This window comes from Anopheles gambiae, chromosome 3, assembly GCF_943734735.2.
Source record: "Anopheles gambiae chromosome 3, idAnoGambNW_F1_1, whole genome shotgun sequence".
NCBI lineage: Eukaryota > Metazoa > Arthropoda > Insecta > Diptera > Culicidae > Anopheles > Anopheles gambiae.
Genome location: NC_064602.1, coordinates 42,750,051 through 42,822,139, shown reverse-complemented (window position 1 = coordinate 42,822,139; position 72,089 = coordinate 42,750,051). Strand labels below are relative to the sequence as shown.

Genomic DNA, 72,089 nt, shown 5'->3' with positions numbered 1-72,089 from the left:
GCGGCGTAGCTACATTCTCGTACGGTACGCGCAATAAGGCGCGCCATCGCGACAGCCACAAGATGAACCTGCACCAGATAGCCGTGCGGGTGGAGGGTTGGCAGGAGGTCGGGCCCGTGTCGGTGGATCGCGTGGGAACCTACTTCCGGCATGCGCGGCCCGACATGTGCAGCGCGGCAGTCGCCGACTACTCGCAAATGCCCCGTGCCCGGATAGTGTTTGGCGTGACGATGGAAGGTTCGGCCCAGAAGCTGATCACCGTCCGGTCGGCATTGAAGCTCATCAACAAGCTAGACCTGCCGGTGCTGGTCAAGATGGAGCACCTGTTCGGCCATCTGAACATACGCCACTGGCCCGAAACCAAGACGGCCATTCTGCACTCGAACGAGCTGCTGCACGTGCCGCTGACGCACGTGCACGCCGTGCTGTACTTCCGGCCACTGCTCGGAGCCGCCCTGGATGACGCGATGAACATGCTGACGTCTTCCGCCCCTTCCCCCGTGCCCGGTTCGCAGGCTAGCAGTTCGAGCGAAGGTTGGACGCTGCTGCAGCGCTTCGACATTCCAAAGTCGCTCGCGCACGGTGGCTTCCAGTTTACGGACCGTGGCATCCAGTGGGCCGACGCGATCGAGCCGGGCGAGATTTATCAGGAGCTGCGCAGCTGCCGGGGCCCGCGCGACAAAACGTGCAAAATGCTGATGGCCATACGCAAGGAGCCGTACCCGAGCAAGGACGTGATACATCTGCCCGGGCACGTGATTACGATTTTCCCACCGATGCGCATCCACAATCTGTTGCCGTGCGAACTGCTGTACCGGCTACCGTCTGGCAGCCAGGGGCGCATTTCCTCCTCCGACACGGCCCGCATTACCGAGGTGGACATTGAGCAGCCGATTGCACTGTCGCTGACGCTGGACAGCTACCCGAACGCGGGACAGATCACCATCCCGGCCGGAACGTACGGTTCGACCACGCTCGACGTGCGGCTGTTCGATATGGGCGGCCGGATGCTGAAACTGTCCGCCACGATCGTGGTGGTGCGGGGTCGCGGCGTGCAGATATCGATCGGCGCACCGTACTGGCTGGTGAACCGGACCGGTCTGCCGCTAGTGTTCCGGCAGGACGATCTCGACACGGAGTGTGCGGGGCAGTTTAGCGAAAACGAGGAGGCGCGCATGATCACCCCGTTCATGTTTGCGTTCAGCGATCCGGGCTGCTCGGGCAGTGTGACGATGCGGCTGGGCCGTCGGTTCGGCGGCAGCCCGAACTGGTGCCAACCGTTCAAGCTGGAGCAGGGCACCCAGCACCGGCAGCTGCGCGGCCCGTCGGAAACGTTCATCATCGGTATCGAGGTGCGGCGAGCGCGGGGCAAATACGGGCAAACCTCAATCGTGACCTTTTCGCCCCGCTACCAGCTGTACAATCGGAGCAGCTACACGCTGCAGGTGCTGCAGAAATGTCTCGTAGACACGACGACCGTGTACGATCCCACGATGGTGGCTCGCTCGTCCTCCACCTCAACGTCGTCGTCGTCGTCGGCGGCATGCATTGAGGCCGTACCCGGCTGTCACATTCCATTCCACTGGCCGCGGTTGGAGCGCGAGCACGAACTGTGCGTCCGGCTGCCCGAGGTGCCGGAGTGTCTCTGGTCGGGCGGCATACCCATCACCAGTACCGGGCTCAGCCTGTACATAAACATCCGCAACATGAACGGAGCGATGCATTTCCTGCGCCTCGAAACGATCCTGCACGGCGCGACGTACTTCATGATCTTTAGCGATGCGCAAGCCTTACCGCCCCCGATCCGGCTGGACAACTACTCGCACGTGCCGATCACGTTCGCGCAGGCCGACATGAAGGCGACCTTCAAGACGGTCGTCCGCCCGCAGTGCTCGATCGCGTACGTGCTGGACGAACCGACGGGGGCGCCCTACCTGCAGCTGGAAGCGCCCGGCGGAGACTACTCCAACTGTCGGCTGGACGGGTTCGAACCGTTCCGGCTGATGTACGAAAACTTCATCTACATCGCCTTCAGTCAGACGTTCGAGACGGGCCTGCAGGAGGAGGAGGACGGCCGGTTCGAGGTGCGCTCGCAGCAGCTCGTACTCGGCGTGGTCGATGGGCGGGTGCTGCTCGTGCGCAAACAGGCCGGCGATCGGTCGCAGCTGTGGCGCATGAACAATGAGAAGCAGCTCGAGCACGAAGGCACATCGCCACCGAGCGAACCGGGCCGCAAGCAGCCCCGGTACGTGCTGGATCTCGAAAAGCCACCGCAGCCGATGCAATACATCGCGCTGGTAGTGCGACCGGCCAATAGGCAGCGCCGCTCAACCCAAACCTGGCACTTTACCGAGGACGGGCGGCTGATGTGCGAACATTCTAACATGTGCGTACAGGCGCGGGGAGGCTTTTTTGGCCTGCGGGCCGGCTCGGAAGCGGTGCTCGGGATGTGTGTGTCCGACACGAAGGTGCTCACCCAGTGCGGCGTGCCGTACGAGCAGGCGATCGAGCGGCAGAAGCTTCGACCCGGGTCCGGCTGCCTGTCCGTCTCGTACCGCATGGACGGTCCGATCAAATCCATCCAGATACGGGACGTGAAGGCGGGCGGGCGCGGTGAGCTGACGCTCGACTCGAGCTGGAAGCACGTTTCGCACATATTCAATAGCGGGCGCAGCGTTTCGTCGGACACGGGCGGTAATGGCAGCAACCAGTCCGGCAAGGACATCCAGGAGTACCACGTGCAGCTGAAGCTGCGCAAGGGCATTGGCCTGTCGCTCATCTCGAACCAGCCGTGCGAAGAGTTGGCTTACGTGACGCTGGAAAACATTCACATGGAGTGCATCCGCACGCCGGCAGTGAACTCGCTGGACTTTTCCGTCGGCGACATGCAGATCGACAATCAGCTGTTCGAGACGTCCTGCCCGATCATGCTGTACACGATCGGTGGTTCTGCTGGAGCCACCGACCAGCACGGCGGTGGATCCGGCGGAGCTGGGTCCTCACTGCAGCTCAACGTGAAGCAGCTTCCCTCGCCCAACACGAACGCGGTCATATTCGAGCACTTTATCGTGAGCATCCGACCGGTAGCCGTATACCTGGAGGAGCGGCTGTTTCTGCGGATGGTGAAATTCTTCGGCTTTGCCAAACCTACCGTCGATCCGACGACCCTGCCGGACGAGACGGACTATGAAGCGCAGAAGATTGTGTACAAGGTGCTGGACAGCAACGTGAAGCGCTACTACTTTGGCGATCTGCGCATCATACCGGCCCAGATTCGGCTTAGCTTCGTGACGGCCAGTAAGCTGACGGCCGAGTTTGCCGAGATCAAGCGCAATCTCGGGTTTACCTTCATCAAGTTCGAGGATGCGGTCATCAACTTTGAGCAGTTTGCGCACAAGTACCACTTCGAGACGATGGATGCGTACGTGAGCGCGATCAAGGCGCACTACAAGCAGGAGCTGAAATGGCAGGCCGCCTCGATACTGGGCAGCGTCGACTTTCTCGGCAATCCGCTCGGTTTTGCGAACGATCTGTCCGAGGGCTTCTCGGGCCTGCTGCTCGAAGGGTCGATCTCGTCGCTGGTAAAGAACGTCACGCACGGCATTTCCAACTCGACCGCCAAGCTTACAGAAACCATTTCCGACGGGCTGGGCAAGGTCGTGTTTGACGACGAGCACGTGGAAACGCGCCAACGCATACTGGACGTGTCGGGCGGCAGTGGGAGCGGTACGACCGGTGACCATCTGGTGGCCGGTTTCCGTGGCTTCACCTTCGGGTTGCTGGGCGGCGTGACCAGCATCGTGAAGCACACCTACCAGGGTACGGCCAGCGATGGGCTGTCCGGGTTCATTACCGGGCTCGGCAAGGGGCTGGTCGGTACGGTGACCAAGCCCGTGATCGGTGTGCTAGATCTGGCCTCCGAGACGGCCAATGCTGTGCGCGAACAGAGCAAGGGCTCGAACCGCATACTACCGGAGCGAAAGCGACCTCCACGCACGGTGACGGGCGCCCCGGGTGGTCTGTTGCCACCGTACTCGTACCTGCAGAGCACGGGCCAGCAGTACCTGTTCCTGATCAACAAGCGCAACTTTGCCGAACAATTCATGGCGTACGAACCGTGCCTGCTGGACACCAAGGACTCGAAGATGCGCCTGCTAGTGTCGGCGGAAAATGTGTGGGGCTTTTCGAAAAACGACGAAACGACGATGATCGTGTTTAACTATCCGATGAGTGAGATCATCTCCTGCCAGCCGCTTACCGTGCAGCCCGCCGACCTGCCATCGGGGGCCTCCCAAGGCTCGGGGGGCCGTTCCAGCGGCGGAGGTACGCGCAAACCGGTCACGTACATCGAGTTCTGTCTGTCGCTGCCGTCAAAGTCGTCGCTCACGCCGAGTGCGCCGGAAATGGTTAAAAGACCACGAGTGCGCTGCCAGAACGAGGAGATTGCGAAGAAGATTTGCTATCATGTAAGTGGATTTGCAGTTAGCATCGAGAATCGAGGGCGGAATTCATTGGTCTAATGAACATTGTTTCCCACCTGTCTATTCTAGGTAAATTTTGCAAAGTGTATCTACGACGAGCGGGAACAAACCCTCAACATCAACACTGTGATCGAATAGTGGCGCGCATATCGGGCACAACACACAACACCGCTGGCTACTCGTATGCTGCTGGCCGCTGTTTTACTTTGAGCTCCCAAAGCAATCCATAATCAAAACCACAACCAAATCTACTGTTTGCTTGCTTCGCCTTCATCTTCATCTCCTTCTGTTCTGTTGTTTGCAAGTATCTTGCACCAAAACCGCGAACCCTGTGTTATATCAACGTTGAAGAGGAGAGACTTGTTGAATTTATGTTGCACGTGTTTGTTTTTGCTAAGCAGAATTATCTAGGTAGGATTTTAATCCATATTTTTTTCTTGCTCCCAATTAGACTGTGTAAAATTCCAACTAGGGTGTTGGGATTGCTTTTTCTGTTAACACATATACATCCAACTGAAACCGTGGAACTTTTGCTGTGCGCGTGTATAATTCCCAATAAGAAGTGTGTAGGTTCGTTTACTTTTTTTTATTAAATTATAATTAAACGCAATTTTACCAACGCCGGCTGTTCCGGGCTTTATTTTTTACACTGGAAACGAGCGTTGTACGGAACGTGTGAAGGAAAATAAATTATTTTCGTTAATAAAACACTTCACCTGACATCACATCACACAGGCGTGGTGTGGGGCGTGTAAAAATGGATGAGTAGCAAAAATTAAATTAAAAAGGCAACTATTGAGAAAATTTAGCTAATTAATTCTAAATGTAGTCCTAGTGTAGCTGCTCGACGCGTCCTCGGCAATTTTCAACTCTCCGTCCATATCCTATCCGCTGTCGTCTTCTTGACCTTGGGGCTCTTGAAGCCTTGCATTCTTTTATACAAAAATGCTTTATTGCTAGTATACTATCCGATGTTTCTACCTTTTAGCATATAGCGTATGCTCCATTCCTCTTGATCTCGATTGCGCTGTACGTGCTCCGTCCCATCGTTTACACAACGTGATGATGATATGGTTGAGTTTCTGATTAGGAATCTTATACGAAACACAGCCTACTATTTGTTCATCCTACACTGTTTTCCGGAGTAGTTTCTAATTTGAACGGCATTATTCAACAATCGCGCGAGGTTTTTTCAAAACAGCCCAGCTTCACAAATAATGGCAGCTGTTGAAAAACATATTGACAGTTTTGAATAATGCTGTTCACATTGAAAACTGTGCCGGAAAACAGTGGAGTTGAGGAGTTGGGCATTAACGAGTTTCCAACAACCACATTATTCGTTGAAACACTGAACTGAGTAAGAAATGTAAAGTTATGATGCAGAATTGCCATGGTTTATACGATTAGTGAAAGATTTGGGTTTATTGCAACTCATACGGCAATGGAAATAATAACATGGACCTTTTTTCTAAACGTAAACCGGACGACTCCGGACAACTCCGGACGGCTCCGGGCAACTCCGACTCCGGGCGGATCTAGTGGTTCCATTTTGGCGGAGTCGGAATTGGACTAACAATATTGCGAGTCGGATCGGAGTCGTAGGTACTGGGGTTCATACGGAAGTTTGAACAACATAGGAGGATACACACTTTCTCGCAAAGAAGCAGAAAAAGAAGACATACAGTCAGTCCAAAAAGTATTCGTCTAGCTGAATATTTTGTAGAAAAAGGCGAATTATGGCCGCAATAGACATGGGGTGGTAAAAGTAGTCATGAGGTTTTATAAAGGGACCATCAATACACACGTTTTGCTAAAAAATAAGCATTTAAATAGTGTAATATCAACCAAAATACATTAAGAGAGAGTCTACTAAATCATTTTCATCAGTTTGGTTTCAGCTGGTTTGGTGTTTCGGGCAAATGACAATGCTCTGTATGTTCTCCAGCTTGACTGTTCTTGAAACATGTGGTACTTTTTTAGTAAAATTTCTCAGAACTTGCACCCAAAGTACTTAAAAACTGCAAAGAATATATTTCTCCATCTCGTCTCCTATCAATTTGAATCATTTTTCTAGCTCACCTTTCCTCCATGAGCCCTGGTATAATGACACCATGGTGCTACCGTTACACGAGATTTTGTTGCTGCATCTTAGTTTTCGCTACAGTCATGTTAAACATGTTTTAATATGTTAGTAGAGCCTAATTAGAAACAAATTCCTGAATTATTTGATGCACCTTAACAGATTTGGCCACTTTCTGGGTATGGTATTATTCAAACAAAACATGTTTGTAACAACTCACTCATTCAAGCTATTACATGACCAGCTACGATGAAATGCAGCATGAGCCATCAACCAAATGTGACCCATCTCTTTTCCTGATCTTATTGGCCATCATAAAATGCATTGATTCCTTGGTAAAATTTGATGTTTTGAACATTAAAACGCTTCTTTCGTTAGATTAACCGTCAAGGATGGCTGCTTACATGGCAGTTTGTCACACAATTAGTGTCAGAAAAATGGCCAAACTCTGATCAAATGAAGGAACGAGGTCTCCCACACCTTTTGTAACCTTCAAAAATGGGTAGGATAGGTTATGCATAAGTTAAAGATACGAATTTTGCCATCATGCTCCAATCATTTAAATTCCCCACCTTTAGTGCATCTCTGACCGCTTGAAGTGCAATTGAAACAACAGAAATGCATTAATTTAGAAGGAAGGCACTAGGCAGATTGTGCTAAATAAATAATAATTGTGATAATAAATTTAATTCACGTCTACGTGTTTGTCCAGCGTAAATAATTAAAAAGCTAGATGGACGAATACTTTTTGCGCGCTCATCAAACGACTTTTTTTTAGTTTTTTTTAATGTACAGTAGAACGTCGATTATCCGGGGGCGGATTAACCGTTGGGCGGCTTAACCGTGCGCATAAATGTGACAGCTATTCAAACATACGGCGAAAATTTACTGCGATAGTCAAGTAGGCAATCAATTTTTTGTGCAGCTCTGTAGTGTCTAGTGGTATTTTCGAAATTCATTTTTGCTCATCAAACCTATAGTTGTTGAATAAAATAATATTCTACTAACGATTGACCGATTATTTCAATGTGAATTAATCATAAAACTAGTGAATTTTACAATTTTTATATGAATTTGACATTTTTTGGACGATTATCCGTGCAAATCGATTAACCGGCAACCGTCCGGTCCCGAGGTGCCCGGATAATCGACGTTCTACTGTATTTTGGTTGCTATTGCACTACTTAAATGCTTATTTTTTAGCAAAACGTATGTATTGATGGTCCCTTTATCAAATCTCATCATTACTTTTATCGCTCCATACATATTGCGGGCATAATTCGCCTTTTTCTGTAAAATATTCAGCTAGACGAATACTTTTTGGACTGACTGTATCAAATTGAGTAAACCGCGAATCTCCGAATCGGCGTATAAAAGGTATCGTGTATCGCCAGGACTACCTGTACTTGATAACTATAGTGGGCTTTTAAAAGGTTGTTTAAACATGTGCTCTTCATTCTACACATTAAATCTGTTTTTTGTTATAATCTAGCAATCGTGTAATTGTTAAACGTATATGTAGATCATAGTAGTCTATGACCGCATAACGGAATATTTAGTTTTAATAAAACCTACTGTAAGAACAAACGTCTTTGGGTTACGGGCGACAAGCAAAAAATAAGTGGCGGTTCACAGAATATCGCACTTTTCCAGAACAGGCTACGACACCGGGAAGTTTCGGGTCGAAGTGTTTTTGAAAGCCTCGAAGGTATGGGACGCAGTAATAAAGCACGTTCCATTAGTGGTTAGTGAAGTGGTCAAGTTCGAGGAAATGGACGCCAAGGCAATGTTTCTACTGGTTCAGAAACATTTCTGACGAATACTTGGGATGTATTCGAGATAAATCCCGAAGACGAAGGCGCGAGACCGTGAGCGGTTTCAGACACTCCTGAGGCAGGCCAAGACCGCAAAGCGGTTGTAGCGCCGGATAAGTAAGTAAGGAACCAGATCGCTTGTCTGAAGTTGAAGGACATCGTTGCGCGCCCACCTTCAACAATTTGAGGATCTGGTTCGGCAGCTTCGAATGGCCAGATCAAAACTTGAAGAAAATGACGACTGTTCGGCTTTGTGTTTAACGCTTTCGGAGTCCTACGATCCTCTGATGGCGGCATTAGAAAACCTTTCTGAAACACAATTAGGCAGCGGTAATCGCTGATGCGGGCGTGCGTGCGTTTTCTGAAAATGTATGGAATTTGACACCCGCAGCGGGTGACAGCCCGCAACCGCATGCGTCAGAATCAAACAATTTTGATTTTTCCGCACGCACGCCCGCACGCCCGCAATAGCGATTACCGCTGCCTTAACGTATGATTTAATAAAGACCCGGTTGCTAGGCATCGAATGCAAGCGCTAAGATAGAATCGAAAATTCTGAGGATAAGCCTACTGTATTCGCTCGAAAAAACCGAAATAGGAACGGTGGAAAGAAAACGGGCCTATGAGAAATGACTGCCGAATTAAAACGAAAGCCAATGTTGCCAGTTGCCAATTGCCAACGTTGCCAATCGCGGATGGACGTAGGGTACAAACCGGTGATCAGCTTGAAATCCTGCTGGATTCAGAAGCCTGTGACCACATGGTAAATTCGAAAAAGTTTTTTACAACCGTGGAAAACTAGAAACAGCCAGTTTTCATCGATGTAGCGAAGAATGGGTAATATCTCGTGGCCAAAGAAAGCGGCGTTATAAACGGAAAGAGCAACCATGGCTTTCTGATGAGCGCTGAAAACGTTCTGTATGTGCCGACTTTAAGAGAAAACCTCATGTCTGTGAAGAAGCTAACGAAGGCTGGTGTGGTGGTAGTATTTCAAGAAACGCAAGTGATAATAAAAATCAATGGCGAAATAATTGTCACTGGTAAACAGCGAGGAAATATGTATGCTATTGAATGGAATTTTGAACGAGCTAATACAAGTTTAGCTGAAGTTGAGTACGCTGACCTTTGGCACCGTCGACTTGGTCACATCAGTGAAGGTGCCATGTTTACTATGATACGTGAGGACCTTGCCCTCGGCGTGCGCTTCAAACCGGAAAAGCTCAAATTCTGTGACGTGTGTGTCTTGGGTAGATACTGTCGGGAGCCGTTCAATGGTGCCAGAGACAGATCAACCCGATCGTTGGAGCGTATCCACTCTGACGTATGTGAACCGATTGAAACGCCATCGTGGTCATCGCTACTTCGTCTCGTTCGTAGACGATTAGTCCCATTTTGCTGTGGCGTATTTGCTTCGAAAGAAATTGGAGGTCATTGAAAAATTCAAAGAGTTTTCAGCAATGGCGACTGCGATGTTTGGTACGAAAATTTTAAAACTCACTGTAGACCAGGAACGTGAGTATTTTTCCTATAATTAACTGAAGTACTACAATACGATGAGAATTCAGGTGGAGCCAACAGTAGCCTACTTACCGCAACAGAACGGGATAGCGAAACGGTTCAACCGAACTCTTATGGAAAAGGTACGTACTATGTTTGTTGTTATGAACTAACGCAAGATGATTCACATGAGAACTAGATTTAATGATGAAAACGCAGAACGAATTTTATGGCAAATAGAAATAGAATTATGTTGTCAAAATTATGAATAAAGAAAACTCTCTTCCGTTACTGCATCCAAGCGAACAAGACGTGTGTTTTCTCTCAGCTCCGAACATAACCATAGTAATTTACAACAATGTTGATTGCATCGAATCGAATCCAAGTCATTGTGGAGTGAAGCTGTGCTAGCAGCTGTGTTCATCTTAAATCAAAGTTCAACGTCTGCGATATCAAAGAACGTTACGCCTGCTGAACTGTGGTATGGAAGAAAGCCAAGTCTGGAAAAGGCTCGTGTCTGGATGTCAAGCATCTGCATGTGTGCCCAATCAACAAAGAAAGAAGCTTGATACAAAAAGTCGACAGTTATTTATGGTCGGATATGCACCAAACGGCTATCGGCTATGGGACAAGGATTCCAAACAAATCGTTGTTGCCCGTGATGTGAAGTTTAACGAAAAATATTTTCCATGGACGAATGATACACAAAATAATGGAAAATTAATGGTACCGCTAACCTACGAGCAAGAGGGGGAAGAAGTAATCGAGGATGCCGTTAATGTACATCCGGAAGAATAAGATCCTGACGAACAATATGGGGAGAACTCTTCAACTGAATCACTAGACTGCGATTGTGTCCAATCGTATAATGATGATGAAGAAGCAGCGGAAGCAAATGATATCGCACTCCCTTCGCATTTAGATCTGGACTCATCTTCCGGCCCTAGTGGCGAACAGTCTAGGAGGCGTAGCAAACGGGACGGGAGTGCCGATTTCCCGGTAAGTTCCTCGACTATATTACCGGATATAGTGCTTGTGCTGTTGGCCCTCCGTTCTATTCAGGCGTTCCAGAACTGTTTAAAGATATTAACCTTTAAGTTGGCAACCGGATACCCGGGTATTTTTTTAAACTTTAAACTGAAATAACTGGAGCCCAATTGCATGTAGCTATCATTCGTTTCTTTGGCGGGACTTTCTGCAAATTTTCTTCAGATAGCACTTTTTTTTTGTTGGTGATGGCGGAGGCTTCTTCACAACCAGCAAATGTTCCATCTGCTACACGTCTATGACTGCAACCTTCACTGCTGGTCGTTTTATTACACCTTGGACTGTTTTGACCGACACTGATCTAACTTGTCCATCTGGTGCTGTTGCAGTCTCCACTACTCTCCCTTTAAGCCATTGTCCAGGTGGAGCGTTATCATTCGTGATGATCACTATATCATTAATCTTGATGGGTTCTACCTTGCACGTCCACTTATTCCGTTTGATCAAAGTGGGCAGGTATTCCTTTTTCCATCGATCCCAGAATATTTTGGCATTGTGCTGTGTCAATCTAAATTGTTGTTGGGTGCCGCGTCTTCCATTCAGTAACCATATGTCGCAATGCTTTCTTTACGTTCTGAATCAGCCGTTCCCAGGAACCTCCGAAGTGCGGTGCTGCAGGCGGGTTGAACTTCCATTCTATTTTATATTTTAGTGCAGCCTCACGTCCCATTCTTTGATCGATGTCTTCGACAATTTTCTTTAATTCCTTTTCTTCAGCAACAAAATTTGTACCGTTGTCACTGTACAGATGTGTTATCTTTCCGCGGCGATGAAGGGAAGTATTTAAACACACCATGAAACTATCGGTGTCCAGTTTCTCTGCTAATTCAAGGTGTACAGCTCTTGTGCTCATACAGCTAAATATCGCTCCCCACCGTCTCAGTAGAGCGCTTAACGGTCACATCTAGAGGGCCAAAGTAATCTACTCCTGTATGTAGAAATGGAGGATTGTATGGATGCGTTCTAAATGTTGGTAGCGGTGCCATGAGAGGTGCTTTAGGAGCAGCGGTGTTCAATATGCATCTTTGGCAGCAACTTTTCACATTTTTAAAACTGTTCGTAGATTGATAATCCAACAGTTTTGTCGTAAAACTCCGATTACCACATTATCCGCCTGGTGCATATACTTCTCGTGGTAGTCTCGAACGAGAAGTTTCACAACACGTGACTTTTGGGGTAAAATAATTGGCAAACGCGCTGTATGGCAAGCATGATGCATTTTCTAGACGGCCTCTTGATCTTAATATTCCTTTTTTGTCTAGGAATGGTACTAGTGTTCAAATGCTGCTCTTGTTCGCAATCTCCTTTCTTTTTGCGAGAGCTTCCATCTCTTCAGGAAATCCTTCCCACTGAGCTTTTCGCAGTAATGAGAGTTTAGCCGTTTTCATGTCCTTGTACGATATGGTTCGAGAAAAATTGCTCCGGTTCTTCAAGAAATCGACGTATTGGTAACTGTTTGGTGCTTCAGCAATTTGTCCCACGATGAAAAATAGTATTCTGGAGTAATTGTTTCTTTGTGCACGGTAACGATGTTCTGTTCCTCAGCTACTTCATGTACTCCAGGCCAGTCGCGTTCATGCTCTTGTAAAAACTGCGGGCCATTGTACCATATCCACGAATTGCTGGTAATTTTCGTGCCAATATCGGCTGGATTATCCTTTGTGGATACCCATCTCCATTGGTTGGCACTGGTTGTGTCCAATATTTCGCTAATACGATGCGGTACGAAAACGTCATACTTTCGGTGTTCGCTGTTAATCTATGCAAGAACAGTTTTCGAATCACTCCAGAATATTGTACGACTAATCTTTAATCGAAGCTCTTTAATTACACTAGCAGTCAATCTGGCTCCTAAAACTGCTGCTTGTAGCTCGAGTTTTGGTATTGACAAAGCCTTCGTTGGAGCCACTCTAGACATTGCTGCAACTAGTCGTACGACAAAGCACCCATTGAAATTACTTCTTGCATATACGGCTGCAGCAAATGCTTCCTGTGAAGCGTCTACAAATGTGTGGATTTCAACTGGGTTCATGATTGAAACAACTATTGGTCTTGGGATGGCTAAATCTTTAGCACTGGTGATCATTTTGAGTCATTCGATCCATTTTCCATGCAAACTATCAGGAATCTGCGTATCCCAATCATTTGTTGCGGCGTTGATAGATTGCATTAGAATACGTCCCTGGATGGTTATGTGACTAATGAGGCCAATTGGATCATATGCAATCATTACGAAGCTCAAAGCTTCTCTTTTGGTTGGCTTCTTTTCCAGATTTATCCGTCCAAGATCTACCTTGTACCCGAAGCAATCCAATTGTGTGTTCCACTGGACTGCCAGGATCTTCTCGACACACGAGTCTTTTTCCTTTATATCGATGACAGCCTTCACCTGATGTCGTTCTTGAGGAATAGCTTCCATTAGCTCTAGCTTATTCGAGATGAATTTTCTTATATGGAATCCACCATTTTCGTGAACCTGAACCACCTCAGTCACCGTTTTGATCGCCTTTTCCATGGAAAAGAAACTATCGAGGTAATCATCCACGTAATGTTGGTCCACGAATTGGTTCAAGTGCTAACGGGTACATTTCACTATTGGCTTCTGCATTGTGATTTTTCACTACCTGCGCACGTGCCGGTGAGCAAGTTGCTCCGAACGTCATAACTTGCATGACGTAAGTATCTGGTGTTCTGGTACTATCGCCGTCACGCCATAAAATTCGCTGCGCATCTTGATCTTCCTTCCGAATTTTCACTTGGTGAAACATCTCCTTGATGTCACCACACACACAGATGGGTCCTTCACGGAATCGAAGGAGCATTCCAAATAAAGATGCCATCTCGTCTGGACCGGTTAATAATAGTGAATTTAGTGTAACACTGCTTCTAGACGACCAACTTTTATACCGCGACAAATTTTCTGCGAGCTCTTTGTTCTAAAACAACATTTCAGTTTTAGAACAAAATCAGAGGCAACCGTGATTGTCGCGGGTTTGTGAAATTTTCACAGAAAGGCAACGCTCGCGTTTCGCGACATTATGATCGAAGTAAGCCATACCTTCGTGCTAAAACAAGGACGGTTTGACAGATAGAATGTGTCGCAAAAATTGGCGCAGAAGATTTTTTGGGTCGTTTAGAAGCAGTGTAACGCCGTTGACTTTTGCTGCTGCGTCAAATACTAACCTCGGCTTTGGTATCGGCTTATTTTTGTTCACTACTACAAAGTGAGGAATGTAAAGTATTTTTGGTGAATGCCGTTTAAGTTCTTCTTTCGTAAGCTTGCGTATGTATCCTTTCTGCTGGTACTCTTCAAATGTTTTGCACAGCCAATTTTTCAAATCAGAATCCTTTGCTAGCTGTTTCTCTTGCGTTGCTAGGCGACGGAGCGCGTTGCTATAGCTGTTCGGCAATATGACGTCATCATCATCATCCATAGCAAGCCTACTTCGTATCTACCATCCGTTTTCTTCAGTGTTTTCTCGATGATGATCTCCGCTCTCTCTAAAGGCCGGGCTACATTGATCGTACTCGCACGCGTAATTTTGATTTTCACTAGCGCATCTGGCGGCGGCTGACCGAAGCATTTTGCCAAACAATTTGGAGCCGCTCCAGAAAATACGTTAATTTTCCATGTTTTTTACTTAAATCGGAGGAGAAAAGTTTTGTAAAACGTAGATACACATGTCTTGCACGCATTGCATCCATTTTTGCAACGGAAAACGATGGAAAAACTACTAAATTTTGAGATCCGGCAGGTCCATTCCCTCGATGACCAAAAAAAGCTTCCACCAGCCGCCGCCAGATGCGCTAGTGAAAATCAAAATTACGCTTGCGAGTACGATCAATGTAGCCCGGCCTTAATGTTTGAGATTTTAAGGCCGGGCTAAATTGATCGTACTCGCACGCGTAATTTTGATTTTCACTAGCGCATCTGGCGGCGGCTGACCGAAGCATTTTGCCAAACAATTTGGAGCCGCTTCAGAAAATACGTTATTTTTCCATTTTTTTACTAAAAACGGAGGAGAAAAGTTTTGTAAAACGCAGATACACATGTTTTGCACGCATTGCATCCATTTTTGCAATGGAAAACGATGGAAAAACTACTTAATTTTGTGATCCGGCATGACCATTCCCTGGATGACCAAAAATAGCTTCCACCAGTCGCCGCCAGATGCGCTAGTGAAAATCGAAATTACGCTTGCGAGTACGATCAATGTAGCCCGGCCTTTACCGTTTTCACCGGTTTAACGCCAAACTCTTCGGTTGAAAAATATCGTCACATCATTTCAGTCATCAAATCCTCGCTCTTGTGAATCATTAAGTGATTTGTTTCTGATAGACATATTTTGTCGATGCCAAAAATCAACCATCCAAGTTTGGTTTTAATCGCCAATGGTTCTTCCGGTCGACCCATCTTTCGACCAAACGGCATTAAAAGATGACTGTGGTTTAATCCAATCAACACAGTTGGACGAGCTTTCTGGTAGTCGGATAGTTTGATGCCTTTAAGATGCGGATAACGCGCTGCTAATATGCTGCCAGATAAGGTTTGACTTGGCAGTTGTAGATTTTTCACAGTCCGTATACCATTAAGTAAATGTTCTTTTTTCTCGTTCATTCCATTGGTCATGCAGCTCACTCTTCTGCTACAGTTTTCCTGCACTGATAGGTTTTGTGTCCATGTTAGGGTTAATGGATCGGTTACACCGTTTAAGTGCAATTTATTTGCTGTATTCTCTTCGATGAGTGTTAAAGATGACCCGGCATCTAGAAATGCGTACGTTTCTAACGTGTGATTATCGTTTCGCAACACCACTGGAACAATCTGGTAGTAGACATTTTGGATTGTTTGACGGTAATTCATCCGAACTGTGTCTCCAGTGTGCAGTAACTGATGATGGGTTTCTCTGCATCCTTGAATACCGCATTCTCTAGCCGCATTGCAATTGTTCTGGCTATGATTATTCGATGTCAAAGATGCTTGACACTGCTGGCTGGTTTACACTATTTCTAGCCTTTCATGTACCGGAATATTCTTAAACCGTTCACATCGATATAGTGCGTGAGAAACCTGACAACATGGACATGGCTGGAAAATCGTTGAACGTTCCGCACACGTGTATTGAATGGTCTGGTTGGTGTGTTCATCGGGTGAGAATTATGAGGTTGTGGTGGACGATTTATCGGACGATTGTTGAATATTTCCGCTGGACGTTGTTGATTTGGCGAAAATTGAGGACGATGAAAGTTCAAAGGTTGTCGAAATCTTTCATTCCTTTTCGGCAATTTCCTGATATTTTCTGCTATTGGATAAAGCCATTCACTAAAATGTTCTAGAGTTGGTATTTTGTTCTCTTTCTCAAGGCTAGATTTAAATTCGATCCATTTCAATTGTTTATCGGTCGAAAATTTAAAAATTAATTCATCCACTAAACGATAGTCTTGAAGGTATCCCTCTTTTTTAATGGCTTTGAGATTGATGATCATGTCTTCCAAAGCATCTGACAGATCCGATATCTTCATCTGGTTCTCGACTCTAACCTTCAATACTTCTCCAAGTAAATCTTGATACACTTGTTCTGGTCTCCCGAACTGTTCTTCTAATTTCTTCATAATGATTGGAACGTTGTCTGGTTCGAGAAACAATCGACGAACACATCTTTCTGCTTCTCCTTTCAAAGCATGTTATAAACGATTTAAGTTTTCTACATTGCTGAAACTTCCTTCCTCGGTGGTTTCTTCAAAGGCTCGTTTGAACTTCGGCCAATCTTTTGAAGTACCATTAAAATTTGGCAAACTATTGAGGGTCATGCGCTTGATATGAGTTGATGAGGTCAAACCACTAATTTTCAACGCTTCAATCAGTGCCTGTAGGGTTTTATCCTGATTTGTTGATTGCGAAATTCCCATATATTCCGCCCTATCGTTTTTGCATTTCACGCAAACAAATTCTTCATCTTCATCGGGCAATCGTATCACCTTTACGCATGAAGCGTGAAACCAACGGTCGCATTCATCGCAGCGTACCATCCCGACAGGCAAAGAGAGCGACATTTACAGGCGAGGGGCATGTAGAAACAGGGGGAAGGGGTTCGGTCGAAGTTGTATTGTCCGCCATTTTTTCCCGAATTGAGAGTGAGCGCGCGCAGCGCTCTCTCGCATGCCTTCAAATTACACGGGGCGCTCTCGCGATACAAAACAGCTGATCAGCTGATACCCCCTCCCTCCCGTTTCTTTCCTCTCGCGCTGCGCTGGATGCGCGGATCAGCTGTTCTTGCTCTCTCGCGTTTCTTTCGGTTTGCGCTGCGCTGTTGCCGCACTTGCGCGCTGCGCTGAACACCCCCTCCCCCTCGTTTCTTTCGTTGCGCGTTGTGCGCTGTGCGCTTTCGTTCACTTTGATTTGCTGCGTAATAAAATCACATGCATCGAAATAAATTTAATTACATCAAACTCGTTTGATATTTTAACACTTTATTGAAACTTAAGGCACAGTTCCACACATCGCTAACCACAATCTTGCCACAAAACCACACATATTTTTTTTCATAAATAATTAAAAAAAATCGTCACTTCAAGCACCCGCTTTACTGCCTGTATGTTGTTCATGTTGAATACTGTAAAAAAGCATTGAAATAAAGCAGCATAATTTACATATTCATGTTGAATTATGAAAGATTATCGCAGCTTTATTTCAATGCGCACAACACTTCATCAATTGAAAATACGGCCGAGGCCGTAATAATGTGAATTGAAATAAACAACACTTCAACACTTCACTTCAAATTACATCGAGCGTCCGGGACATAGGGCGGTGCCAACGCTTTTTCGCATGCGATTTTATCGGACGCCCTGTAAAATTTTTGTATGGGATTTGACAGATAACGTCGGACGACGAAATCGCACGTCCGACGTTATCTGTCAAATCCCATACAAATCTCGTCCGATAAAATCGCATCCGATGAGCGTTGCCACCGCCCTTACTGCCTGTATGTTGTGTATGTTGAATACTGTAAAAAAAGTATTGAAATAAAGCAGCATAATTTACATATTCATGTTGAATTATGAAAGATTAACGCTGCTTTATTTCCATGCGCACAACACTTCAACACTTGAAAATACGACCGAGGCCGTAATAATGTGAATTGAAATAAATAACACTTCAACACTTCACTTCAAATTACATCGAGCGCCCGGGACTTAGGCTAAAACGCGCGCGGCCTCACACTGCGAAGGCTTGAGCTGTACTGACGATTTTGTGTGGTAGCAAGAAAGGGAACGCACGAGGAACACTCGCTGCACTAGTGCGAGCGAGACACCGACACCAGCAAGCCGCTGCGAGAAAACCAAACTGAGCGCGCTGGCTGAAAGTGAACGCACACATTCACACATGTGTGATTGTGTGAGTGCGAAAACTGTGTAGAAAGCAAAACACGCTCTCGCCGCCGCGTAATTCCACGTATTTCCAACCGTCTCCCCTGCTTCTACATGCCCCTCGCCTGAAAGACGCACACTTTTACATTCTCTTTGCTAGCAGGGCAGTTTTTGGACGGACGTAGTGAAGGAAAGTCACAGTAAAGAATATTCCAGAACATTGCAAATAAAGTATTAAAAAAAAAATGTTTGGAAGCAACGATGACAAGGGCTGCGGTTACGACACCACGCATGAGTGCAATTTCTCATACAAAATGTATGACCTACCCGGGTAGGTGGTCATAGAAGTAAGCGGATATAAAAAATTGACAGGCCGTCCGATAAAATCGCATGCGAAAAAGCGTTGCCACCGCCATAAGGGGTAAAAACAGTTAAAATAAAAAAAATATGTTAGAAAAATATTTTTGAAAATTCCCATTTTTATATACTGGCAAGAACAAAGTTTTACGCAGCTTTCCTGAAAATTTGAAGTTATTTCAATAACTAAAACAGAAGATATGATCAATTTACCATCCAGAAATGCAAACTCCCATACAAAATGTATGACCTACCCGGGTAGGTGGTCATAAATATGAGGGTGTATTTTTGGGCAAAGAAACGAAGGTTAATCGTGTATCTCGGGTACCGCCTGTATATGGAGTGCACCAGAGCTCAGACCATAGCCTAAGTGGATATGTTTCCAAAGCGACAACTGTCAAAGCAAATTGTCACAACAATTCATGCATTTCAAAGAAACAAACCGGCGATAGCAAAAACGAGACGGATCTGCATTAGATATACGCTTCAGCTAATGTCGATACAATTCTAATTTGTAAGTATGTAGCTCTATTGTTCATTGACCGCTTACATTTCCGAGTAAGTTCAATTATGTCGTGGTTTCAGTCGTGCCAAACGTAGCTGACTCATCATCCACTTCCACATTCAACATGGACGAACTGGATCGCGTTAAACACCACTCGGACATCTGTTGTGCGGTTGAAGCGGGAGACATCGCCAGACTGCACGAGCTAATCGACGCCGGGATTCTGCGAAAGGGCGATATAACCCATCCAAGGTGCTTGCTGCTTCTGGCGATCTCGAGCCGGAACTTGGAGGTGGTCAAACTGGTGATGGAATACTTCGAACCGGATCCGAATGCTGCAAACGAGGACGGCGGTACACCGTTACTTTACGCCTGCCAAGTGGAATGTCCAGCAGAGATAATCATTTATCTGATGGAGCATAGCACCAAGGACGATAGTCTTTCGCCGTTGGAGTACGTTCTATTTCAAAATCGTGTCGAGCTAGCAAAGTCTTTGATTGCGTACGAAGCAACCCGCCCAGAGCAACCGGCGAAACATTTTACGCCAGCCCTATACATTGTGGCCGTAAAAACGGGCAATCTGGAGCTGTTGCAGCACATGCTAGAAGCTCTCCACAATGCTGGCCACTCGTTTGTGACGGAACAATTCCAAGGCCTGACGGGAATGGAGCTGTTTGCTCAAAACGCTGCGTACGCGTTGGAAACGAAGGTGGAGTGCTTTAAAATGTTTTTCAATGTATTGCACCCGGCCACGCACACGGCGGATCCGGTGCGCTACAATGTGAACGATATTGTAAACGTGGCCATACTTAGCACTCAGGCGACCTCGCTGATACCGTATTTCATTGAAATGGAAAAGAAATGGGAAACACGCCCGTCGATTATTTCGCTGTACGAACGCCTGCTCTCCGTTGGCTACGATATACTCGCATTTGCCGTGCTGTGCGAACATGGACCGGTTACGATCGAACGAGAGCAGCTAGACGCAATGCTCGAAAAATTGCATCGGTTTCAATGGGAATCATGGGTTGCACCACTGGGGCAGATGTTCGCCAACGCTTTCGAACCGAGCGAAGCAGATGATGCGCCATCTCCATTGGAAGCGATGCAGCTGTTGCAAGACTTTGCGGCATTCACCGAAACAATCACGCTCAAGTTCTCCTCGTACAGATTGCACGAGGCCGTGTCGGGAGTGTTTCAGGAAATATCAATTAATAGACACCAGCTGTACCAAGCGTCGTTCCACCGTGCCATCGAGTGCATTATGATCATGGAAGGCTGCAGTGCTGACGATCTCGTCGGGCTTATACTGTGCATAGATAGCTGGTACGATCGAGCGTTGCAGGCTTTTCCGTTTCTTAAGTACTGTAACTTTGTGCTGATGCGACCGGACTGGGTCGATGTGGAAGAAAACAACCGGCTGATGAATTGGTTTGTGCATCTGTTCGGTCCATGGAAAGCGATCCGCCAGTACGTCGGCAAGCCGGTGCTGGAAGTGTTCACGCTCAAACGCTTCGCCCGGGACGTGGTTCGGGATGCTGTATGGCGAGGGGTGGAAAAAAATGAACCATCACAGTGCAGCTTCCTCGACCGGTTGAGCTCGTTAGATGTGCCGAAGGAGTTGAGCGACTACCTTCGATACTGCGACTACAGTTCCATCCGGTACTTTCTTGAGCATTTCGATGCGGTCGAAAAGTTCATGAAGGTGGACGCAAATAAAACATTGCCTTATCCAGTGGTTTTATAGAATGGGCTTTTAAAATCCCACTTTTGATTGCTGGCAAAACTGTCTCTGGTATTATTTATGTTGAACTAAGCGCAAAAGTGTGCTTTCTGGAGAAATATTTGCAGTTTTGAACTACACTAATGCAGTCTATTTACTATGAACATTAAATTGTCTGTATCCTTTGCTGCTTGCGGCGATGATAGCAAATCAGTTCTGATGCGGAACTGAGATATGTACGGAAATTTCGAGATCTGTTATACGTTAAATTTGACATCAGTTCCTATGCCAGGATGGGGTGTGATAACAATTCCAGGACTTAGAACATCACTCCTCACGACGGCTAAACGTTGCTTCTAGTGCGCCGCGGTCTGAAGTTAAAAACACTCCTTCGAACTGTTCAGTGTCGTTTTGTATCCGGGTAAGAGCTATTTTGTCTGTAAAATGTGAACAATAAACACGATACACTGTATGAGAATTTCATATATTTCTTCAAGTAACGTACAACTACGCCTGCATGAAACATAAAGCTACTCTGTACTTTATGATCAGATAGGGTTGGAGCGCAATTTAATCGTAATTAGCGTCGAACTGGATAGGGCAATGTTACATGCTCGAACGCCTGCAACCAACGTGTGGCAGCGTCCATATGCTCCAGGAAGTATTTGGTGGAGCTGTAATCACAATACCTAAGGTAGTCGTTCAATTCCCTCGGAACGTCCAGCGACTTGAGCCGATCGAGGAAGGAAGATTTTGCTGCCCGCACTCCTTTCACCCCCTGCCATACGGCTTCTCGAACAACGTCCCGGGCGAAGCGTTTGAGGGAGAAAACTTCCAGCACCGGTTTACCGACGTGCCGCAGGATCGCTTTCCACGGGCCGAACAGATGCACAATCCAGTTCAGTAGCCGATTGTTTCTAAGATGAACCAAAATAACCTCGTCCGGTCGCATCAGCAGGGTGGTGCAGTACCGAAGCAGTGGAAATATCAGGATCGCCCGCATGTGCCGATCATCGCGTGCTATTACCGCCTCGACGATGCTATCGGCCGGCTGGTTGTACATGGTCATCATGCATTCGATGGCACGGAGGTACGATGATGAGTACAGCTCCATATTCAGCACCGATGGCTGATCTGGCCTCCCTTCATACATCGGCATAGACCGTGGTCCACATAAAGCGCCCTGCACGCTGTCTCGTAGAACGGTCCGGAAGAACCCGAACGTGATCGTTCTGGTGAATTGTGCATAATCTTCCAGCAATTGCAGCGCCTCTGGCTGGGATGGACCGGTTTCATTCAGCTCCGGTTTGATGGCGTTTAGGAACATTTCCTCCAGCTGGACGTACCAAAATCGTTGAAATTGCTTCGGGCACATTTCTTCCAGTGTGGGTTCAAGCTGCTCTCGTTCGACTGTTACCGGTCCACATTCGCACAGCACCGTGAGTGCGAGCAGGTCAAACCCGTGCGGAAGGCGCTCATACAAAGAACGGATCGGTGCCCGCTCTTCCCATTTCTGCTCCGTCTCAATAAAGTGAGGTATTAACGAGACCGGCACAAAGCTAAGCAAAGCCATCGTTAGGATTTCATTCACATTGTAGCGTCTGCTAGCTTCGTCCGCAATAGGGTGCAATAGATTGAACAACATTTTAAAGCAAGCAACTTTCTTTCCCACCTCGTACGACGCATTTTGTGCAAAATCTTCCAGCCCCGTCAAGTCGTCGTTTTTCTCCGTGACAAATGCCTTCCCCGCACTTTCGGGTGCATCCAGCAAACATTGCAACATTTCCAGATCACCCGTACGGATGGTGACGGTGTACAGGAGTGAAGCGGAGGAAAAAGCCTTCCGTTTTGTCTCGTAAGCAATTACTGCCTTGGCAAGGTCTACACGATTTTGCAGCACGGCGTACTGGAGCGGCGATGGTCCGTCGAACGCATTGATGCTTTCCATCAGAAAGATGATGATACCGACTGGACATTGCTCTTGGCAGGCGAGCGCTAGCGGCGTCATACCGTCATTGTTTTCCACGTCCGGGTCGGGATGGAAGAATTCCGTCACCAGTTTGACCAGCTCGAGATTCTGGCTCATGGCAGCGTGGTGCAGCAAGGTCCAACCATTTTCGTCCACCTGCTTTCTAATGCTTACTACCCGCTGGCCGGGCAAAATGAGACCGCGCAGCGTGTCGATGTCGCCAGCTTTAACTGCCGACCAAATGGCCGAGTGGTCCATGTTCTCGGTGCGAGCGCGGCAATGCTTGTTGAAATGCTAGTCGTGTTAGAATAAGCAAATTGAGTTCATCTAAATTACTGCAAAAGAGTGGCAGGGTAGGAATTTCACTGTACCTATGAATATAATACTATTCGAGGGGTCTAGTTTATAGATGCATGCTCCACAATTTCGTTAATTTGTGCGTTTACTGCGCCGTTGTGTTTTTACCAAATACACGAATTGTTGTCATTATGTTGCTTGACAGATGTCAGTTGGAATGTTTCAAATGCATCGATTTTTGACGGCAATTTTGTGAATGTTTTCTTTACCATTGTAAATGCATCTGTTTTTACTCTTGGATACTTATGTAACATTTGTGATCTTTTGTTAGAATGTAAATAACTAAATTTATTCATTTAAATAGGTATAAAGTTTTGAAAAAGCTTCACCACACAAAGAATGATCCGTTCCATCAATTCGGATCGGAACCACGGTTCCTCGTGCAGTCGCCCATCGCTAGTGTTTTTGTGCTATCCATATTTTCGCGATTGTGCTTTCGCAAAGAAAATAGGCTGCTGCCGCTGCTGGACAGATTTTGCACCTATCAAATTTGCAACCAATATTGTGCAGGGAAATAGTGCGCCAAGGACGACACTGTCCCGGTGAGTAAGTTAAAAGCAGAAGCACAGTTGTAGGCACACCTTGCCTGCGAGCTGAGTGTTGGAGGGCAGCAGTTTCGGTACCGTCGTCAAGGTTCAGGTGATGTCGTGGTGCTGCTGCTTCCCGTAAGCCTGACGTCGTACTTTTTTTACGCAGACACACCGATCGTACTGCGAAAAAGGCAAGCAATAAAGTGTGTGTGTGTGTGTTGTGTGCGGTGGTGCCGTAAAAACGAAACAAATTACTACCGTAAGCTCAGAACAAACACTCCCCCCCTTACTACCCTTTTGGTCGCACTGACCCGGTCCCAGCTGCGGGGTGGAAAATATGTTCCTTCAAGACGTGTGAGCAAGCAAAAGAAGAAGCATCGTACAAAGACGTATTCGTTCATTCCAATTGGAATTTCGTTCGTGAAGAAACGTCTTGCCCAGGGGGAACGAAAACATTCAGCACACATCCTGCGAAACTTGTGCACCACAACCGGTGGAACGGAGGTTGCGGAGGAAGAAAACACCCAGACTGGGTGGTGGTATGATTGCTTCACCCTTCCCGAAAATGCTAACTGTCAAATTCGGCTGAAGGCAAGCGAGCTGCAGCACAGCACGGAATGGTCTACTGCGTTCGAGGTGCTCTTGCCATTGCACATCGTCAGCAAATAGTGTGTATTCGTGCGTGTGTGCGTGTGTGCGTTGAGAAGGATCTAATTCTCAAAGAAAACGGCAATAGCCACAGCTACAAGTGTCGAAGTGTAGCAAAAGTGTAAAAAAATCAACCATAAATCGATCTAATTCAATACAGAGCGTGTTAGTGTAACGCAGTGGTGTAATTATTCGTTGTTTGTGTAATTGGGCGGTCAAACCCCTCCTCCATTCCGTGTGTGTGTCATCAAGCAAAACGGTTCAAGAAATCAGATCCGAAACCATACGATCCGCGGGCAAGCGTCGAAGCTGCGGCTACTTTGATCTCGTATTAGTTGGTAGCAATACAGTGGTTTAAAAGAAACAAAGCATAATCCGTGCCCTAGTCGTCCACGCCATCGGGGGAAAACCATGTTGCCCTTCACACCGCCGATTGTGAAGCGGTTGCTCGGCTGGCGGAAGGTTTCGCCGGATGATTCCGCCGAAGGAAAATGGGGCGAAAAGGTGATCAAAAGTTTGGCCAAAAAGATGAAAAAGTCCAGCGCCCTGGAAGAGCTAGAGCGGGCCCTTACAGCACAGAGCAGCCACACGAAATGCATACCGATATCAAGGTAAGAGAGGGGAGGTTGTTTTTTCTTCATCGTCACTTTCTCCTTCCAGCAAAAGGTCGTTTTATTGTGGTGAAGCAAAGAAGCATGTTACGTCTGGTGAATGAAATTAATCAAGTTCTACTTGTTTTAGGTTGAAGTGGTTTCAGTTTCGTTGCTTGTAGCGTACAGAGTTGATTAGAAATGCGCGAGCGGCCTGCACGATTTGCTGGTTGCGGGTATGTGGTTCTGTGAAGGGACCATCAAACTCTCACACACACAGACACACCCGAAACACACGAACGGTACCCATATCTAAAGATCAAGGACAAGTTATCGGTTCACTACTGAGTCTTGTTTTTGGGTGCCGAAAGCAAGGCGCACAATGAATGGCATGCACGTGTAGGCAACGGGGAGCAGGGGCCACGTTTTTCTATCAACGTAAGACCCCGAGCTGTTGGGGCCAGTTTTTTGGAATGTTTGATGGCGCTGATTATGATGATGATGTTGATATTGGAGCGATTCAAGCTAAAGCAAGTATGAAAGTATAACGAGGAATCTGGTACCACTATCGTATGCTCGGAGTGGGTTATATGGTAAGAAAGCTGGTGAGAGAAAGCATATTAAAACTACACCTATGCTGCAGTGAGTGCCAATATGTGATTAAGCGCACGAGACAATTCTGAAATTTATGTAGCCATTCAGTTTGTTTTCTTATAAATGCTTCCTTTTATAGAAAGATTTAAAATTATTTGATTATTGAAATATTTACTGTTGGCCTGCTCACAAATGTTTCTACTGGTCGTTTAACAACAGTTAACATAGCTTGAGGTGTTAACAAATGACGTCACTGAAGCATTCTGAAGTGACCAAATTGAAGTGTAGAAAAAGACAATCAACTAATGTCCGCGCGCCACTCTTTATCATTTGATTTACCCCTTCAGCTCACAACACCATGATAAGAGGTTATTTTTCCCTTTATTTGTTGTGTGACTACGGAGTTTATGTTTGGTTCAGCCAAACAGAACGTGATAGATTTGTTTTAAGAACTATCCAAAACTATCGCTGACGATGTTGCTGATGATGATGATGATGTTAGGCAAACTCATTTGCTGTGTCATTTCATCATTCCAAACTCCAGTATAGCGCTGTGTTCTCTCCTGGTGAATGTTGCCTCCGTTGCATGTTGATATTCAAAGCCGGTTGCATTGCGTCACCGTCTTGCTAGATTTGATTTGAAACGCTGCACTCTCTCTCTCTCTCCTTGTATCCCTCTCTCTTATGCTCTTTTTGTTGTGATAGTGTGTAAACAGCTGTTTCTGGAAACGGATTTTCAAAACGCTTGAGCTATGTGGTTTTAAGCTGATAAAGGGCTCCCTGGTTAATGTTGGGAAATAGTTTGGGTGCGTGTGTGTGTGTGTTTTTTTTCATCTATTGAATTGGGAACATCTGTGTCGAATAATTAAAATGTAAGGGATTAAAATGACCAATGACCAAGTTGCACTATCGCAACAGTTAATGATTTACAATCGCACCATCAAAAAGGGGGAATAACTGGTTGTCTTTTCGTGACAATCTTTGGGACATTCATATTGCTAGAGAGCATTTAAATCGAAGGGTATTAAAACAAAAGTTTCTTCAATTGATATTTTTTCTTGCCAATAATTTCTAAAACCTCTAAACCAATAAGGCCGGGTCGTCCCTACTGAACAGTAATTTCTAAAACTTATATAATCATGAACTTTATATAATCATTAAATAGCAGCAGTTTTTAGAAACATTTGAAAGGTAAAAAACATGATAATAAAAATAGTAATAATATTTCAAATGTATGAAATAACATAATATTCAAAATTTATTTTATTTCCTTTGCTGAATTCAACATTCCTAACTCTATTTTAAATTTTGACTGGCGATGTTAACTATGTTTATATGGCACAATTAAATTGTTAATTATGTTTAAAATCATTGTACCCAATGTATGATTGTTGTTTCGTTTTGCTACAATTATAAATGAATGAATTAGTGTTTACAGGGTTTCGAATCATATAAGGGAATAGTTCAATCAGTCAGGGGAATGTTGCAAATCGGTAGAGGAATATTGCATGCAAGCTGTGGATGTTTGCAATCACTTAGGGGAGTGTTGCAATCGATTAGGGGAATTTTGCAAGTGTACTGTGGAGCTGTCATCAGACTGTGGGTGCCGCTGTAAATACCTCAAATTATTTTCGTCAATCTTATTAACTTATCATGTTTAACTATGGTTCCGCAGCAGGATTTATTTAGTTTTACGTGTGTACAGCAAAATCCCACACGAAAACAACTCAAAATGATGTTTTTAGAAAAACATCATCGGCATCAATTCGAAGCTTTTTACACCAACACCCACCGTCTGACGACAGCTCCACAGTACGCTTGCAAAATTCCCCTAATCGATTGCAACACTCCCCTATATGATTGCAAACTTCCACAGCTTGTTTGCAACATTCCCCTATCGATTTGCATCATTCCCTTAAGTGATTGAACTATTCCCTTACAGGGTTTACCAAGTCACTTTGCGATGTGAGCTGCACAATTCATCTCACTTGAGACGTATTTCTATTCTGACGTGCTACTTCATTTGGCCCGAAATAATTTTCTATTCCGCCGCATTCATTTTCATCCATTATATAAACATTAAACATGGGTTATTCATTGAGTTATTAGCAGATTTGACTGAGCAGGTTCAACTGCTAATATCTCAACGAATAATCCAGTTTTCGGCTAGAATGCTACAGCGGAGCAAAGATAAACCTCTATTCTTTGTTAAACAACATAGTTGTATCACAAATCAGCACTAAAAGCCCAAAAATTTATTTTTGAAAAAAAAAAGTAAACATCGCGGACGGCTCCAGCTAACATCCCCTGTGACTTCATATAATGGATGAAAATGAATGCGGCGGAATAGAAAATTATTTCGGGCCAAATGAAGTAGCACGCCAGAATAGAAATACGTCTCAAGTGAGATGAATTGTGCAGCTCACATCGCAAAGTGACTTGGTAAACCCTGTATATGATTCGAAACCCTGTATCTGAAACTGTCCCGTAGATTTCCTATCAATGCGAACTTTCGCGTAACTGGTATTACGTAGTTTTAAGTTAAAATTACTCAAGTTAATATGGTTGAAGTTGGTAGCTAAAGTCAATAGTTTAATTTTTTTATGTTATCCTAACTGAAAATTCGCTTTTTTCTCATTTTGAATGATTTTCAAACTCCTGTAAAAAGTAATCTTCCATGATATTAATCAATTGATGTTTCAAATCGATAAATAAATAACAACAATATATTTAGAAAACCGCGTTTCTCTTCATCCGCGTATATCTCGGGCCCTACCTGGTTTATAGAATAAATTTGACGTAAAAAATACAGACGCATAAAGTATTACTCTAACGTTCGCATAAAAAAATGATAAAACAGTCGACTAACGAAAAGTTAAGTGCACTTTCCCATAAAAGTATCCCATGAGTCAGCAGACAGAATTTGACATCTCTACCAATCGAATTCTTACTGCGATGGCCAAAAAACTGCAGCAACTGCATTTAGAAGCGTACGCGATCAAAGAACGGCACCTCGCCACGACAAGAACGGAAAACGTGTGGCAATTTGTGGGTGCCGGATAGGTTCGATTCGGCATCTTCAAAATCTTGGCACTATATTAGACAACAATCAGAGCATTGCGAGAAAGCAAGGGTCCAAAATAGTACCTAGGAAACATGAACAAACATATCAGGAAGCAAAATCGCGTCCACTGGCTTTGCAGCGGCTCGTAATGGCGCCAAAACTCAATAAGATAATTTTAGACGATTTTCGGCGGAATTTCGATGTGACACCCTTGTACGCAAACTGGTCCAACATCCCTCAGCTGCTCCCCATCCAAAGTTTTTAGACCAACATGATGCAAAAGCTCTACTCCAACAATTTTGTCGAGAAAACTTAGGAATTGATAATAGTTAAAGATCGATCTAATAGTTAAAGAAGCCCTTATGCGTCTCACGTATGTCTTCATCTGACATGGCGAAAATCCCGGGTAAATAACGACAGGTAGCTCGCAAGGTCGTAAATATATTTTTGTAAGTAATCCTAACTAATTACCCTTTAAAGTACGATCATGGAAATACCTTATCTCGATTAGTTTTTCCTACAGCAAGAGAGTATTATCACGACTGGGTCATATCATCAGTGTCCATATTTTTTTATATATACAGGTCGTTGTCCCCAAGATACACTGTTAATGGGGGCCAAAAATGGCCCCAAAATACCGCGTATATTGAATTTCCGCGTAAGTCGAATCTCGTTATTTCCAACCAAAATATCACTAATGTTCGTATAATTTTGCAAGTGAGAGGTGATTTATGCCACTTTATTAATTATTTGATATGATTCTGACTAAATATAATATTTTTAAACCTTTTGAAATGAGTTTTAACATACGATCAAAAGAGAAATTATTTCGCATTTGAAAATTGATGTGTCAAATCAGTACAATTTGCTGAAAGAATTGCCAAATTTAGAAAACCGCTTATCTCCGAATCCGCGTATAAGAGGTACCATGTATCTCGAGGACTACCTGTACGGGAATTCCTCAATACATCTGCTGCTTAGCGGGCAGACGTTAAACACACTATTTAGGATATAATTTTAACTTACTCCATAGACCCCCTTCTTTCAGACAACGATGTGTTGATTTGATTTTTTAATGCTGGAAACTCTATGACACAAGTTTTTTGTTGTTTTAAAATGTGTATAGTTTACTAAAAAAAATCAATTCAGTCATGTGTCCCTGAGAGGTGCTAATGTGCCCGAATAGGTGTGCTGCAGTCTTGCGATAAAAATCCGCAGATCCCGGTATCGTCAACGTTTTCGCGTAACGTTCCGCAGTCTTGCGATTGACTCCCACCGATTTATCAAAGTGTCCCGTGGTCTTGAGTTCTATCGAAAAACCCTGTGAGGTTCGATAATAATAACGCTTTGAAAACAATAACTACAAACAATAACAATTATATTTACATATTAAAACCAGGAGATGGATTGATTCTGAGTATATTTACAACGACTAGGCGTCTCCATTGAAAACGGACATATTAAAGTGAAAGTTTCATCCGTATGTTCTTGCCTTAATTTTACATTACAGATGTTTCTTAGTTACATGGACATGTATTGTTTTGGTACCCTTTTCTCTTAATTATGGTACCGACAAATAACTAAGATCATTGTGGTAACTCCTAATGGTTCAAAAATACATTTATTAATTGGCTTTATATACCGATTTTACGCACTGTGTAGCATATAGCCTTTCTTGAAATATCAATACACTTAATTTGTGGTATGATTGGTGTTTTCCGGACGCCTTTAACTGTGACGTCGGCTTTGGTACCAAATCGTACCAAAATCGATTAACTACGTCATCCGCCGTGTGTTGTCAGATATGGCAATTAATTTTACGTTAGAAATCATTTGCAATACATGTATTTGCAGTATACAATTTCAACAACATTCTCATTTTTCCATATTCCCGTACTGTTTGTATCCTTTTCATTTCATACAATTCACGAATTTCACTCTATCGAGACGATCGTATGCACACAACAGGGTCTAGGGACAAGGTCAACAACACTGCCAGCGCGTTTGTATGGGTAAATGAACAGCAGTTTGTGTGGTCGTGTGTGTGTCTGGTTCGTGTTTAGTGTTTGTCTGTCTCTGTGCGTCCGTCCGCCAGGCTGTCGCAGGTCTGTCTGTCCGTCTGGCTGCACAGTCTTTGTGCGAATGAATGTTTTTGGAGTTGCAGGAGGAAGTAACATCAGAGCACAGCAGAGACTCATCCAGAACCAGCCGCGTCTGGAAAGCGAGTGTGCATAAAGGCAGCCGGGGCGGACCGGTACAAACGGCGACGCCAAATAATGGCATGCGCGCGCATCGTCACTTCTAATTCCCCTTCCGGGGGTAATGGCAAGATGAACCCACACACACACACACACACACACACACACACACACATACACGCCGGTGAAATGAATCCGCCGCGGTAATATGCCGCTGGGTGTGTAGTAAAACTGTAGTCTACCAGAGCGTCATGATACGGTTGCTTTTAAGAGGCTCAAGACCAGCACGTTTTAAGGTGAAAGGATAGTACAGCAAAACGGAAGAGTGCAAAATGAAACCTCGTCGTTTTTGTTTTAGGAAGTTTTAGAAAAGGGGTAGCATGGGGAAAAACGGAGAAATCCATGTATGACTGTGTGTGTGTGTTGTTTTTTGTTCGTTTCTTACGACTGGGAAACTATTTAGTTTCTTTAGCAAGTCACTGTGCCATACCGTTGCTACACACCGTACCAGACAGTGAAAGTGTCACGTACGTACAACTCCTACCAGAAGAGCGGTCGTCTTAGCGTTTGGCGGTGATTTCCACTTTCTATATCCTGCTGGCTTTTGTGGTGTTTGTGTTTGAAAGCAAAAGTACACACGATCACACTGTGTAGAGCTATCGTGGCGAGTAATAAAAATTAACAAATCAAATACTAAATTATTTATAGTAAGTACATCGGTGTGCTATAGTGACTATTGCAGCTTAAAAGTTACGTTTATAAATATTTAAATATGTACTAGTAACACGATCCAAACGAGTTGAAAGCATGCAGCTCGACTGTCTGAGGCTTTTTTGATATGCCTACTAATGGTGTACAAAGTTCAACTACCCCGCCTGTTACTCGACGCCATGGTATCGACCCAATGTTTATGTGTGTGTGTTTGCGTACGTTTGTATACACTTTGTATTACTATACTCGGTTGGCCAATGCCGTAAAGCACTAAACCTTTACGCTTGTGTGCCAAGAGTGTCCACCGTACAAGAAGAACGGTCCCCCGGAAGCGTCATGTACATGTACATTCAGTCATCGTGTCTCGTCAGGTGCACCCTATACGCCCCAACACAGTGTGTGTGTGTGTATGCATCTTCCCGTAGGCTGCGACCAAGTGTGTGTGTGTGTGTGCGTACGCGTGCCCAAACGAAGCAGACGATGACGATGGCGTGCTGATGATGACGACGTCGTCGTCGTCTCAAAATTAACATAGAAATCGGTTTTCGGTTCTGGCTGGCTGCTTGCATTTCTGTCGTTCTCCTGCAATTCTTCAACCTCTCGCAACCTCTCATAACCGTGTCATATTATGTGTGCGTGTATGTGTGTGTGGGCATCATCGTTATTCATCCACTCTTCCTTTTGTGTCTATCGCTGTTTGCTATATATTATTTATGTTCCTGCTTTATGTCGCCCGTTCGGCTGTTGTTGGGGGCCACTTTCTCTGTCTATCGTGCAAGATGCATTTTAAAATGCTGTTTTTGCTGTTTGCGACATGTTGTGTTTAAGCACGCGGAAAGATTTCCTATTGCGCTGAGCACGCGCAGGATGCAAAATCGAGAAGCATCGTAATGCACCTCCACCATCATCTCGGTAATCGTTACTACAAGTGTGTGTGTGTGCTAGAGAAAGAGATGATGCACACTTGATGATGATGATGATGTACAACAACATGCCGATGTTTTGTTTTTTTTTCAATCAATTTTACGCTTTTTATTAAAGAGTATCAAGACGACTCGAGCATTGAAATTTGATCTTACTGGGTTGCTTAACCACAAAACTCACGTTTTGCTTTAAGATCTGTATCTGTAAAACATTTAAATTATCTAAAAAAATAAACTGTCTAAACTAATGCTTCAAATCAATGACCATCACGACTGGAACGCTAACCACGAAGCTGCTGCGCTCGTGTATAGCAAACGTATGATAATTATTGGTTTCGCTTTGTGCTAATCTCGCTAACGACACTGTACAGCACAGCGCATCGAGAAGCGATGTCCGCGTGTGTGCGTGTGTTGTGTGATGCATTGTAGACTTAGTGCAAAAATTTTGGCAAACGTGTGTGTTTTTGCCGTTTTCAAGGTTTCATCAAACTCACCCGGCACGGGGACCGTGCGTCGCGGTCGCGTTCCATCTCTCCCCTCCCCAAACCCGTTGTTGATTATGCTTTATTCCACTCACACACATATACACATGGAGGCCCTCACCGTCGCCCTACGGCGGTATGCTTGCTCATTCAATGCTTTTGTTTTCGTCTACGGTTCTAATGGTTGGTGTTGGTTTGATCCACCCGTTGACCAAAAAAGTACGCCACTGTGTGAAGCTCATTTCCAGTGCCCCGGTTTACACGTTGGTATCGTTTTCCGTATTTTCTGTGGATGGGTTTATGGTAGAATTATTTATACACTTTCTTGAGGGGCACAGTATGTAGTTCGTGAGTGCAGGTGCACTGGAAAGATGCATGTTTTCCTTTTCTTGACTCGTTGCTACACGGTTCATGGTCTCTGGTTTATGTTATGTTTTAAAATATGCATGTAATGTTGATACTGTTCCCTTTATCAACCTGTTAATTGATGCCAGTTCATGCAATTAACTCGACAATGTAATAAAAATAAATACATCTTTCATCATGATAAATTCATTCCCGTACCCTAACTCAATATTGTTTTATATTTATTTATGCGTGTTAGTAAGATGTAAAACTTAAGCTTGTAATAGGTTTTAAATTTTATACATCCATCTTGCCTGTTCACTCGTTTTCATCGCTAAATAAATGAATATCAATTTTACCAACGGTACGAATGCATGCCATTATGGATTTGGAACAGTTGACAAGGCTAAGAATGAGTTAAGGAAGTTGTACATTAAATTAAGTAATTGGTACATTAAATGAAGTAATATGTGCTACGGGTTTGAAGGAATGTATAAAATGTTTTCATGTTTTAAAACATTTTTGTTAAAGGGGTTCACGATTAATAAACTATGTTTATCCATAATACCTACGTACATAACACTTCTTCTTCTTCTTCTTTGGCACAACAACCGTTGTCGGTCAAGGCCTGCCTGTACCCACTGGTGAAGTGAGCCTGGCTTTCTATGACTTATTGTTACCATAGCAGGATAATCAGTCCTACGTATGGGGGCACGTTCTATTCGGGGCTTGAACCCATGACGGGCATGTTGTTAAGTCGTACGAGTTGACGACTGTACCACCAGACCGGCTTAATATAACACTTATATATTACAAAACACATTTTAAAGAATCATATGAACGTAGCTTTTCTCAGAATCTCGTTTCACCTAAATGTATTCTAGATTTCGTGGTATCATTTGGTGATTTACTCGTGCTCTGAAACCTGTGACGCAATTAATGTGGCATTTGTGTCGTTTGCTACATGTGTTGATTCAAGCAGTTATCACACACGGTCAAAAACTGTCACCTTCGTCGTAAGTGTATCGGTCAAATAACTTTTGGCAGATAGACTTGGGAAATCAAATTGAATTGAATTGTGTTCTTAATTATTGAATGGCTGATTTCTTATCAAAAGAAGTTGGTTTTTAAGATTATTGATTTTTTTAATTTTTGATATATTATTTGACTTATTGGAAGTAAAAAGCCATGTAGCAGTTAAAGAAACAAATAGTTAAGGTCACCTCTATCATTACCCGCTTGGCAAATAACACCCAAAAAAGCTTTCTAAAAAAGCTTCAATGTGGGCTTTGTGGTTGCATATCAATATTTGTAATAGTTGTGGTTCCACGTTAAACGTAATTTTTCTGATGCCTTTTCAGCTTCCTGGATTAACGGAATCAGTAGAATTGCAAAATATTACTTCTGATAGGTCATCTTATACCTCTTCGTCACACTATCCATCTTCCATTACCTGCACTTCCTCCTGGTTCCGCGTGTACCAAGTATTACAAATTGCGTTTTTTTTTTCATCTCGGCCGCGGTTGAATTGAACCGAGGCCCACAAGGAAAAGCAGCAAAAGCAAGACAGTAGGCCGGTAAAAGCGAGACAGAAGGAGGAAAGCAATGAAACCTACGTCTTCACGTGTATTTCACTACACCAGAACGAACGCGTGAAGGAAGAAGTAAGAAAGGCAATCGAAGAATGTAAAAAAATGGGAGCATCACTTTAAAGTGCAAAATTGAAGGGTTATTGGAGGGTTGGGCGAGGGCGAGGCGGTAGTGTGCATATGGTGGCGTGGATGTATTTATACATCCACATAAATATTTTAGGGGATGAAATGCAGATGATGATGATGGGTTGGAAGCGGTTGGAAGTGTGTAACATGTATGTGTGCTCCATTTATTTGAGCTTTGTCTACTTTCGCTTCGTTCGTTTATCGGTGTGCGTCTTCTGGTTAAACTCTCTCTTTCTCTCTTTCTCTCTCTCTATCTCTCTCTCTCTCTCTCTCTATCTCTCTCTCTCTACCTGTTCGTTCCATCAAGAAAATACTTTTTTTGCAGAACAAGCGTTACCTCCACTCCGTTTGCTGGAGGTCGGCTTTCAAAAAGTGTGTTTAACATAGCGCATGCATTAAAAATGAGAAGCGCCAGTGCTGCTTCCTTCTGGGGCAGTGGTCGGCAAACCTTGTGTTGTTAAGTGCCAAAGTCTAGAAAAATACAAGTAGAATCCGTCGTTAAGAGTAAAATTTATAAACTATGATTAAACATTTTTTGATGGTTTTATGAAACACGGATTAGAGGGGAATAGAGCCGTCATTTGTGCAGTAGAGAGCCGCATGTGAATCGCGAACCGTTTTTTTTCTATCACTGTGCTGGGGGTGGAAGGATATAGAACATATTGGAGTGTGAAAAGGTGCTAAAACTATTAATTTATTTTCATTAAAAAAGGACCCTTTTGATGGGTTACAGAAAAGGTAGTATAAGTAAACAGAATTGTTCTTCTTAATTCGTTGTTATATAGACGTTGAATCTAATGCTTTTAGCATTCTAAAAGCGAACGCATACCATTTTTGCATTTCCATGATTCTGCCGCTGGCTCTGCTGTCTGTCTCGTTTTATTAGCGCCGATGCTTGTCTACCCACTCACGCAATTTTTGACGCCGGTATATCGCTCTCCTCCCCTCCATTCACCCCATCGCCCAAAGTCATTATCCGCTGCACGTCTAGACACCCCATCCACCCCTCGCTGCCGGCATAGCATGCTGCTGCTGTGTCTGTGCTACCAAATATATGTTTGATTAACCAAACTCACTCTCCTTCCCTGTCTCTCTCACACACACACTCGTCTGGAGTATTCTCGCATGGTATCTCTCTTTTTCTATCGGGAGTTTTTGGAGTTTGCTTTCTCGTTCTCTCTCTCTCTCTCTCTCTCCCTCTATTCTATCATTCTCTCGTTTTTCCTCCGTTTTCTGGATGTAGCTGTTCTCTCTCTATATGTATCCCAGACAGGGTGTGCGCACGTTTGTATATTTGCTCTCTCGAGAACCATCCCCCTTTTCCATCATCGCCATCATCATGGTCATCATCATCCCCCGTGTTTGCATTGGCAACGGGAGCAAACTTTAGCGATGATGATGATGTGAGATGCGCGCCCACAGGCCTGTACGGCTGTAACTATCTTTGTGTGCATGTTTAGGCGAAGAATGATGGACAAATGATGATGATGATGATGATGATGATGATGATGGGGTTCGTCCTCTCTCTGTTGCTGGTGGCTAGCAGCAGTAACTCAAAAACCCGGCGCACCATCAGGCGGCAGTTTTGCATTGGATGTGTGAACGTGTAGAGCGAATCAACTGCCGTGTAGAGCGTGCTGCCAATCAACCCTTTTATCGTGTGTATGTGTGGTTCTTGCGTGCATTATTTCACAGTGCGCGTCTGTTCCAGAGGACCGCTTACCCAACACTGTAGTGTTGTGGAAAATGTGAAAAATTTAATGGTATGAAACAAGCGAGGCGCTGTCGATTTATTTATTTGGCAGAAATTTAGCTGTTTGCGGGTTCTCGGGCTGGTTGTCGTCTATCCCACACTGAAAGGGGTTGCTATGCTATCGTCGTTTTTCTTCTGTTTTGTGCAAATTCTACTCGCCCGTTGTCGTAGCGATGAAGCGATGAGGCCGTCCTGCTTACCCCTTCATCCAGACATAGAGCGTCCCGGTGTGTGAGTGAGACAGTAAGTTTGCGATTGTATATGTGTATGCGTGTTTATGTTTAGGATGACGGAACACGCGTGTGTGTGTGTATGAGATTGTTTCGTGTCTGTGCGAGGGAGCTGTTTGATGGTGGTGGAAATTGTGTAACAGTTATCGTTGTGTGTGTTAGGATGACTACACACACTGACAAGAGATCAGACAGAAAGTGAAAAACAAGCATAAAGAGCAACATAGAAAGCATCGTTGGAGCAAAACCTAAAAGGAGAGTCTGGAAATGACATCTTAGGGAGAGAAGCCGTGGTATGAAAAAAAGCGAAAACCATCCCTTAAGGTCATCAAATGAAAGTTTTCGAGAAGAAACCTCGGAGAGTATTTGTTTTGTTTCATGTGGGTGTGTGTGTTTTTTTGCATTTTGTTTTCAAGCGTGGAAACGTTTTTGATATCGCTTTGCACGAGCGTCAGCACAAATCAATGTGATAAGATATCATTGCAGTGATAAAAAAACAAACCATGTCGATAAATTGATTCCAAGTGCAAGTGAGAAACGCAACGCAATCGTGTAGCGCCGTAAATGCGTGCCACTTTTTTATGTTATTTTAAAGTGTTCACCTCCTGCGTGTGTGTTTATTTCGCTAATTGGCTACAGTTGTTGCGTGCTTAGCCTCCTGTCCGTGTCACTGTAAACCATGCACGTTTACTTACCCCATGTCGGCTGTGTGTACATTAATATAGTGAACACAAACACACAGGCTGGCATTATGGCACTTGTTCGTCTTTCGATTGCAGTAACCATAGGAATTCACCCTTGCGGGAGAAAAGCGGCTAAACTAGTATTACAGAACGAACAAGGGGAGAAGGGTGCGGGTGCGTTGTTGTGTTTTCGATTTCATTGCCTTCGCCAGTGTGTTGGTGTGTATTGGAATGCGTCTGTAAGTCTTAATCGGGGGCGTCAAACGTGGAAGCAGTGCATTCGTTATCCTCCTGTTCATCCACGCAGGAAGAGCGTCTGATTTATACCGGAAACACAAACGTGTGTCGTGCGAGACGTGTGTGTGGAAGTTGGTGTGAAGACAGGAAACGTCAAATTGTGCCGCCGGGTTCCGATCCCCATCCTCTCACTCGCTTTCGCTATTTGTCGTGGACGTGCAAAACCCGAACCACCGTATTGTACTGTATTTACCAACAACTGTCGTTGTTGTGTTGATGGTGTTAAGAGGCTGGTACTGTGATGATGCGATCTTGCATGATCTTACCAGTGGCTCAAGTGTAGGCAGGAAAGCAAATACGCGTTGTCGATCGCATGAAATGGCATTATGGTAATGAAGGTGTTTCAAGAAGGTGGAAGTTTTTGTTTTTAAGCTTAACGAGAAGAACGAGTGTGTGGGTGTGTATCGGTGTGGTGGCGCTTCGAGTTGTTACGGGTGGAGCGTGCAAGGAATGTATTGCATGATAATGAAGATGAAATTGTCGCTTGTGACGAAGAGTTGGATCAAAAATGTGACTTGAAATTGATTTGCAATGTATGTTGAATCGATTCTGTTCTTGTGATCAACCATCTTTTAGAAATGTGAAACGAAATTGAATCCTGCGATAGAAATTAATTAGATTAAAATAAAGCAAAATGTATCTATAATGATAGCCGGTCTCGTGGTACATTCGTCAACTCGTACGACTTAATAACATGTCCGTCATAGGTTCAAGCCCCAAATAGACCGTGCCGCCATACGTAGGACTGATTATCCTGCTATGGGGGATCAATAAGTCACTGAAAGCCAAGCTCATTTCACTAGTGGGTACAGGCAGGCCTTGACCGACAACGGTTGTTGAGCCAAAGAAGAAGATGAAGATCTATAACGATAAGATATATTTTCACGATTGTGATCCAAACATGTATAAAAATAATATGTACCATTTGTTATGAGCGTAGACTTTTAAAATTCAAACTGCAAGCTGTTTAAACTTTTTGATGATTGACATATTGATGATTTTAAATGGCTTAGTAAAATGCTAAATGAGTAATTTTTAATATCCGTTCCAACACCACGGCTTTTCTGAAATAATACACTAACATTTTTTTAAAAATAATCCAATTAAATATCCACCTTATTGTCATTGTAAAACATTTTCTTAGTTGGAGTTGGTCCAGTACAGCCTAAGCCACCAATGCCTAAGCCATGGGCATTCTCGAAAAATGTGTGTTATTCCGCTTGCCGTCGTGAGAACCCATTGAAATTTCCTGACTTTTATTTATTTTAAACGATCTTTCGAGTGCCCTCATGAAAAGGGAAGTTCAGGCTCCAGTTTAATGGAATTTGCTCGAATTCCCGATTATTCGTGCTCGAAAATGTCGATTCGGTAGTATCCCTGCTGTCAACGAGCAACGGATATGCTTCTGCAAGTCTGACAGCTGGGTAGAAATTATGCTTAGAAAGTACTCCTTAAAAAGTCCTAGTAGAAGAAACATTAATTCATGTTTTAATGTTTTGGACATGTTTTGGGCGGGAAACAAAGCATGACTCTTGTACAAATAATTTTCAAAAAAAATATATATGTATCTAGACGCAATTTTCTTTTCAAGCTAGGCGAAGAACATGCCAAACAATTCGTTGAAAATAAAAGCGCCAACCCTAACTTGCCTATGTCAGGTGCTGGAGGTTCTCGTCAGCGCTGCCAGGTTCAAATGTCTTATTACGAGGGCAAAAGCGCTAACGAATGCATCACATGCAATAGATTAGTATGTAAAAAATGTACTAAAAGAGTTTCGCACGTATGCGTTTCATGTGAGCCAGCTTCTGATGAAGCAATGTAATATTTTGTCCTGATGCCAAGAAACCTAAAGATAAAGTTTCATAGATCTACATTTTTATAAACATTTCTAAATATGTATACATAACGAATGGGACAAAATTGTCGTCCCATATGGCGGTTCTAGTAAGGTTGAAAAGTCTGGCGGTTCTAGTGTTAAGTTAATTGTCTCTTATCGCGCTTTAGCAGTTTTTTCTCCTTTTTATTTGCTTTTTAAAAATAGTTTAGTTTAGATCATGAGATATATTTTCTTCAATTATAAGATTTAGATATGTGTTATTTAGACTTGATGGCATATATCGAATTGAATAAATATTAAATAAACATTAAATAAACAATAAACATTCAACATTAGCAAACTCGGACAATTTCACTGACTTTATCATAACTGGTAAAATATTTTTTTCTTTTTTATTTTTATTTGGCAACACAAATACAATATTTTTCCTGAAATTTGAATGACATGGGTGGAGGGGAACATCGAAAAAATCTTTTATCTTAATATAAACTTAACAAACGGCCGCATGGCTCCGCCTGAAATAGTATTTATCTGACGAAATGCGTTGTTTTTTTTACTTATTTTCAAATAGTTCAGTGATTTACTAATGCGTTGACCTGACTGCTAAATATTTGCAATCATTTTAAGGCTTTCTATTTTTATTATGGAACGGGCTTGCTACAACGCCGCTAACACACATTACGAGCGAACCGTGATTATCGATAAATATGCAAACAATAATAAAAACACACATTGTCAAATTCCACAGCTACAATCGATAATTGTTTGCAGCAACGATCAGTTTGAATCGAAAGAGTTTCATGGCTCATATCAATTGCCCGGCGGTGGTGCAATACAAAGAAGAAAAAAACATTTCTCGGTTTTGTCCCGCACCTCCTTACCGGTTAGCCATAGAGTTAGCAATTCCATAAATCGATGAAGCGCGACACCTTCGTCAATACACCCTTGGGTGCTCTTACTTGGAGGAGGGTGCGTAGGTTTTTTCTCCTTCCGTGTGCCGTTGCTTCGTGTGAACGAGAAACGGGACGGCTCTATCGGGCGCGTCTACTACGGTGCAAGGTGCTGTGGAGCGAGATCACTACCCCCGTATGTCTGGCGGGTAAAGGCAGGTTTTTAACGTACACACGGAGCACCAGATTGGTACAATTCATTAACGAACCGGTGGCCCCCAATGCGCTTGAATGGTGTGGGTTTCTTTACCGTCGTGGTAGAGAATCAAGAGAAAGATAAATGGATCCCGTTTGTGTCGCGTGTGTGCGTTGTGCGCCTTGTCCAGCCACAGCTTCCATTGCTGGCAGGCAATTACATCAGCGAAGGCTTCCTTTTTTCTTGTTTCGTTTTTTCGCAGCCCAAGATGCACTAAGTCTGGCAAAATGCATGTGGTTTGGTCGTGCAGTAGTAAATGAGTCATTATAGCGATCGGTGCGCCCACATCTAAGGAAAGTGGATTTTTTAGGCCAGAGAGATTGAACGTGTTTCGAAATGATGACGGGTGGTGTGTGGGATACAAGCTTTCTTTTGAAAATTAATTTACTACTACTACAAACTTATACTGATATACGATGAAAATTTGTAGCTAAATCCACGTTGGTTCATTTGGGAGAGTAAATTTGGCCAAGTCACCCCGGGTCTTTTTAATAAACAGCTTAGACCATTGGAAGCTTTTGCGTAATATTTAATTATGTGATATTTTTTTTATTAAAAATGTCTCATATGCCATACGGCCGGTCCCTTCTGAATAACAAATAAACTGTCTAGTTTCTGATATTCTTATTTAAAATGGGGTCTCAAAGGGACTCAAACAACGGTTGAACAGTAATGTTTGTGTTATAAGATCATAAGCAGTGCTTGTTAATGGATCTGATTTCCTCATGACATATATCAACCTTTTCTTTCTTTCCTGTAATCATCGGGTAGGGGCATTACATGTACAGTGTTTTGCGTGTTTTAACTCTTCGTTGTCGCGGAATTTGCGGAAATGAAAAATAGAACGAACGACATTATTTTTACTTCTGTGTCAAACGCCCCAGAATCGAAATCGAGAATCTTCTCGTTCTAACATAATCATAATCAGAACAATGAGTTTAATTCATCTCCAGCTTTGTTTCTGATATTCATAGTGATACAGTCAAAGTTTCAATGAGCGAAGTTGGAAAGCTGGTTTTGTCTGAATGCAATCCGATGATTAAATATAATTTTAAAGTAAATCAATACAGAACATTCAAAATCTGACGAAGCTCATGTTCTTCCATATAGATTCCGCTTTCCTTGGCTCGGTAGCAGCTGATTTTCCTCTGGGGAAAATATTTGAATGGCCAGAAGCTACTATTCCGTAAGACCACCAAGGATCAGCAAGGATTGCCCAAAAGCCAATCAAAACCTTGAGCGCAAAAAAACAGCACGCTTATTCGTAAAAGAGGTTTCCAGCTCGTTGATACAGATCTACAAGTGGGTTGTCGATTTGATGGCATTGAATTAATCGACATCTTCAAAACCTTATTCGGGCTGAAGAATATTACCCACTGAAAAATTACAACTATGATGAAATTTGTTTTATTTTTGGAAAAAAAATCCATTAACGGAACAACGGAACACTAAACCAATCGATAACTTTTTCAATAACGACAACGATAGTGAACTAAAAATATATTCTTGATACTAACAATGACAAAATTGTTCGTATGTAGCCCTTTTTATCAACACATTTGCGACCTGGAATCAATTATTTAAATTTTCAAACGTTTTTGAAAGAGCCTCCCGAATAACATATTACAAGTAAGTTTATGGAACGGAATAAACTCGCATTGAGGAGTTCCACAATATTTTGATGTGAATGGCACAGGTTAAAAGAATTTCAAAACAGTTGTGAGGAAAAATGTGCGGATTCGAAAAATTAGCAGGATAGATCTCTTTAGCAATTCCAAATTAAAACATAACAATATTTTGCACTAAAGACAAAGCAGTTATTCAAATATCAAATATCATATAGTGTTTTTCTCCTATTTTTAGTTGGTTTCGAGTTTTCTAGCCGTTCATACCATAGTTTAAAACAATAGTTTTTGTTCTATATCTGTAAGAATTGGGACAGAATATTATTGCCCCAAGAAGAAGTGAACGAATGTAAAGGGGGTAACTCGGAGTGCGGAAGACAGTCGTTGATCAGATCGCGATAAAGAAACACCGCATCGAACAAATCTGATATCATCTCTCTTTCTCTCTCTCTCTCTCTCTCTCTCTCTCTCTCTCTCTCTCTCTCTCTCTCTCTCTCTCTCTCTCTCTTGAGGTGGATGTCATATGTCCTTCAGTCGTTTTTCGGTCTTCATACGGTTTCATTCTATCTCTGCTTTCATTTTTACATATAACTGAGTATGCTTTTTCATTATTAACACTATCAATATTCAATAAATCTATAAGTTGTTTTCGTATTGGCGCGGATTTGTTAATCTGGCGCGGAACATATACCATTACATGTGCCGTCGCATGTACTTTTAGTCTACTTACCCTCCCTAAAACATGCTGAAGTGTATGTTCTGTTACATTGTTAAACTCACTGAAAAGAGTTTCAAAATACATGATCAATTCTAATAGTTATTTCGTTCACACCTTCATGGAATTGGTTGCTTTGACTTACAGAACATTTGAATGAAATATAAAATTAGCAAAAATAAAGGCTTTGATAAAAAAACATAATGTACATGCCTCTTTAATTTATCGTGAGCAGTTCCCTTAATACATTTGGTTTTATCATTCTATTGCGGTCAGTTACCCTCTCCGTCGATGCACACGACCAACATCATCGTTTTTTTGCGTTGGATTGTGTATTGCACTGTGATTGATGACTTAATCGTAGCGTTTACGACCGTTTTGTGGCCTTCAATTGGCTTATCTGCTGTTCACCTGTAATTCCGGCAGTGTTTTTTTTTGCGTATGAGTGAGATGGAATAAAAAAATCCCCAGGCTTGTTAAATAGTTTAGTGTTTTGATTGCATTAAATTAGAAAGAATAATGTGCTGAATATGGTAAAGGCGTAGTTATTTGTAATATATTTGTGAAATAAAAATTGGTAGATTTTTATTTTATTCAAAATTTTGGGCTAGGACATAATGCCAAACCTTTAACTAAATGAGTTGTAATATTTTAAATTCATTAATCGCTTTGGAGTCAGTAGCATTGTACTGACAATAATTCTAACGTTGTGTTCCCTTATTTATTTTTACAGAAATGCTTCGGCGATCGGAGAAAATGGAGTTGCGCTAAAGAAAGGTCTTCCACACGTCATATGCTGTCGATTGTGGCGCTGGCCTGATTTGAATGTAAGACAAACTCGAAAGCCTGGTCAACTGTTTTCTTACTGGTTTGTTTCAACTGTTTCTTCCCATAGAGCCATACCGAATTGAAACCGCTCGACGTATGCGAATACGCATATCATCTTAAAAAGGACGAGGTGTGCATTAATCCATATCACTACGCACGCAACGAAAGCCATTCACAGCACTCGCAGCAACAACAGTCACCGCAGCAGCAACAGTCATCACAGCAGCTGCAGCAACCGCTGACCATCTTGGTTCCGAAGAACCTATCAAACTCTCAGGGAGAAAACTCCGTTACCTACACCTTGGACGATCTTAGTAATACCGTACCAGTCAACACACAGTACAATGCATTAAAGTATGTATGAGCAGGGCGTGTAGCACAGTGTAGCAATATGTGGTTACATTTTTCTCTACAATCTTTTTCTCTGTTACCCTTCCAGTGATAACTATGTAACCAGCCCTCAACCATCGCAAGTAACGTCACGCCAGCTACAACAGCAGCAACTACAGCCCAATCAACTGCATCAGCAACTTCAACAGCAGCAGCAGCAGCAGCAACTTTCTTCCCCGTGCTACATGGAGGCAACACTGGGCCAACAGATACCGACCAACACGACGATTATGGACTCGGTCAGCGTCGGTGTGCCGAACATACCGAATACCGAGACGCCACCACCCGGCTACATGTCAGAGGATGGTGATCCACTCGACCAGAATGACAATATGAGTGAGTCATTGTTGGTATCCGCGTTCTTTATTGAATCTCTTTTTCCAATGCAGTGCGGGATAAACATAATCTTCAAAGATCGTTTACGCTTGATAGAAAGTTTCAATGTTCCACTATAAGGCGACCCTGCTAAGAGGAGAAGTGGAAGCGTAGCCGAACATAGAACAAAAAGTGGCATAAGATGGCAAGCAAATTTTGTTGTCACTTTTTTTTTACTATTTACGCGTTGTTTTATTTTATGTTTCGAATTCAATTTTGTAATTATTGTTTTTATTTTTTGTCTCTCACTATCATCATGATTGCTTCACGCATCTAGCCGATTTGTCGCGCATGTCGCCATCGGAGATGGATACACAGCCGGTGATGTACCATGAGCCGACATTCTGGTGCTCGATCAGCTATTACGAACTGAACCTGCGCGTCGGTGAAACGTTTCATGCCTCCCAACCTTCGATCACAGTCGACGGCTTTACGGATCCTTCCAATTCGGAAAGGTAAGCATTTCATAGTGTCAAATATGATTGAATGTCTATTTATTGTATCCCTTATTTTCTTTGCTATTTTGTTTAAAGATTCTGTCTTGGCCTGCTGTCGAATGTGAACCGGAATGAGGTGGTGGAACAGACTCGACGTCACATCGGCAAGGGTGTCCGGCTGTACTACATTGGCGGTGAGGTATTTGCCGAATGTTTGAGCGACTCGAGCATCTTCGTGCAGAGCCCGAACTGTAATCAGCGGTACGGGTGGCATCCTGCAACGGTGTGTAAAATACCACCGGGTATGTGTCGATGAAAGAGGGGAAAATATGATTTCGTTGTTAATTTTGTTAACATTTTCTTGTTCATGCTTCATCCGCAGGATGCAATTTAAAAATCTTTAACAATCAGGAATTTGCTACCCTACTGTCCCAGTCCGTATCGATGGGCTTTGAAGCCGTTTATCAGCTGACCCGGATGTGCACAATCCGGATGTCCTTCGTGAAGGGTTGGGGAGCAGAATATCGGTAAACTTAAATGAAATGTCTAGATTGGAAATTGACAAAACATTTTAACTAATGTACTAACACTTATGTACGCATTTCTTGCAGCCGACAAACCGTTACCTCTACGCCCTGCTGGATAGAGCTGCATTTAAACGGTCCCCTGCAGTGGCTGGACCGAGTACTCACCCAGATGGGCTCACCACGTTTGCCATGTAGTTCTATGTCCTAAACACTGCTACCTTGTGTCCTATAACTAAAGCGCCGTGGATCTCGCTCCAGAGCACTCGAACGCAGTGTGCGCGGAGTGTAAGGACTACTACCCCGTTTGTCTACCTCCGCCGGATAATGTTTTTCGCTCCTGGTCCTAATGTTCTCTGTCAGAAGCAGGATGTTATAGATTAAGTTTTCCTAACGGAAATTTCATTCAACCCTCTACCATTGCAACCAGTACCCGCCTACAGACATTGTGTACATATTGCTTTTGATTACGTTCAGGTTCAGTGCTGTATTTTTGTGGAGGGAGGATATTCTTGGAAGCCTTTTCTTTTATTTTAAAATCGACAAGTGCTTTTCGTATGGTGCATTGACCATTCAGAACGGTTTAACTCAGTTGATGAAGTTTATCTTTTTGTTTTTTATTGTTCTATGTTCATAAAGAGTGTTTGCTTAAGTTTCATGATACTAATGATCAAAGCGCGTATGCGAATGCTCCAACCGAAAGTAAAATGAAGCGGAGTAAGCGATATAAAACCATCTTATTGTTTTAAGTCAACAATTTGTTCCTTATCGTGTGAAAAAGATTGTGTAGCGTAATGTTTTGGCTGGTACACTATCGTAGTTTGCTAGTGATGGGAAGGTGTATTGCATTAACCAACATATTACGCTATGCTAGGGATGTTCTAGATTGTTTAGTTAAGTTTTTGCTTAGTTTGGTTTGTTTAATTACCCGTATTCTTTTAGCTCTGCATACTAATACTGCGTGTGACAGTGTGGTTTGATATTGAGTGGCAGTGATTTTTAGGAACGTTTGGATTAAGAGAATGTACCAAGTATGTGGTAGTGTCAGAGTGAGGTGAAACGATGAGGAAAAATCAATCAATCATCAGCTGGAATGGTACGGACGCAACATTACGAACTGAACGAACGATGTAAAAAAGGGATGGAAAGGATACTATTCGATGTGTGCTCGAGAGAGCTTGCGTCATAGACGAAGGGTGACTTGAAGCGGATTGCAAGATCATAGACACTTTGTATACGTGTGTTAGTTTGTATGTATCGTTGAAAGGGAACCGGCAATGGGATCTGTTTTTGGAGCAGCAATGGTGGATGCTAGACGCTTCCCATGGCGAGGTGAGTCATGAATGTAATTGTGCCGGGCATGCAGGAGTATGTAGCAACAAGCAATGTACAACAGAAGACAGATTTATTTTTGACACTTTAATGCACAAAAAGAAGAGACATACAATTTCGGAAACAACAAGTTTAAACAAAACTCAAAAAAGTAATATCTACAGTAAGTATCTCTGGAAGAGAAAAAAAAACATGTAAGAAAGACTACAACTGTGTTGGAAATTGGCACAAACGAGTGCATAATTCGTTTTAAAATACATTAACTGTACAGAAAGACGATAACGTAGTTGTTGGTAAGGTTGGTCGATAAAATGTTTGAAAGATGGGACGTTTTGTAGCGCAAACCGAGCTAGTTACAGTGATTGTCCTATACACGAATTGGGCACGATTTCGTTCGTTAGTTTTGTTTTATTCTTTAGTTGGACTCATAATTCAGACAATTTTTAACGCTTACCTTATCGTTTAAAGGTTGGAAGAGTTGGTGAAGTTTGTTCAGAAGAAAAATCATACAATTCTTTAGCAACAGTCGCGCTCATCCTTGGGCATATTTGCCTTTGATGAGTTCAATTGCAATGAGTGGCAATTCTGATTACATCGACATGATGTCAGACAACAGAGTGTAGCGGCGCACTTGGTGATTAATTTTAAAAGGCTAGAGACTGGACCTGAATGCATAACGTCAAGCTCAATGTATGAACAGAGTATGTGATGATGATGTTATTCGTAAACGATTTGTCTTCAAACACCTTCCGAAGAGATAATTTTGCCTTTTTTTCGTTTCGGTTTCATCTGTATCAGGATGGAATCTGTCTGTAGAACGTTAAACACAAACAGGAGAGCAGATACAACTTGTAAATGAAACCAACCAATCCATTATTAGTAGCGATTTGTTAGGTTGAGCTTGTGGAATCAATAAAATCTGAACCAAACTGAGAATCAAACGAGTTTTAGTAAGGTAATGGTTTATTCTGAAGTGTGAAGTGCGAAATGAAACGAATCATCCGAATAAGGTGTACGCTTCAAGCTTCGGGAGAACAACAAGTACAGTTTTTTTTACATAAGAAGCAGAAAGCGGCTCTAAAAGGTATGTAAAATAGAATCCTGTATGTAGATCCTTATCTGCTCGTCTCCCAGTCTATGTAGAAACTCCTTATTCGTCCTCCAATGGCGTTTTGTTCTGAGAAAATACTCGGGCTTAGTTCATTTGCACTTTGTAGAAACGAGGAAACATGTTAGTTGTTTGATTTGTAGTTCCTTGTATCTTATTGTCTTATTGCCCAATTTTCCTTCATTGGTTCGCTCCTTCCCGACTGTGAAGCTGAACCTTCGTTAGCCTCGTCAACCCCGTACTGTATACCTTCACGTACCCTTCGTACTCACATTGCGTATTGGCGTATTTTAATCGAGCTCCTGAAATATTTTCAAGCGTGTAAAACAAATCATCGGGAACCATCTTCTATGAGTCAACCCAGATCCTGGCATACGCTGATGATTGGTCTGCGGCTCTCCTATGTAGCAGAAGCCTACCAAGGGATCGAGCAGGCGGCAGAGAACCTCGGACTGCAGATAAACGAGGCGAAACTGATGGTGGCAACATCAGCGGGCCTACCAATACATAATCCAAACCTACGTAGGCGTAACGTACAGATAAGTGAACGCACTTTTGAAGTCGTCCCACAATTCACCTATCTCGGGTCAAAGGTCAGCAACGACAATAGCATGGTAGCTGAGCTGTGTGCAAGGATGCTGGCTGCCAACCGGTCATTCTACAGCCTGAAAAATCAGCTCACCTCAAAGAACCGGTCGCGACGGACGAAGCTGGGACTATATAGTACCTATATACACTGGTGGACATAAAAATAGGAACTTTTTTCTGGGACCGAAAGACATAGTTCTTGTCAGAAATATTTGGTAGCCCTGAAAAGGACTGTTTAAGTGGTTGTTGGGAGGAGGTGTTGCGGTATTCCACAGAGCGAAAACACATTCTAACGGTCAATGTGGTGACCGTTATTCGCTATCACTTCCTGACAGCGTTTGGCCATATCGCCGATGAGATTACGGCATTCGCTTCTGTCTATGCGTTCCCATATAACCTTGCAGCGTGTCCATAGATCATCGGCTGAACGTGCAGGCTGGTTCTTAAGCTGACGCTTGAGAGTTGACCACAGATTTTCAATCGGGTTTAGGTCAGGACTCAACGCAGGCCACGGTAGAACTTGCACATCCTGGTTTGCCAAATAACATTTAACTGTTCGCGATGTGTGCTTAGAGTCGTTATCATGCTGAAAGATGTAATGCTCTTCGTCTCCGAATTTTTGTCGGGCGTATGGCAACATCTTACGACTAAGTATTTTTCTATACCCTTCCGAGTTCAGTGTCCCGTTGATACGGAACAAAGGACCCGGGCCGTGCCAGGAGAAGCAACCCCACACCATTACGTTGCCGCCTCCGTGACTTCGGGTTTTTATTGTATTTTTCGGATGATACGCCTGATTAGGAAGGCGCCAGACGTATTTAATGCCGTCCGAGCCATCCAGATTGATTCTGGACTCATCCGAAAAAATGATTTTGCTCCACCAAAAGATGGATGCAGCTAAATGTTCTTCGGCAAACCGAATGCGCGCTTCTACGTGGTGCGGCAGCAGCTTACGAACCTTCCGCGGTCTCCGGGCACAGAACCCAGCGGTGTGTAAACGGCGAGACACCGTTTTCGCCGAAACTTGCAAACCAAGCTCCTGCTTGATTTGAGCGCAAGTTTTGAAAGGATCCGCCCTGATCATCTCAACAATCTGCGCGTCAACGTCGGCCGTTGTTTTTCGCGGACGACCTGTCGATTTACCCGTAGCCTCGCTACGAATGGCGTTGTCCACAAACGTCCGCGAACGGCCGAACGCCTTGCAGATTGTCTTGATCGGCACGTTCTCACGATATAGCCCCTGAATGTGTTTTCGCTCCTCTGGTGTGCAGTGCTTTCCGCGACCCATGATGATTTTGTGGAATTTTTAAATAGCAACACGGTTTGGCTCTCCTTTTATACTGCCGCAAAACGCTGCCGGCACTTAAAACTCAGATAAGTAACGCACCAAAAATGAGAGTATAAAAGGCAAAAATCGGCTATTGCAAATTCAGTACGCCTCCAACTATTGGCGATGACACACCTAGTGGACGCAAAAAAAACACACAAATTTTTTTCCTATTTTTATGTCCACCAGTGTAGTTCCGGTACTCACATACGCCTATGAGACATGGACACTGTTCAAATCTGACGAAACCCTCTTAGCCGCGTTCGAGAGGAAGATGCTCAGAAGGATTATTGGCTCGGTGACCTCACCGTCGTATAACGTATCAAGCTCGCCAGGCTCCGGTGTTGTACGCATGGAAACTGACGACACGACGCACGAGACTGTGAGCGGTTTTGAACACTCCTGAGGCAGGCCAAGAATGCAAAGCAGTTGTAGCACCGGATAAGTATGTACAAAACATGAACAATGTTCGGAGACTCCAACTTTCATTTATACGCTCAAGATGTTATAATGTGGCTGATTAGTCCTTCCAAAGAATGTATACACAGTCTTTACGAATTAGTGCCCTCCAGTGGTATTCGCATAAGGTACCAGGCATCCAGAGGAAGATGCTCAGAAGGATACTTGGCCCCGTATGTGTGGAAGGACAATGGAGGAGCCGATATAATGACGAGCTATACGAGATGTACGGCGACCTCACTGTCGTACAGTGTATTAAGCTCGCCAGGCTCCGGTGGGCTGGCCATGTTGTACGCATGGAAACGGACGACCCAGCCCGTAAAGTCTTTTTAGGCCGTCCACAAAGACAGAGGAGCCGTGGTAGGCCCAAATTGAGGTGGCAAGATGGCGTGGAGGCGTCCGCCATTAAGGCCGGGATAACGGACTGGCAGACGAAGGCGCGAGACCGTGAGCGGTTTCGAACACTCCTGAGGCAGGCCAAGACCGCAAAGCGGTTGTAGCGCCGGATAAGTAAGTAAGTAAGTAAGTACCAGGCATCTCCATGCATGTTCCACACAACGTACCAGGCACCTCCATATCATCACAATTATATAGTTATGGCAGTTCAAAATAGTGTACAAAGTGTAAATATGTAGTTATTTAAGAATTGAGTGCTTTCTGCTACATCCACATCATTAGAGTGTTACAGGATATTTAACATTGAAAGAATAATCATCATGGTAATCAATTCTATAAAAGAGACATTTGAACACTTAAACACATGTGCAGTAAACGCTCTCTAATCTAAGACCCCTCCATTTTGAAACAAACCTTTTTTTTTTGAACATTTTTGGTAGTCCCTTCGTTTTCAGTGCATTTTTGCACGTGCCCCCATATGTAGGACTAACTATCCTGCTTAATGGCGGATGCCTCCACGCCATCTTGTCACCTCAAATTTGGGCTTTATGGTGGACGGCCTAAAAAGACTTTACGGGCTGGGTCGTCCGTTTCCATGCGTACAACATGGCCAGCCCACCGGAGCCTGGCGAGCTTGATACGCTGTACAACAGTGAGGTCGCCGTACATCTCGTATAGCTCGTCATTATAGCGGTTCCTCCATTGTCCTTCCACACATACGGGGCCAAGTATCTTTCTGAGCATCTTCCTCTCGAACGCGGCTAAGAGGGTTCCGTCAGATTTGAACAGTGTCCATGTCTCATAGGTGTATGTGAGTACCGGAACTATATAGGTACTATATAGTCCCTGCTTCGTCCGTCGCGACCGGTTCTTTGAGGTGAGCTGATTTTTCAGGCTGTACAATGACCGGTTGGCAGCCAGAATCTTTGCACACAGCTCAGCTACCATGCTATTGTCGTTGCTGACCTTTGACCCGAGATAGGTGAATTGTGGGACGACTTCAAAAGTGCGTTCACTTATCTGTACGTTACGCCTACGTAGGTTTGGATTATGTATTGGTAGGCCCGCTGATGTTGCCACCATCAGTTTCGCCTCGTTTATCTGCAGTCCGAGGTTCTCTGCCGCCTGCTCGATCCCTTGGTAGGCTTCTGCTACATAGGAGAGCCGCAGACCAATGATGTCTATATCATCAGCGTATGTCAGGGTCTGGGTTGACTCATAGAAGATGGTTCCCGTAGTCTCCACCCTCGATTCGCGAATGGCCCTCTCTAGTTCCAGTTTGAATAGGAGACAGGCAAGCCCGTCCCCCTGACGTGGTGGTAGCAAAATGTCCTGAGAGTTTTCCATCCACCCTCACCTGGCAAGTGACGTTGGTCATAATCATTCTAAGTAGCTTTATCAGTTTGGCCGGAATTCCAAAAGAGTTTATAGCGTCATACAGTTTTACCCTGGCTATGTTATAATATGCGGCTTTGAAGTCTATGAAGAAATGGTATGTGTCGTGTCTGTATGCAGCCATCTTCTCCAAGATCTGCCGCATGGTGAAGATCTGATCAGTGGTTGATTTTCGGAATCCTCTTTGATAGTTTCCGACTATCTCTTCGATGTGAGGGACAAGAAGATCCTCAAGGATCAGGGAGAATATTTTATAGGCGGTATTCAACACCGTAATTCCCCTGTAGTTGTTGCAGTCCAACCTGTCTCCCTTCTTGTATACGGGGTAGATGATGCCGAGATTCCAATCACAAGGCATCGATTCGCTATCCCACACCTCAGTAACTATTTGATGAATTTCGTTTTCTAGTCGTGCACCTCCATTCTTGACCAGTTCAGCTGCTATTCCGTCGGTTCCGGGTGCCTTGTTATTTTTCAGCCGACGGATAGCCTTTCGTGTTTCTTCTATGCTAGGTGGCAGTAGCATGACACTATCTGCTAGTGGCGCTTCTAGCTGTTCGTTAAACTGGTCGTTGAGTAATTCATCAAAGTACTGAGCCCACCGCGAGAGGACCTCTGGCTGGTTACTGGCCAGATCTCCATCCTTGTTGCGACAGCAGGTCACCTTAGGTACAACGCTGTTTCGGTGACCTGCTATCGCTTGTGTTGTGTCTTTGGCTTGAATCAGGTACTTTATTAAAAACACTAATATACATCAGTACACATCATAAACAATACTGACAAGCACAATACACACTAAAATACTCGGCCATCCGTACCGTGCCCTGCCGAGAGCCCTGCTCGACCGGCTGCTCGCAACACCTGCTTGTCCGAACGCACAACACACACTAAGCGGCCCGCGCTTAGTGTGCGTACGACAGTGTGCGTGACACACTGTCGTCCCCTGGACATTGACCAGTGGTAGCACAACTACCACGGCAAGTCCAGGGGTCGGCACGGCTGCCCACAACAGCTTGGTAAAACTTTCGTGTTGGTCCGTACGCCTCTCTGGTTTGCTCGAGTTCCCGCATGTTTTGCTCTTCCAAAGCATGCTTCTTGGAGCGGTGAACTCGTTTCTCTTCGCGTTTGAGCCGTGAATATTCCTCTGCGCATGCCCGCGTTCTATGCCGTTGCTGCATTGCTCGGTATGCAGTATTCTTACGTTCGGTCACTTGTCTGCAATCATCGTCGAACCATCCAGATTTGGTGTTGGCACGGGGGAGGGCGATTCTACAACGCATCACTAGGCCAACCAAGTAGTGATCGAAATCGATATTGGCTCCTCGATATGTTCTGACATTTAACAGACTCGACTGTTGTCGGCGGCTTACTAACACGTGGTCGATCTGGCTGAGGGTTACTCCGGATGCGCCCACGTAATTTTGTGGATGTCCCTTCGCGCAAATTTGGTACTTCCAACAACCAGATTGTTCGCTGCGGCGATTTGGACCAATCTACTACCATTATCGTTACTGTGACAGCCAGTGTATTGGCGGTACATTGGCTCCCTGCCGACTTTTGCGTTGAAGTCCCCCAGGATGATTATGAGGTCATGCCTGAGGCGAGTAAATATAGTTCTAGCGAGGCGGCCGTAAAACAGGTCCTTTTTCTCTTCCTCTTTCTCTACGGTAAGGGTGTGAACGTTTATGAAGCTTATGTTAAAGAATTTGCCTCGCATGCGCAGGGTGCATAGCCTATCGTTTATATCCTTGAAATCCATGAATGCGGATTTCAACCAGGTTTCAGCCGTCAAATTTACAAAAAATCTATCTTGGGGCTAATTTGTTTTTCAAATTAACCCTAAGATAACCACCAAAGTAATATTCCAGAAAGTAGCATTTTTATGCTACTTTATGTGATAAATACCACAAATCTGCACCAATCATTCGAAAAATAGAAAAACACCATCATTCCATCAACAGAAATACCTGAAGCTTTAGCTAGATACTTTTATGATACATCTGCAACACACAATTTTCCATCCCAATTTCAAAGCCATACATTCATCTCTGAGTCCAGACCCCTTCCACCCATTCACGCTTCCGACCAAATTTACAATACTCTTTTTTCGCTTGATGAGCTTGATTGGACTCTTAATAAATGCCGTGGCATGTCTTGAGGCCCGGACAACATTGGTTATCTAATGCTTCAAAATCTCTCTTACCAGTCCAAAACAGTCCTTCTTTAGATTTACTATAATATTTGGTGTTCCGGGAACGTACCGGATGACTTCACGATTCCCATTCCAAAACCCAATAAATCACCACATGCAATAGATTTCTCTCCTGAATTGCATTGGTAAAATCATGGAAAGAATGGTAAATAGAAAACTGAAGCAAGAATTAGAAGACCGCAACCTCCTTAGTACCAATCAACAAGCCATTAGAGGTGGGAAAGGTACTGAGACATATTTTGCCGAACTTAATTAACTTTTAGAAACCCACTATCCCAAAGGCCGCCACATTGGCCACCACCCGTCAAACACAACTTTAAATCATCAATAGTTGGCTGCTACAAAACTACTCTATGGCATCGAAATAGCCTCCCGGCAACGGAAAAATGTCCACAAACAAATTTCACCACTCTACCATACCGCCATCCGCTGTGCTACTGGGGCTTTCGTCACGAGCCCCATAGTATCACTTCTGTGTGAAAGCGGACTTCAACCCTTGGACCACATCATAATCGACAAGATAGTAGCAGCTGCAGGACGAATGATGGAGAAAACATCAAAGCCGATGCCCTTATCCAAAGGGCAAACGCCAATTTCACCACGCTAACACAACAAACACTCCCCTCAGTCACCATACTCATCCAAATCGGTAGTCGTCCCTGGTATTGCCGCTCACCACGAATAGACTGGACCATCAAAAATCAGCTTCGGGTTGGTTGCAATAGTGTCTTTGCTAACCGTCGTTTTGCTGCACTCTTTCACCAAAAATATGCAAATCGTCGTGACAAGGCTCGGTCAACAATTATTCTCCAGGATGCTCGGTCCCTGGCTGCAGCCTCCCATCCATGTAGACACCCGATCTACGACAGGTCTCGCTTCACTTGTTCACCACCGAGTTCGCTGTGCTCTAGTGATGGGTACTCCAGAGTGGAGTCATGGATCAACTTCGACTCCGCTGCGCAAAATATGAATCCGACTCCGGATCATAACCGGATTCGACTCCGGAGATCAATAAATCTGTATAAATCCGGATCTCGCTGGATCAGTCCGGATCACTCCAGATCAATCTGGATCAGTCTGGATGAGTCCGGATGTGTCCTGAGGGGTATGGATGAGTCTGAACTAGTCCGGTAGCGTCCGTGTGAATAGTTTAGGTTACTGCTGCAACTGCTAATTCTCAAAATGACTGTTCACTATTGTTCAGACAATTATTGATGAGTTCTTTCACTATCAAGTACGATATCGAATATGTACGATACAGTATGACAGTTTTCTTTGTTATTTGTAAGTGAAATAACATTACTGTTTTTGCATTGCCAACCTAAACTACTCACCCGGACTCGACAAGACTCGTTTGGACGCTTCCAGACCCATCCTGACTGATCCGCAATGATCCGCAATGATCCGGACTGATCCGGATTCGGCGTCGATGAGTTCTGAACTGGGGATCCTGGCATCGTCATGACATGCCTCAGCCATCGTATCCTGCCAGCCTTCGCCACCGTCAGGATGCTCGGTTCGCCGTACACCTGAACAAGCTCTTCATCCTTCTCCTCCACGCTCCATGCTCGAACACACCGCCAAAGATGGTCCGGAGGATACGTGGCTCAAACACGCCCAGAGCGTTTGCATCCTCCTTTCGGAACATTCCAAGACTCATGTCCATAGAGGACAACGAGCGAAGTAACGACAGTCCCAAGATAACAGAGCTCCTTTACTACCTCGAGATGGTCGCCGTCAACTAATACAGTGCTTCCTAGTTGGGTCTTATGATGGGCTAAGCCTCCGACAAGCAGGTACTTCGTCGCATTGATTTTCAATCCAATCCCAATCTTACTGCTTCGCGTTGGAATCGACTGTACGCCTCACACACCTTTGCTGTTGTCTTGTCAATCTGCCTGACTCTTCAAAACGGCGCTTCTTGGCCTGGAAGAGCAGGGTGTGCTGTGGACAGTCTATGTTAACCTTCAAGAGCATTCATCGGATCGGATCCACCTCCGTATCAACGAAGTATTGCTACCATAAGGCGAAAGATCTTAAAAAAAACATTTTTTTTCGCTAAAACTGCGGAACAATTAATGAAAATTGAAGGTAAAACTTAAAAACATACCTTTACGCATGTGTTCGTCCGCCATGTCTATAATTTCGGATAACTGACGGAAGATTCGCAAGATTGTAGATTTGTATTTGCAAGTAAGCTTAAATAGTTAGCTTTCAAGCGATGTTTATAGTGAGGACAAGGTCGTCTGACCTCATGGAATGGATCTCCAGGTATCGAAAAGGGGATCCGGCTTATTGTCCAAGTTAGACATTGTGAATTAGGTGTGGATTATGTGATAGAGCAAATGCAATAATTGCAATTAAATTGACACAAAAGGCATTTCATTCGAGCAGGCCTCCTACCCTTCATTCACCTCTCCAAATCATTCCAAACGAAAACTATTAAAAATATAATTATAATTTGTGTACTGATTGAAAAAAATATATTAAAAAAGATATGGACGGCATAGCAGTTGAAAAGAAGTTAAAAGTGCGAGGCAAAACAAAATAACTGTGCAACTTTGAAAAATCGGTTGAATTCTTTCAGAAAAATCAGTCATTCCAAGCGGCTGCGGATCGCAAAAGTTGATGTTTTTCATCGTCCGTATGTTTTAACCAATCGATTAACAATTCCTTTAACAAAAAAGAGTTCCTAAGTGGAGAATAGGGTTCTAAGTGCAATTTAGTATTCTTCGAATAAATAAATACAAAGTAAGTAAGTAAAAAAGTATGCAACAGTGATGTGCGTTCCGAAGCAAACCTTATAGACACTGAGCCTGTTTTCAATGAACAGATCCCTTTCCTTCTTTTTCAAAAAGCTCCTAGAACTGTTCCTCATTTTAGAATATGTTGCAATACTCCCATGAGGTTGAACTTCTCCGAACTTACTCCGGTTGAACTTAAGCTTTCAAAATTATTTGACTTGTTCGAGTATGGTGGATCTTCGCTCCTCTTCTAGAGACTGTGGTGATCAGCGCCATCTACACATCAGATGCCGCAATCTCAACGTCGCTGTCATATTCACCACCTTAAGTGGACATCACCTTGTGGTATAGAGTAAGTTGAGTTGACAGATGTTAGATCAGTTTAGTGCAGGACGAACGAGGAAGCAGCGATCGGATGCGCCGATCGCTCGTTCACTTCTCTCGCAACCATCCGCCGATTCGGATCGATTAATACATTGTTAATCAGTTGTGAATAATAAAGATAAGCTCCGACTAAAAGCTTACATTGGTGACCCCGACGTGATCCCGAATCCGGCTACGCAAAATTGATTGCTGTAACAGCAACAATTAGTTTTTGGAACGATATATTCCGAAGTGACCGCACTGTCCACGCGAAACTATTCCCGCGAGTGAACTTAAAGGTTCACGAGTGAACAAGAACCACGCGAGTGAAAAAGTGCCGAGAGAAAGTGATAAAGAGAGCCGATCGCCGTCGCAGACACAGCTACACAGTCTCATCCGGACCGATCGTCATCGTTTTTTTCTACCGCACGGGCACGCAGCACCGTTACATCTCAAACGCCGAAATACACACGAACATCGTTTGGGCAGCTGTACGGCTCCACTACAACGAAGATCAGCGTTTGTGCTTGTAACTACGAGGCAGAGCTCTAATCGTGCCCCATCGCCCTTTACGGCCACGAGGAACGAATCCAGCCGTGCGCCGTCGTTTTATTCACGGTCACACGACAAACGTCCAGCCGTGTGCCGTTTCACGGGTACGAGATACCGGAACAAGCCTTCAACTTTCCGGCGTTCACAAAGGCCGTCAGTTGAGACACCCGCCATCGCTCCTGTTACCACGAGGCTCAGCCAACGCCATCGCTCCTGTTACCACGAGGCTCAGCCAACGCCATCGCTACTGTTACCACGAGGCCCAGCCAACGCCATCGCTATTTCGACCACGAGGTTCAGCCTGACGCCATCGCTATTGAAGCCGGACGGGCTAAGAAGAACCAGATTGTTAGCAGCCGGGCGAGTGATTTCCAGCAACATCATCGGATTACGGTGAACTAACCGCACAGGAGTGTTCTACTGGTGAGCGCGTTCCATATTATTATTATTTTTTTTTATTAGTTAAAAAGTTTTAAATTGATTTCTGCTACGTAACACATACATCCATATATAAAAACTACATAACATTTGCATACAGATATATTACATATATTACACTTACATACACTATATACTATATATTATATAATACACTTATATATATTACACAATATTGGCACGCGTGAAAGAAAGGAAGAGAAAGGCATACGTCTCATTTTGTTCTATTTAAAAAAAGTGAATCTATCGTTTTTTTTTTTTAAAGAAGTGAGGTGATTTTTGTTTTTTTTCTTCATACATACGTATTCATATTTTCATAGTATTAAATTTAGGATTCTTGTGCTTAAAAGTGTATCGAGTTTTCGAATAGTGAATTTTTTTATTACGCTAGTTTTTTTTTAAATAATTTTTCATTATTATTCTCATACGTATTATTGTCATCAATTATTATTATAACTATTATTATATGCGAAATCTAATTAATATTTTTCCTCATCGTTGCGAAGTGAACATAGTTAGTTAGAACAGGGAAACTTTTTACTAAAGTGTAAACCGCATAGTGATGTCGCTTAAGGCCGGGGAGGAAGAGCGCGTTGGAGAGCGCGTTGAAAAACCGTTGACACCATCGAGCCAACCACTTGCCGTAGAACGCGTTTCCACAAAATTGCCAAATTTTTGGGAGGAAGTGCCAGAGGTTTGGTTTGCCCAAGCCGAAGCGGAATTCGAGATATCGAATATCAAGCGAGAGCGAACTCAATATTCCTATTTAGTAGCTGCGCTCTCGTAGGAAGTATTGGCAAAAGTTCTGGATATCGTTAAAAATCCAGACCGAGAGAAACCGTATTCGCACCTTAAAGAAACCATTTTAAGACGGTTGACTTGTAGCGAAGAAGCACGGTTGTCTAATTTATTATACCATGTTGAGATGGGGGATAAATGTCCATCTGAATTTTACCGTCACATGCTACAAATTGCTGGTGACTCGACTGACCTTTCACTCACACTTGTACAAAAACTATGGAAATCAAGACTTCCAAAGTCAATCGAAGTTGCATTAGTGGCAGTAGACAGCAAAGACCACGCGGAACTAGTGAGAATAGCAGACAGATTGTGGGAGTGTACACAGTCTGGCGCAATATCAGAAGTAACCAGCGGACTAAACAGTTCACGCGGGTCGGTTACCGAAGAACTTCGTCGCGAAATTAGTGAGATTCGTGATTTAATTAAAAATTTGGGAAAAGATTCACACCAACCTCGACAATCACGATGGCGAAACCGAAGTGCTTCGAGAAACAGGAATAATCCTCGTCAAAAGACTCCATTGCGCCAAAGGAAACCATTTTGTTGGTACCATTATCGCTTTGGTAATGAAGCAAACAAGTGTGTTGAACCATGCAATTTTTCTTCATCGCGGGGGGCTTCCACAAATGATCAAAAAAACTAAGAGGCTCACGGGAAGTGGCGGACATCCCACGAGCAGTCAACAGCTCCTTTACTCGATTATTTGTCAAGGATGAAAAAACTTCACTTACATTTTTAGTGGACACAGGAGCAGACGTATCCGTCATTCCTCTTAGTTTGGCTGGAAAACCTCACAAACCTACGGATTTATTACTTCAGGCAGCCAATGGTAGCTCTATAGTAACCTACGGTACGAAGTTAATCCAAGTATGTTTAGGTTTTAAGAGAATTTTTAGCCACGTTTTTATTATAGCCTCAGTGAACCGCCCCATAATAGGCGCAGATTTTTTATTTAAAACAGGAATTTTGGTCGATATAAAGGGACGCAAGCTAATCGATCCTCTTACCCGTTTCACAACCAAAGGAGCTCTTGCAAATGTAGACACCCCTTCACCTAAACATTACCAAGTCGATGCAGGAGAGTTCGGAAAAATTTTACATCAGTTTCCCACATTAGTGGAACCTCCGGATTATAGGAAACCTGTAAGACATAATGTGTTTCATTATATAGAAACAAAAGGTCCATTACCTTTTGCTAAACCTCGTCGCCTAGATCAAAAAAAGCATAAAATTGCTCAGGCAGAGTTTCAGCAAATGGTTGATATGGGTATTTGCCGGCCGTCATCCTCACCAGCGTCATCGCCTTTGCACATGGTACCAAAGGGAGATCAGGATTGGAGGCCATGTGGCGACTATCGTCGTCTTAATGCGGTCACGACACCTGACCGATATCCCGTTCCTCACGTACAGGATTTTACCATGAATCTCTATGGTTGCACGATATTTTCAAAACTCGACATTGTGCGAGCCTACCATATGATTCCGATAGCCGAGGAAGACATACATAAAACCGCCATCACAACACCTTTCGGTTTGTATGAATTTCTTCGAATGCCATTTGGTTTAAGAAATGCTAGCCAAACATTTCAAAGATTTATGAACAGTCTGTTCAACGATTTTGATTTTGTTTTTGTTTATATCGACGATATACTAATCGCTAGTCCGTCGAAGGAAACGCATATGCAACATTTAAAAAAGGTTTTCAATCGTTTAGCTGAATTTGATATTAAAATAAAACCATCCAAATGCGAGTTGGGAGTATCTTCTATAGATTTCCTAAGTCATACCATTTCATCAGAAGGGATTAAACCCTGCAAAACAAAGATTGATGCAATACAAACATTTCCAACCCCAACGTCAGTAAAACAATTACAACGTTTTGTGGGAATGTCTAATTATTATCATCGGTTTTTGCCCAAGGTTTCTGGCATCCTCGCACCATTACACAAATTGGTAGCACAGAATACCAACAAAAAGACAAAAACTTTTAGTTGGACTGAGGAATGCGACAAAGCTTTTCAACAGGTCAAGGCCGATCTGGCGAACGCTACGATATTGTCGCATCCTAGGACAAACGCCAGTTTCTCGTTAACCACGGATGCATCTAATTTTGCGGTGGGTGCAGTTCTTCAGCAACACCATGAAGGATTTGATGAACCTTTAGCATTTTTTTCCAAGGTTATGTCCCCAGCCGAACAAAAATACTCTACGTTTGATAGAGAGCTACTCGCAATCGTTCTGAGTATTAAACATTTTCGATATTTTTTGGAAGGGAGATCGTTTACTATGTATACTGATCATAAACCTCTGACAACAGCGCTAATATCGAAAACTGAAAAATCTCCACGACAAAATCGACATCTCGATTTTATTTCACAATTTACTAGCGATATCCGCTACATCAAAGGTGATAGTAACGTCGTCGCAGATGCTCTATCACGCGTGGGGGAAACAAATTCTATTGACGACTTAAATTACAAATCATTTGCCGAACATCAAAGTTCAGATGAGCAAATAATTAATTTAACCAACAACCAGGCAAAACGTAATTCCTCGTACAAAATCAACAAGTTAAAGCTGGGGGATACAGAACTATTTTTTGAATCGTCCACAGGTAAAAACAGGTTGTATGTACCAACTCCATTACGGAAGAAAACATTTGAGGGCGTGCACAATGCCTCTCATCCTGGAATAAAGGCATCACGAAAATTAATGACCGACAGATATTTTTGGCCATCAATAAATAAAGATGTTGCAAACTGGACTCGTTCATGCATTGGTTGCCAGAAATCAAAGATTACACGGCACACAAAGTCTCCTTTCGAAAATTTCACAATACCCCAAGGGAGATTCGATCATATACATATGGATCTTGTAGGACCTCTTCCACCATCTGAAAACAAAACATATTTACTAACAATCGTAGATCGGTTTACGAGATGGCCAGAGTGTTATCCTCTATCGGACATCACAGCAACTACGATTGCCAAAGTTTTCGTAGAAGAATACGTTTCCCGTTTTGGCTGTCCATTAAGGATAACTACCGACAGGGGTAGACAATTCACATCACGATTGTTTGATGAGTTAACCAAATTATTAGGTACACACCACATCACAACAACAGCTTACCATCCGCAGGCCAATGGCATGGTAGAAAGGTTTCATCGCCATTTAAAGGAAGCTTTAAAAGTATGCCATGAATCACCGAAGTGGACTCTACGAATTCCATTGATACTGTTAGGTATTCGATTGTCATACAAGGAAGAATTAAAAGGTTCTCCCGCGGAGATGGTTTATGGACAAAATCTTAGATTGCCGTCCGAAGTTTTTTTACCATCTACCGGTGTAACCATTTGTGATACACCAGAATTCATCGCTAACCTAAAAAAAGCATTTCGGTCCGTGGAACCAACTAGTCCGAAACACAACAGCACCACAAACTATTATAAACCCAAGACCCTCGAAACATGCAAGAGAGTTTTTGTCAGAATAGACAAAGTAAGAACTGGTCTTCAGGCTCCCTATGAAGGACCATACCTGGTTATACGAAGATGTCGAAAATTTTATGTACTCAAAATAAAAGATAAAAATGAGTCAATTTCCATCGACCGTCTCAAACCCGCTTTCGAGTCTGAAGAAGCAATCAAACCACCTGAGATTTCCTCTCAACCGAAACGGCGCAAACACGTCCGATTTCAAACATAGATTGCCAGTCCGCTTACGCGTTTGACGGCAATAACTTAAGCGTGACTACGTCACTGGTGGGGGGTCATGTGGTGATCAGCGCCATCTACACATCAGATGCCGCAATCTCAACGTCGCTGTCATATTCACCACCTTAAGTGGACATCACCTTGTGGTATAGAGTAAGTTGAGTTGACAGATGTTAGATCAGTTTAGTGCAGGACGAACGAGGAAGCAGCGATCGGATGCGCCGATCGCTCGTTCACTTCTCTCGCAACCATCCGCCGATTCGGATCGATTAATACATTGTTAATCAGTTGTGAATAATAAAGATAAGCTCCGACTAAAAGCTTACATTGGTGACCCCGACGTGATCCCGAATCCGGCTACGCAAAATTGATTGCTGTAACAGCAACAATTAGTTTTTGGAACGATATATTCCGAAGTGACCGCACTGTCCACGCGAAACTATTCCCGCGAGTGAACTTAAAGGTTCACTAGTGAACAAGAACCACGCGAGTGAAAAAGTGCCGAGAGAAAGTGATAAAGAGAGCCGATCGCCGTCGCAGACACAGCTACACAGTCTCATCCGGACCGATCGTCATCGTTTTTTTCTACCGCACGGGCACGCAGCACCGTTACATCTCAAACGCCGAAATACACACGAACATCGTTTGGGCAGCTGTACGGCTCCACTACAACGAAGATCAGCGTTTGTGCTTGTAACTACGAGGCAGAGCTCTAATCGTGCCCCATCGCCCTTTACGGCCACGAGGAACGAATCCAGCCGTGCGCCGTCGTTTTATTCACGGTCACACGACAAACGTCCAGCCGTGTGCCGTTTCACGGGTACGAGATACCGGAACAAGCCTTCAACTTTCCGGCGTTCACAAAGGCCGTCAGTTGAGACACCCGCCATCGCTCCTGTTACCACGAGGCTCAGCCAACGCCATCGCTCCTGTTACCACGAGGCTCAGCCAACGCCATCGCTACTGTTACCACGAGGCCCAGCCAACGCCATCGCTATTTCGACCACGAGGTTCAGCCTGACGCCATCGCTATTGAAGCCGGACGGGCTAAGAAGAACCAGATTGTTAGCAGCCGGGCGAGTGATTTCCAGCAACATCATCGGATTACGGTGAACTAACCGCACAGGAGTGTTCTACTGGTGAGCGCGTTCCATATTATTATTATTTTTTTTTATTAGTTAAAAAGTTTTAAATTGATTTCTGCTACGTAACACATACATCCATATATAAAAACTACATAACATTTGCATACAGATATATTACATATATTACACTTACATACACTATATACTATATATTATATAATACACTTATATATATTACACAATATTGGCACGCGTGAAAGAAAGGAAGAGAAAGGCATACGTCTCATTTTGTTCTATTTAAAAAAAGTGAATCTATCGTTTTTTTTTTTTAAAGAAGTGAGGTGATTTTTGTTTTTTTTCTTCATACATACGTATTCATATTTTCATAGTATTAAATTTAGGATTCTTGTGCTTAAAAGTGTATCGAGTTTTCGAATAGTGAATTTTTTTATTACGCTAGTTTTTTTTTAAATAATTTTTCATTATTATTCTCATACGTATTATTGTCATCAATTATTATTATAACTATTATTATATGCGAAATCTAATTAATATTTTTCCTCATCGTTGCGAAGTGAACATAGTTAGTTAGAACAGGGAAACTTTTTACTAAAGTGTAAACCGCATAGTGATGTCGCTTAAGGCCGGGGAGGAAGAGCGCGTTGGAGAGCGCGTTGAAAAACCGTTGACACCATCGAGCCAACCACTTGCCGTAGAACGCGTTTCCACAAAATTGCCAAATTTTTGGGAGGAAGTGCCAGAGGTTTGGTTTGCCCAAGCCGAAGCGGAATTCGAGATATCGAATATCACGCGAGAGCGAACTCAATATTCCTATTTAGTAGCTGCGCTCTCGAAGGAAGTATTGGCAAAAGTTCTGGATATCGTTAAAAATCCAGACCGAGAGAAACCGTATTCGCACCTTAAAGAAACCATTTTAAGACGGTTGACTTGTAGCGAAGAAGCACGGTTGTCTAATTTATTATACCATGTTGAGATGGGGGATAAATGTCCATCTGAATTTTACCGTCACATGCTACAAATTGCTGGTGACTCGACTGACCTTTCACTCACACTTGTACAAAAACTATGGAAATCAAGACTTCCAAAGTCAATCGAAGTTGCATTAGTGGCAGTAGACAGCAAAGACCACGCGGAACTAGTGAGAATAGCAGACAGATTGTGGGAGTGTACACAGTCTGGCGCAATATCAGAAGTAACCAGCGGACTAAACAGTTCACGCGGGTCGGTTACCGAAGAACTTCGTCGCGAAATTAGTGAGATTCGTGATTTAATTAAAAATTTGGGAAAAGATTCACACCAACCTCGACAATCACGATGGCGAAACCGAAGTGCTTCGAGAAACAGGAATAATCCTCGTCAAAAGACTCCATTGCGCCAAAGGAAACCATTTTGTTGGTACCATTATCGCTTTGGTAATGAAGCAAACAAGTGTGTTGAACCATGCAATTTTTCTTCATCGCGGGGGGCTTCCACAAATGATCAAAAAAACTAAGAGGCTCACGGGAAGTGGCGGACATCCCACGAGCAGTCAACAGCTCCTTTACTCGATTATTTGTCAAGGATGAAAAAACTTCACTTACATTTTTAGTGGACACAGGAGCAGACGTATCCGTCATTCCTCTTAGTTTGGCTGGAAAACCTCACAAACCTACGGATTTATTACTTCAGGCAGCCAATGGTAGCTCTATAGTAACCTACGGTACGAAGTTAATCCAAGTATGTTTAGGTTTTAAGAGAATTTTTAGCCACGTTTTTATTATAGCCTCAGTGAACCGCCCCATAATAGGCGCAGATTTTTTATTTAAAACAGGAATTTTGGTCGATATAAAGGGACGCAAGCTAATCGATCCTCTTACCCGTTTCACAACCAAAGGAGCTCTTGCAAATGTAGACACCCCTTCACCTAAACATTACCAAGTCGATGCAGGAGAGTTCGGAAAAATTTTACATCAGTTTCCCACATTAGTGGAACCTCCGGATTATAGGAAACCTGTAAGACATAATGTGTTTCATTATATAGAAACAAAAGGTCCATTACCTTTTGCTAAACCTCGTCGCCTAGATCAAAAAAAGCATAAAATTGCTCAGGCAGAGTTTCAGCAAATGGTTGATATGGGTATTTGCCGGCCGTCATCCTCACCAGCGTCATCGCCTTTGCACATGGTACCAAAGGGAGATCAGGATTGGAGGCCATGTGGCGACTATCGTCGTCTTAATGCGGTCACGACACCTGACCGATATCCCGTTCCTCACGTACAGGATTTTACCATGAATCTCTATGGTTGCACGATATTTTCAAAACTCGACATTGTGCGAGCCTACCATATGATTCCGATAGCCGAGGAAGACATACATAAAACCGCCATCACAACACCTTTCGGTTTGTATGAATTTCTTCGAATGCCATTTGGTTTAAGAAATGCTAGCCAAACATTTCAAAGATTTATGAACAGTCTGTTCAACGATTTTGATTTTGTTTTTGTTTATATCGACGATATACTAATCGCTAGTCCGTCGAAGGAAACGCATATGCAACATTTAAAAAAGGTTTTCAATCGTTTAGCTGAATTTGATATTAAAATAAAACCATCCAAATGCGAGTTGGGAGTATCTTCTATAGATTTCCTAAGTCATACCATTTCATCAGAAGGGATTAAACCCTGCAAAACAAAGATTGATGCAATACAAACATTTCCAACCCCAACGTCAGTAAAACAATTACAACGTTTTGTGGGAATGTCTAATTATTATCATCGGTTTTTGCCCAAGGTTTCTGGCATCCTCGCACCATTACACAAATTGGTAGCACAGAATACCAACAAAAAGACAAAAACTTTTAGTTGGACTGAGGAATGCGACAAAGCTTTTCAACAGGTCAAGGCCGATCTGGCGAACGCTACGATATTGTCGCATCCTAGGACAAACGCCAGTTTCTCGTTAACCACGGATGCATCTAATTTTGCGGTGGGTGCAGTTCTTCAGCAACACCATGAAGGATTTGATGAACCTTTAGCATTTTTTTCCAAGGTTATGTCCCCAACCGAACAAAAATACTCTACGTTTGATAGAGAGCTACTCGCAATCGTTCTGAGTATTAAACATTTTCGATATTTTTTGGAAGGGAGATCGTTTACTATTTATACTGATCATAAACCTCTGACAACAGCGCTAATATCGAAAACTGAAAAATCTCCACGACAAAATCGACATCTCGATTTTATTTCACAATTTACTAGCGATATCCGCTACATCAAAGGTGATAGTAACGTCGTCGCAGATGCTCTATCACGCGTGGGGGAAACAAATTCTATTGACGACTTAAATTACAAATCATTTGCCGAACATCAAAGTTCAGATGAGCAAATAATTAATTTAACCAACAACCAGGCAAAACGTAATTCCTCGTACAAAATCAACAAGTTAAAGCTGGGGGATACAGAACTATTTTTTGAATCGTCCACAGGTAAAAACAGGTTGTATGTACCAACTCCATTACGGAAGAAAACATTTGAGGGCGTGCACAATGCCTCTCATCCTGGAATAAAGGCATCACGAAAATTAATGACCGACAGATATTTTTGGCCATCAATAAATAAAGATGTTGCAAACTGGACTCGTTCATGCATTGGTTGCCAGAAATCAAAGATTACACGGCACACAAAGTCTCCTTTCGAAAATTTCACAATACCCCAAGGGAGATTCGATCATATACATATGGATCTTGTAGGACCTCTTCCACCATCTGAAAACAAAACATATTTACTAACAATCGTAGATCGGTTTACGAGATGGCCAGAGTGTTATCCTCTATCGGACATCACAGCAACTACGATTGCCAAAGTTTTCGTAGAAGAATACGTTTCCCGTTTTGGCTGTCCATTAAGGATAACTACCGACAGGGGTAGACAATTCACATCACGATTGTTTGATGAGTTAACCAAATTATTAGGTACACACCACATCACAACAACAGCTTACCATCCGCAGGCCAATGGCATGGTAGAAAGGTTTCATCGCCATTTAAAGGAAGCTTTAAAAGTATGCCATGAATCACCGAAGTGGACTCTACGAATTCCATTGATACTGTTAGGTATTCGATTGTCATACAAGGAAGAATTAAAAGGTTCTCCCGCGGAGATGGTTTATGGACAAAATCTTAGATTGCCGTCCGAAGTTTTTTTACCATCTACCGGTGTAACCATTTGTGATACACCAGAATTCATCGCTAACCTAAAAAAAGCATTTCGGTCCGTGGAACCAACTAGTCCGAAACACAACAGCACCACAAACTATTATAAACCCAAGACCCTCGAAACATGCAAGAGAGTTTTTGTCAGAATAGACAAAGTAAGAACTGGTCTTCAGGCTCCCTATGAAGGACCATACCTGGTTATACGAAGATGTCGAAAATTTTATGTACTCAAAATAAAAGATAAAAATGAGTCAATTTCCATCGACCGTCTCAAACCCGCTTTCGAGTCTGAAGAAGCAATCAAACCACCTGAGATTTCCTCTCAACCGAAACGGCGCAAACACGTCCGATTTCAAACATAGATTGCCAGTCCGCTTACGCGTTTGACGGCAATAACTTAAGCGTGACTACGTCACTGGTGGGGGGTCATGTGGTGATCAGCGCCATCTACACATCAGATGCCGCAATCTCAACGTCGCTGTCATATTCACCACCTTAAGTGGACATCACCTTGTGGTATAGAGTAAGTTGAGTTGACAGATGTTAGATCAGTTTAGTGCAGGACGAACGAGGAAGCAGCGATCGGATGCGCCGATCGCTCGTTCACTTCTCTCGCAACCATCCGCCGATTCGGATCGATTAATACATTGTTAATCAGTTGTGAATAATAAAGATAAGCTCCGACTAAAAGCTTACATTGGTGACCCCGACGTGATCCCGAATCCGGCTACGCAAAATTGATTGCTGTAACAGCAACAATTAGTTTTTGGAACGATATATTCCGAAGTGACCGCACTGTCCACGCGAAACTATTCCCGCGAGTGAACTTAAAGGTTCACTAGTGAACAAGAACCACGCGAGTGAAAAAGTGCCGAGAGAAAGTGATAAAGAGAGCCGATCGCCGTCGCAGACACAGCTACACAGTCTCATCCGGACCGATCGTCATCGTTTTTTTCTACCGCACGGGCACGCAGCACCGTTACATCTCAAACGCCGAAATACACACGAACATCGTTTGGGCAGCTGTACGGCTCCACTACAACGAAGATCAGCGTTTGTGCTTGTAACTACGAGGCAGAGCTCTAATCGTGCCCCATCGCCCTTTACGGCCACGAGGAACGAATCCAGCCGTGCGCCGTCGTTTTATTCACGGTCACACGACAAACGTCCAGCCGTGTGCCGTTTCACGGGTACGAGATACCGGAACAAGCCTTCAACTTTCCGGCGTTCACAAAGGCCGTCAGTTGAGACACCCGCCATCGCTCCTGTTACCACGAGGCTCAGCCAACGCCATCGCTCCTGTTACCACGAGGCTCAGCCAACGCCATCGCTACTGTTACCACGAGGCCCAGCCAACGCCATCGCTATTTCGACCACGAGGTTCAGCCTGACGCCATCGCTATTGAAGCCGGACGGGCTAAGAAGAACCAGATTGTTAGCAGCCGGGCGAGTGATTTCCAGCAACATCATCGGATTACGGTGAACTAACCGCACAGGAGTGTTCTACTGGTGAGCGCGTTCCATATTATTATTATTTTTTTTTATTAGTTAAAAAGTTTTAAATTGATTTCTGCTACGTAACACATACATCCATATATAAAAACTACATAACATTTGCATACAGATATATTACATATATTACACTTACATACACTATATACTATATATTATATAATACACTTATATATATTACACAATATTGGCACGCGTGAAAGAAAGGAAGAGAAAGGCATACGTCTCATTTTGTTCTATTTAAAAAAAGTGAATCTATCGTTTTTTTTTTTTAAAGAAGTGAGGTGATTTTTGTTTTTTTTCTTCATACATACGTATTCATATTTTCATAGTATTAAATTTAGGATTCTTGTGCTTAAAAGTGTATCGAGTTTTCGAATAGTGAATTTTTTTATTACGCTAGTTTTTTTTTAAATAATTTTTCATTATTATTCTCATACGTATTATTGTCATCAATTATTATTATAACTATTATTATATGCGAAATCTAATTAATATTTTTCCTCATCGTTGCGAAGTGAACATAGTTAGTTAGAACAGGGAAACTTTTTACTAAAGTGTAAACCGCATAGTGATGTCGCTTAAGGCCGGGGAGGAAGAGCGCGTTGGAGAGCGCGTTGAAAAACCGTTGACACCATCGAGCCAACCACTTGCCGTAGAACGCGTTTCCACAAAATTGCCAAATTTTTGGGAGGAAGTGCCAGAGGTTTGGTTTGCCCAAGCCGAAGCGGAATTCGAGATATCGAATATCACGCGAGAGCGAACTCAATATTCCTATTTAGTAGCTGCGCTCTCGAAGGAAGTATTGGCAAAAGTTCTGGATATCGTTAAAAATCCAGACCGAGAGAAACCGTATTCGCACCTTAAAGAAACCATTTTAAGACGGTTGACTTGTAGCGAAGAAGCACGGTTGTCTAATTTATTATACCATGTTGAGATGGGGGATAAATGTCCATCTGAATTTTACCGTCACATGCTACAAATTGCTGGTGACTCGACTGACCTTTCACTCACACTTGTACAAAAACTATGGAAATCAAGACTTCCAAAGTCAATCGAAGTTGCATTAGTGGCAGTAGACAGCAAAGACCACGCGGAACTAGTGAGAATAGCAGACAGATTGTGGGAGTGTACACAGTCTGGCGCAATATCAGAAGTAACCAGCGGACTAAACAGTTCACGCGGGTCGGTTACCGAAGAACTTCGTCGCGAAATTAGTGAGATTCGTGATTTAATTAAAAATTTGGGAAAAGATTCACACCAACCTCGACAATCACGATGGCGAAACCGAAGTGCTTCGAGAAACAGGAATAATCCTCGTCAAAAGACTCCATTGCGCCAAAGGAAACCATTTTGTTGGTACCATTATCGCTTTGGTAATGAAGCAAACAAGTGTGTTGAACCATGCAATTTTTCTTCATCGCGGGGGGCTTCCACAAATGATCAAAAAAACTAAGAGGCTCACGGGAAGTGGCGGACATCCCACGAGCAGTCAACAGCTCCTTTACTCGATTATTTGTCAAGGATGAAAAAACTTCACTTACATTTTTAGTGGACACAGGAGCAGACGTATCCGTCATTCCTCTTAGTTTGGCTGGAAAACCTCACAAACCTACGGATTTATTACTTCAGGCAGCCAATGGTAGCTCTATAGTAACCTACGGTACGAAGTTAATCCAAGTATGTTTAGGTTTTAAGAGAATTTTTAGCCACGTTTTTATTATAGCCTCAGTGAACCGCCCCATAATAGGCGCAGATTTTTTATTTAAAACAGGAATTTTGGTCGATATAAAGGGACGCAAGCTAATCGATCCTCTTACCCGTTTCACAACCAAAGGAGCTCTTGCAAATGTAGACACCCCTTCACCTAAACATTACCAAGTCGATGCAGGAGAGTTCGGAAAAATTTTACATCAGTTTCCCACATTAGTGGAACCTCCGGATTATAGGAAACCTGTAAGACATAATGTGTTTCATTATATAGAAACAAAAGGTCCATTACCTTTT

General features: G+C 43.5%; 4 protein-coding genes across 6 annotated transcripts in view; 3 read left to right on the top strand and 1 right to left on the bottom strand.

Annotated features, from left to right (window-relative positions):
- LOC1279192 (intermembrane lipid transfer protein Vps13D) overlaps positions 1-5,239 on the top strand; it is a 19,091-nt gene extending 13,852 nt beyond the window's left edge. For both annotated transcript variants that reach the window (XM_061663108.1, XM_061663107.1), the window contains exons 10-11: positions 1-4,466; positions 4,551-5,239. The exon at positions 1-4,466 is cut by the window's left edge and continues 1,162 nt beyond it. In XM_061663108.1, coding sequence (XP_061519092.1) covers positions 1-4,466; positions 4,551-4,619 — 4,535 coding nt within the window. In that variant the 3' untranslated portion in view covers positions 4,620-5,239. The remainder of the gene's footprint in view (positions 4,467-4,550) is intronic.
- A 13,715-nt stretch (positions 5,240-18,954) lies between these two features.
- Positions 18,955-21,353, top strand: LOC5668102 (uncharacterized). 2 transcript variants are annotated; one of them, XM_061654459.1, is made up of 2 exons: positions 18,955-19,161; positions 19,233-21,353. In XM_061654459.1, exon 2 carries the CDS (start codon positions 19,277-19,279, stop codon positions 20,897-20,899), a length of 1,623 nt encoding a protein of 540 aa, XP_061510443.1. In that variant the 5' UTR covers positions 18,955-19,161; positions 19,233-19,276; the 3' UTR covers positions 20,900-21,353. The 2 variants fall into 2 exon arrangements, with proteins under 2 accessions (XP_061510443.1, XP_001689150.2); XM_001689098.2 differs by having other exon boundaries at positions 19,032-19,165.
- LOC1279190 (uncharacterized) lies at positions 21,341-23,361 on the bottom strand. The gene is made up of 2 exons (XM_318872.4): positions 23,216-23,361; positions 21,341-23,138 (listed from the first exon to the last, which is right to left on the bottom strand). Exon 2 carries the CDS (start codon positions 23,100-23,102, stop codon positions 21,456-21,458), a length of 1,647 nt encoding a protein of 548 aa, XP_318872.4. The 5' UTR covers positions 23,103-23,138; positions 23,216-23,361; the 3' UTR covers positions 21,341-21,455.
- A 149-nt stretch (positions 23,362-23,510) lies between these two features.
- LOC1279189 (mothers against decapentaplegic homolog 3) lies at positions 23,511-48,117 on the top strand. The gene is made up of 8 exons (XM_318870.4): positions 23,511-24,990; positions 44,024-44,117; positions 44,186-44,472; positions 44,558-44,844; positions 45,161-45,338; positions 45,417-45,622; positions 45,703-45,847; positions 45,932-48,117. The coding sequence occupies exons 1-8, from the start codon at positions 24,791-24,793 to the stop codon at positions 46,053-46,055; spliced, it is 1,521 nt and encodes a 506-aa protein (XP_318870.3). The 5' UTR covers positions 23,511-24,790; the 3' UTR covers positions 46,056-48,117.
- The last annotated feature ends 23,972 nt before the right edge of the window (positions 48,118-72,089 follow it).

Bases quoted from the DNA above. Each gene is read 5' to 3' on its own strand.
- LOC5668102 (XM_061654459.1), top strand. From the start codon at position 19,277: ATGGACGAACTGGATCGCGTTAAACACCACTCGGACATCTGTTGTGCG.
- LOC1279190 (XM_318872.4), bottom strand. From the start codon at position 23,102: ATGGACCACTCGGCCATTTGGTCGGCAGTTAAAGCTGGCGACATCGAC.
- LOC1279189 (XM_318870.4), top strand. From the start codon at position 24,791: ATGTTGCCCTTCACACCGCCGATTGTGAAGCGGTTGCTCGGCTGGCGG. The intron at 44,845-45,160 runs GTGAGTCATTGT...TCACGCATCTAG, and splicing joins CGACCAGAATGACAATATGA to CCGATTTGTCGCGCATGTCG. The intron at 45,848-45,931 runs GTAAACTTAAAT...CATTTCTTGCAG, and splicing joins GGTTGGGGAGCAGAATATCG to CCGACAAACCGTTACCTCTA.